This window comes from Helianthus annuus, chromosome 8, assembly GCF_002127325.2.
Source record: "Helianthus annuus cultivar XRQ/B chromosome 8, HanXRQr2.0-SUNRISE, whole genome shotgun sequence".
NCBI classification, from domain to species: domain Eukaryota; kingdom Viridiplantae; phylum Streptophyta; class Magnoliopsida; order Asterales; family Asteraceae; genus Helianthus; species Helianthus annuus.
In genome coordinates, this window is record NC_035440.2 from 124763419 (window position 1) to 124835507 (window position 72089).

Genomic DNA, 72089 nt, shown 5'->3' on the forward strand with positions numbered 1-72089 from the left:
AAGTATCAAGAGTCTAGATTCACAAGATTCAAGTATCATAAGAGTCAAGTTTCACAAAGTTTCGCGTAGTGCAAAGTTTCACATAGAATAGGGACTAGAATTGACAAAAGCTAGAAGTTCAGGGACGCAAAGCGTTACAGTCGCCGCCTTTGATTTTGACGCTAATTGTTTTTCGACCCGCTGCGCTAAGCTGCACACATCATTAAATGACCAATATTGTTGCAATAAAACCACATCAGAAATTTCGGACCGAAGTGCACCCAAGAAACGAGCGATTACCTGTTCCTCTTCTTCTTCGATCCCACACCTCATACGTAACTTTTCGAACTCAGTGATAAAGTCCTCAACCAAAAGTGAATTTTGTTTAAAGTTGTGGTAGTCTAAGAAAGTATCTTGTTTGTCATTAACTGGTAAAAACTTGGAACGCATTAAGCGTTTCGTCTTGTCCCATGTCTCCACCTTCCGTTTACCCTCCCGATAACGTTGGTGTTGTAAGTGTTCCCACCATAAAGAAGCATGTTTGCGTAAACGAATAGCGACAATTTTTACCTTTATGTTTTCTAGAATTTGGCGAAGGTCAAAGACGCGTTCAACAGTCTGGAGCCAATCAATAAAGTCGTCGGGTTGCAAGCGACCCTCAAACTCGGGTGTCACACCCCCAAAATCCACACGCGGAGTACCACCGCTTGGAGGCGTGACATGACCAGGATCAAGCCATCAATCATATTGAACATAGTGTATAATAATTAAAGTAGTTCGTAAAACCCAATTCAATACAATTGATGTTCAAACCAAACAAAACATAATTTGGGTAGCGGAAGCATAAGTATGTAAACCCAAAGTGAATCATAAGTTCAAATGTTTATACGTTTAACATGGCATCCACAATCCATGTCCCACAACGACCTGCTCCTCCCTGTGCAAGCTCCAAATGTACCTAAGGTCCTGCAAGGCACGCAGCAGAGAGTCAACAACTAGTTGAGCGAGTTCACAGTAAATAAGTCCGTAATAACAAATCGTATATTCATTCAGTGGGGGCTTCCCATGTATGTATGTACTACTAGAGGGGGGTTTTCCCTGATTATATGTATTACTAGCGGGGTTTCCCATGATTACATTTATTTCCAGTGGGGGATTCCCACGTTTATCTTTACTAGACTATCGTAACCATGAGTGTTCTTCTTAACCCGAGAACAGGAATACGTACAAGGTCACGTAGGTTTTACGTGAGTGCCCTTCCCCGAGGACAGTGGTACGCGTGGGGTTTACGTAGGTTTTACGTAAGTGTCCTTCCGGCCCGGAAGACAGTAGTGGGTATGAGTTTACGTAGCTTTTACGTAAGTGTCCTCCCGACCCGGGAGACAATGGTATGTACTAGTTTACGTAGGTTTTACGTAAGTGTCCTGACTAACCTGAGGACGATGGTATGTAGTCTAGCAATAGCGTAAGTATAAGTAATTATCCATTTCAAAACTTCCAACCCATTCCCAACCCGGGAATCCCATGCCTTGGCTGTGTGAACTCACCTTGGTTTGCTCGGCAGATACACAGAAAAGTCAATCAAGCTATAAGGTGGTTAACCACGTCCTACCATGGTTACCATACAAGTCATGTTCATATTCAAGTAGTGCACTTATGTTCTACACGTACTGTACACAAGTAACGATCATAGCATGCACGTATAATTAAGGCAGTTCAATAACAGTATAGTCACGTAAAAATGTCCAATTATGCGGCCCAAATGGTTGGGCTCGTAACAGTGTGCAAAGTCCAAAACAGTGTGCACATGTTCACGGTCTCGAGTCGAGACTAGGCGGTCTCGAGTTGTGCTGGCCTGAAGATCTCGAGTCGCAACTGGGGAGGTCTCGGGTCATCATGTACTAGTCGAGACTTCACAGTCTCGAGTCGCAACCGGACCCGCAACCGTGGTCTCGGGTTGTGCTGCTTGTGTTGGTGCTGTGGTCTCGAGTCGAGACTAGGAGTTCTCGACTCGCAACCTGTGTCGAGACTAAGCATGTGTAACAGACTTCCTTAATTGCAGCTCATCAGTCCCGTAACATTAGCAAACAACTTTGGCAGTTTCACAATCAGATCAAATCACAATTATTCAACATTCATGTACGTTCATATCACCGCAATCATCATCAATCCAAGAACAGTAATTCAATATCATAAGGGGACATATAATCGGATCATATGATTAATGAATTTAAAGACTATCATGCAACCCTAATCACTCTAACTTGATTAATTTAGTAATGATCATACTCATACATGTAGCAGCTGATTATACATATCCATTCGGTTCTAAATCATGCAATCCGATTTACGAAAACATCATCACATATCACTAAGTTCTAAACCAACACATAATATCATCGATAAGCATCACTAGCATGAAACCCTAGTTCGTAATATGACATCAAACATAGCAAGAAATCAAGAAGTAACACTAACCAGAAAACCGAGAAGCCTAGATTGCTCGAGATGGTTGGTTTCGGGTGGGGCTGTCGTCCGATTCCAAGGAAAAACGAGAGAGAGAGAGATAGAGCTCCTAGGGTTTGTGTGTGTGAAAAGTGTTTTGCAAGTAATTAGAAACTACACTCCCTATGGTTCATGTATGCGTACAAGGGGTGAGTGGGCCGAACCCCTCATTGGGCCGCCCTTGGGTCTCGGGTTGGGTAAGTGGTTGCGAGTGAGGTTGGGCCGAGTAAAAGATGTGCGGTCCAAATTTCGTAACACACAACATAATAAAAACTCATAACATTCGACACAATCATACACATCACTAGTCACGTAACGTTCATACAAGCTAACACGTAATACAAGAGACGGTTCTAAAATACGAGTTGTCACATTATCCCCAACTTAAAAGAAATTTCGTCCCGAAATTTGGTACGTACTCACTGAGGAAGCTAGTAAGTTGTATCGTTTACTGGTTTTCCTGGGGTGTCACATCCTCCCCCCGTTGATCTGGAATTTCGTCCCGAAATTCCGTGGTAGCTTCAGCCTCAGTAGTGGTTGTACTGTTCGCGAACAATTGGGGGTATTTTTCTTTCATCTGATCTTCTCGTTCCCAGGTGAACTCTGGGCCACGACGGGAGTTCCAACGAACTCGAACAAGAGGGATTCTCTTGTTTTTGAGGACCTTAACATCCCGGTCCATGATTTCAACTGGTTCCTCGACGAAGTGCAACTGCTCGTCGATAGTGAGTTCCTTCAGAGGAACTATGAGGGTCTCATCTGACAGACACTTCTTCAGATTTGACACGTGAAAGACGTTGTGAACTGCCCCGAGTTCAGCTGGTAGGTTCAGTCGGTAGGCTACTTTGCCTATTCTTTCTGCAATTTCGAACGGTCCGACATATCACGGATTGAGCTTACCCCGTATGCCAAAACGAACCACACCCTTCCAGGGTGAGACTTTGAGTAAAACTCGGTCCCCGACCTGAAATTCCAATGGCTTCCCACGCTTATCCGCGTAGCTTTTCTGACGGTCGCGAGCTGCCGCCATGCGTTGTCGTATTTGTGCAATCTTTTCCGTGGTGTCCACTATAAGTTCTGGACCCGTGATCTAACTATCCCCCACCTCTGCCCAACAGAGAGGTGACCGGCATTTACGCCCGTACAATGCCTCAAATGGAGCGGCTTGTATGCCGGTGTGATAACTGTTATTGTATGAGAACTCCACCAAAGGGAGATGCTTTTCCCAGCTGTTGCCGAAATCGATAACACATGCCCGAAGCATGTCTTCTAGAGTTTGAATCGTGCGCTCAGACTGCCCATCCGTCTGAGGGTGATAAGCCGTGCTCATATCTAACCGAGAGCCAAAAGCCTTGTGCATTGCTTGCCATAGTTCTGATGTGAATCGTGCATCGCGATCCGAAATGATAGAGGTGGGCACCCCGTGCCTTGAGACTACTTCCTTCAAGTATATGTCTGCTAGTGTGGAAAACTTGTCTGTTTCTTTGATCGCCAGGAAATGAGCAGACTTGGTGAGTCGATCCACAATCACCCAAATTGTATCGTTCCCACGCTGGGATCTAGGTAGGCTTGTAACAAAATCCATGGAAATTTCCTCCCATTTCCACTGTGGTATCTTTGGTTGCTGAAGTAAGCCTGCTGGTTTCTGATACTCTGCCTTGACTCTTGCACAGGTCAAGCACTTGCTGACATAGGTAGCGATGTGGGCCTTCATGCTAGGCCACCAATACGTAGTTCTGAGATCGTGGTACATTTTATCCGACCCTGGATGTACCGAGTAGCGTGATTTATGAGCTTCATCCATCACTAGCTCACGCAAGTTGCCATAAAGTGGGACCCAAATACGCCCTGTTACATAGTAGGCACCGTCTTCCTTCTGTTGTAATCGTTGCCTCGAGCCACGTAAGGCTTCAGCCCTTACGTTTTCTTGTTTCAATGCTTCTACTTGAGCATCTCGTATCTGTGTAGGAAGACTGGACTGAATAGTGAGCTGTAGTGCTCGTACGCGTCTAGGTAGAGTGTCCTTTCGACTGAGAGCGTCAGCCACAACGTTGGCTTTGCCTGGATGGTACTTAATAGCGCATTCGTAATCGTTCAAAAGTTCGACCCATCTGCGTTGACGCATGTTCAATTCCTTCTGCTTGAAGATATGCTCGAGACTCCTGTGATCGGTGTAGATAGTGCACTTGGTACCGTACAGGTAGTGTCGCCATATCTTGAGCGCGAAAACAACAGCTCCCAGCTCTAAATCGTGCGTCGTGTAGTTCCGTTCATGAACTTTAAGTTGGCGCGAAACGTAAGCAATGACCTTGTCGCGTTGCATTAACACACATCCAAGACCCTGAATGGATGCATCACAATAAACCACGAAATTGTCTGTGCCCTCTGGCAATGAGAGGATAGGTGCACTGCAAAGTCTATCCTTTAAGTGCTGAAAAGCGGTTTCCTGAGTATTACCCCAACGGTAGGTGACACCCTTCTGTGTCAGTAGTGTAAGCGGCTGCGCAATCTTTGAGAAATCTTTAATGAATCGCCTGTAATAACCCGCCAATCCTAAGAATTGGCGTATTTCCGTTGGTGTACGCGGTGCAGGCCAGTTCCTGATCGAATCGACCTTGGATGGATAGACATGGATCCCATCCTTGTTTACCACGTGGCCTAGAAAGTGGACTTCACGAAGCCAGAAGTCGCATTTTGAAAACTTGGCGTACAGTTGTTCCTTTCGAAGAAGTTCCAAGATAAGCCGTAAATGCTGCTCGTGTTCCTCCTGACTCTTGGAGTAAATCAGAATGTCGTCGATGAATACAATCTCAAACTTGTCTAGATAGGGTTTGCACACCCAGTTCATAAGATCCATGAAGACTGCCGGTGCGTTCGTTAGCCCGAATGGCATGACTAGAAACTCGTAGTGGCCGTAGCAAGTTCTGAATGCAGTTTTGGAGTCGTCCTCATCCCGGACTCTCAGCTGATGGTAACCTGACCTCAAGTCTATCTTAGAGTAGTAGCTCGACCCTTGCAGCTGGTCGAATAAGTCGTCTATACGTGGTAGAGGATAACGGTTCTTCACCGTCACCTTGTTCAGTTCACGATAATCAATGCACATCCTGAAAGTACCGTCCTTCTTCTTCACAAATAGAACTGGAGCTCCCCAAGGCGAAGAGCTAGGTCAGATAAATCCCTTATCCAAGAGTTCCTGTAGCTGTGTAGAGAGTTCTTCCAACTCTGATGGAGCTAAGCGATACGGTGCACGTGCTATCGGTGCTGCTCCTGGTGCTAGCTCGATTTGAAACTCGACCTGGCGATGAGGCGGTAGACCAGGTAATTCCTCTGGAAACACTTGAGGAAAGTCGTGAACTATTGGAGTGTCCTCCAATTTCTTTTCCTTTGCTGATGCATCGGTGACAAGTGCCAGAATGGCAGTGTGGCCCTTACGCAAACACTTCTGAGCCTTTAGAAAAGAGATGATGCCAACCACAGCACCACTCTTGTCGCCTTGAACCTCGAGAGGTTCCCGACCAGAATGAGGGATACGAACAATCTTCTCTTTGCACAAGATCTCTGCGTGATGTTGAGATAGCCAGTCCATACCAATGACGATGTCGAAACTACCCAAAACTATGGGGATGAGATCGATCGAGAAAGTCTGACCCGCGAGGATAAGATTACAATCCTGAACTATATGCGTGGCCTCTAGACTCTTACCATTAGCTAATTCTACAACATGCTTGGTGTTTAAGGGAGTTGGTGCACGTTTTAACATTTGGCTAACTTTTAGGGACATATAACTTTTATCCGCACCCGAATCAAATAAGACAGTAACATAAAAGTCGTCGAGAATAAACTTACCCATAACGACGTTGGGATCATTCCTTGCGTCACCTCGACCCAGCACAAAAGCACGACCCCTAGCTTCATTGCCATTATTGTTCCCACCGTTGTTACCATTGCCCTGATTGTTGTTGTTGTTGCGATTCTGGTTTATCTGGGGGGCAATCCCGCTTGAAATGGCCTTCAGCACCACACTGAAAGCATCCCTTGTTGCCTCGCTGTTGCTGCTGTTGCTGGTTTTGTGGAGCTGGTAGTTGCGGTTGCTGGTTCTGATTCGTAGGCCGTGGGCTCCTACAGTCTTTGGCCTCGTGGCCCATCTTGAGACACCTTTGGCAACGACCCTTGTTGCACTGGCCGCTGTGGTGCCTGTTACAGTTGTGGCACTTTGGATGATTTCCCTAATATCTTCTCTGCCCACGACTACCAGAAGACTGCTGACTAGGACTCTGGTAGTGGTCAGTCTTCTGTTGCTGAGCCTGAGACTGAACTGTTGCTGAACCTTTGCTAGAATCCCCTTCCCACTTTCTTTTGTTGTCACTGGGGGTAGCAGGAGTAGCGGCTGATGTGGTAGCAGTAGCAGCGCTGATACGTTTCGGTAGCTTGTCCTGATCCACTGCCTGATCAGTGAGACGATGAGCGAGTCGCTGAATATCCTGGATGTTGTCGAGATTAGCCGATGTCACGTGGCTCTGGATTTCTGGCGCTAAACCCTTGAGATACACTCAATGCGCTTAATTGGAGGTCCACCATAGTTGGACACAAGATGGCCAGTTCGTTTGACCGTTTCGTATAAGCCTCGATTTCCGATCCTGTCATCTTCAGGTGATAAAGCTCCACTTCCAACTTGTGGATGTCATCACGCGTGCAGTATTCTCGCTTGATCAGTTCCTTAAAATCGTTCCAAGGAGTGGCGTTAGCAGCTGCCAGCCCTAAAATCTGAACCTGCGCGTTCCACCAAGTTAGCGCAATCCCTTCCAAAGTACCAGTGGCGTATTTCACCCTGCGAGCCTCAGGGCATTCACACATCTCAAACACCGACTCGAGCTTCTCGAACCAATGGAGGAGTCCAACCGCTCCTTCTGTGCCACTAAACGTGCTTGGACGACAGTCCATGAAGTTCTTGAAAGTGCAAACTGGTTGCGGTGCGTGTTGACCTATTGTGTACGAATAGAACAAAGTTAAACACAAGAGTTGGTTTAGGAGTGTAGGATCTAAAGATCCTAGTGTGAGTTATAACTACAGGATATACCTCCTGCTTGTGCGGCTGCAAGTGCCGCAGCAACTTGTTCGTTAATGAGAGCCGTCAACTGGGCTTGAGTCATGTTAACGCGTCCAGACATGATCTTCATAGTAAAAGTAGCATAAGTGAGAATGGTTCGCGAGTAGTGCGATGACAGAAGAGTGTAAGCACATAGGCGTTCTCATGTAATAGGGTCATGTGTATCTAAGCATACTACGAGCAAAGTTCTATGTAATCTAGCAAGTAGGCAATATAAACATAAACCATATTACCTAGGATGTTGAGTCTTCCACGTGGAGCGAAGCGTCGTTGTGGATCGTTGAGAGCACTATTCTGGTTATAGTCTGGTTTTAATAAAAACGTTTTTCCCTTAATAAAACCGAGTTCTCTATAACCAATGGCTCTGATACCAATCTGTCACACCCCCAAAATCCACACGCGGAGTACCACCGCTTGGAGGCGTGACATGACCAGGATCAAGCCATCAATCATATTGAACATAGTGTATAATAATTTAAGTAGTTCGTAAAACCCAATTCAATACAATTGATGTTCAAACCAAACAAAACATAATTTGGGTAGCGGAAGCATAAGTATGTAAACCCAAAGTGAATCATAAGTTCAAATGTTTATACGCTTAACATGGCATCCACAATCCATGTCCCACAACGACCTGCTCCTCCCTGTGCAAGCTCCAAATGTACCTAAGGTCCTGCAAGGCACGCAGCAGAGAGTCAACAACTAGTTGAGCGAGTTCACAGTAAATAAGTTCGTAATAACAAATCGTACATTCATTCAGTGGGGGCTTCCCATGTATGTATGTACTACTAGAGGGGGGTTTTCCCTGATTATATGTATTACTAGCGGGGGTTTCCCATGATTACATTTATTTCCAGTGGGGGATTTCCACGTTTATCTTTACTAGACTATCGTAACCATGAGTGTTCTTCTTAACCCGAGAACAGGAATACGTACAAGGTCATGTAGGTTTTACGTGAGTGCCCTTCCCCGAGGACAGTGGTACGCGTGGGGTTTACGTAGGTTTTACGTAAGTGTCCTTCCGGCCCGGAAGACAGTAGTGGGTATGAGTTTACGTAGGTTTTACGTAAGTGTCCTCCCGACCCGGGAGACAATGGTATGTACTAGTTTACGTAGGTTTTACGTAAGTGTCCTGACTAACCTGAGGACGATGGTATATAGTCTAGCAATAGCGTAAGAATGAGTAATTATCCATTTCAAAACTTCCAACCCATTCCCAACCCGGGAATCCCATGCCTTGGCTGTGTGAACTCACCTTGGTTTGCTCGGCAGATACACAGAAAAGTCAATCAAGCTATAAGGTGGTCAACCACGTCCTACCATGGTTACCATACAAGTCAGGTTCATATTCAAGTAGTGCACTTATGTTCGACACGTATTGTACACAAGTAACGATCATAGCATGCACGTATAATTAAGGCAGTTCAATAATAGTATAGTCACGTAAAAATGTCCAAGTATGCGGCCCAAATGGTTGGGCTCGTAACAGTGTGCAAAGTCCAAAACAGTGTGCACGTGTTCACGGTCTCGAGTCGAGACTAGGCGGTCTCGAGTTGTGCTGGCTTGAAGATCTCGAGTCGCAACTGGGGAGGTCTCGGGTCATCATGTACTAGTCGAGACTTCACGGTCTCGAGTTGCAACCGAACCCGCAACCGTGGTCTCGGGTTGTGCTGCTTGTGTCGGTGCTGTGGTCTCGAGTCGAGACTAGGAGTTCTCGACTCGCAACCTATGTCGAGACTAAGCATGTGTAACAGACTTCCTTAATTGCAGCTCATCAATCCCATAACATTAGCAAACAACTTTGGCAGTTTCACAATCAGATCAAATCACAATTATTCAACATTCTTGTACGTTCATATCACCGCAATCATCATCAATCCAAGAACAGTAATTCAATATCATAAGGGGACATATAATCGGATCATATGATTAATGAATTTAAAGACTATCATGCAACCCTAATCACTCTAACTTGATTAATTTAGTAATGATCATACTCATACATGTAGCAGCCGATTATACATATCCATTCGGTTGTAAATCATGCAATCCGATTTACGAAAACATCATCACATATCACTAAGTTCTAAACCAACACATAATATCATCGATAAGCATCACTAGCATGAAACCCTAGTTCGTAATATGACATCAAACATAGCAAGAAATCAAGAAGTAACACTAACCAGAAAACCGAGAAGCCTAGATTGCTCGAGATGGTCGGTTTCGGGTGGGGCTGCTGTCCGGTTCCAAGGAAAAACGAGAGAGAGAGAGATAGAGCTCCTAGGGTTTGTGTGTGTGAAAAGTGTTTTGCAAGTAATTAGAAACTACACTCCCTATGGTTCATGTATGCGTACAAGGGGTGAGTGGGCCGAACCCATTATTGGGCCGCCCTTGGGTCTCGGGTTGGGTAAGTGGTTGCGAGTGAGGTTGGGCCGAGTAAAAGATGTGCGGTCCAAATTTCGTAACACGCAACATAATAAAAACTCATAACATTCGACACAATCATACACATCACTAGTCACATAACGTTCATACAAGCTAACACATAATACAAGAGACGGTTCTAAAATACGAGTTGTCACATCGGGAATCTCGGTCCGAAGACCCAAAGAACGCAACGGATCAGCCGGCGGTGGGACACGATGGTGTGGACGACGGCCAAAAATATTCTAGTCGTCGGCATCGTCCCAAACGTCGGACTCTGTGTCGGACTCGTCTACTGGCGGTTGTTGATTCAATTCGAGTTCACAAACCCGTTGTTGCAATCTTTCGATCTCAGCGTCACGTGGGTCACGTGGATCATGCCCGTTGCCTTTGGCGGCAAATCTACGGTGATGACGACGATCTCCCTCACGATCTGACATTCTGAGTAACTTGGTGCTGCTGATACCTGTCACGGCCCCCGACCCGGTTTGACCCGTTTCAGGAGCCGCGGGACAGAAAATCCTGTGGTATTTATTTTTATAGCGGAAGTCTTATCAGGATCGTTTTAAACTTGAAAAATGCCCGAATATTATTTATTTACATTTCAGGATAAATCCCGTAACCTCATAATTTCATTATTTTACAAACATGTTTATTTATTTAATTGAGCCACTATTTCAAGCTTGTTGGTGCTCCGTAGCACGTGTACTGAAATCAAAGTATGTCACCTGAAACATGTTGTAAAAAGGTTTTGTCAGCGGGGAAATACTGAGTGAGTTCATTCAGGTTTTATAAAATGACACATAGTTATAAATTACAGCATAAGAGCGATTACTATGGCAGTATCTTAATTAATATCTGGTCTTGCCACCCGTGTGACGATGGTCATACCACTATTGGGTCCAGTCACCCAATTAGTGACGTTTTGTCACTGTTAGGTCTTATTAGCCTAACCCATGTTAGGGCTTATTGCCTAACTGTGAGAAATTAGTAATGTGCACAATACCCCACTAACCAGCGGTCAAGATAACCACGACTTAATCCCTGTAATTATAACATTTTGAAAATAATTTGGAGTATTGTAAAACAGTTGACTCACAAACTGTGAGAAAAGAGTTTATAAAAGAGGAATGACTCACATTGCAGATTTAACGGGCAAGGTATAAGCCTACTGATTAGCCTTGATTTAACCTAATTTAATAATAATGCACACACAATAGGTTAGTAACTTAATACAGCAGTTACGTCAATTCACGAGATCAAACCCTCACAATGATTAACAAGTGCAATTACTTAATAATTCAATCGGATTCACAACGAATAACAGAGCATAGTCCGAATTCGAAAAGCACTCAGATATTCAAGTCGAAATCACGACGAATAATCAAAGTAGAAGCTCAATTTGAGCAGCACTTAGACAATCGTTGGATAGTTATGATCGATCGGACGTTGAATCGTAATAGCGATCGAGTTATTACCCTGATTGCGGCAGCACCTCGTGGTGTGTGTGTTGTGAACTGATTTGTATATAACTCGACGTACGTTCAGAGAATTTCCGTCGTTTCAAGCACAGAAATCAAGTGCCAATGTCTGCTATTTATACACGAATTTGGGATCGCTTACGGACCGTAAGCCTAACCCTTTACGGTCCGTAAAGGGTATAAACCGACTATAGGTTGCCACGCGTGGGACTAGCCTAGCTGAGTCAGTGAAATTGACCAATCAGATTTACACAACGTTTAATTTAGATAAACGTCCAACTAGGGTTTACCCCCTTTGAGTTTTAGGGGTCCTGATCCTGATTCCGATTGTCCTGAAAATTTTAGGGCTAGTGCAGAATTACTTGGGTGTCTTAATTAAGGTTTTCTTATTGACTAATTATCATCCTAAGTATTGATTTTAGTAACAGTTGTTACATCCTCCCCACCTTACGAAAAATCTCGTCCTCGAGATTTACTGAAATAGATGAGGGTATTTTCACCTTATTTCTGATTCTAGTTTTTACATGTATTCTGATCCTCTTATGGCTGTGAACAGCACTAGTTGTCTTATGCTTTGAAAAACTTGATCTTCTTATCTTATTTGTAATAGATTCCCTATCATTTAAAATTTGCCATTTACCTCTTTACCTTGGAGAGGTACTACCAGGGATTTATCTGATAGACATTTCTTAAGGTTGGATACATGAAACACATCATGTACTCCTGCTAACTCTTCTGGTAGTTGATAAGCTACTGGTCCTATTCGTTGAATTACTGGAATGGTTCTACGTACCTTAGACTTAGCTTTCCCTTATAAATTCCTTTCCAAGGAAATATTTTTGACAGCATTTTGTCTCCAACTTGAACTTCAATGGCTTTCGTTTATTTATTTGTATCACTTTTCTAACTGTCTTCAACCTTTCTTTCGTAATACTAAATATGACAGTCGTAGTCACTTAAGATTTCCTTGTTGTTCAATTATGTATCTTAAATTCTTTATGACCCGTAAGGATAGTAAACTTACTTCCCTACAGATAATGTTTCCTAATCTTAAGGGTAAACTTATGGCTTCTAATTTCAGGTTTACAAGTGGTATGGCTTTCTTCGTGCTTTTGTAATTGCCTTGATGCATACACAATTACCTTTTTGCGTTGCATTACCATACATCCAAATTCTAGTTTTGAAGTATCACCGTATACTTTAAAACCTTTTATTCCTTCTGACAAGGCTATAATTGGAACCTTATGCTTAAAGGCTTCTTCTGGTTTAGGTTTTTATTCAACCTTAACTGTTTTAGCTTAGATATATCTATCTGGGAGATATTCTTAATAAACTGCCTATAGCATCTGTCTAAATTTACAGAATTCCTAATTTCCATTTAGGGATTGCGGAATCTTCCATTTAATAATTTGCTGTTATCTTAGCAGGATCTAAGTGAATACCTTCATGATTCATCATGTGACCTTATGTGGTTTATTTCCTGTAATCATAAACACATCTCCGGCGGGTGTCTGGATTTTCTATAAAGTTCTCATCACCGAGAATTCGAGCAGGGTTGGCTACTAACCAATTTATTTCTAATACAACATCAAACTCGGCAAATTTTATAGGAATTAGATTGGCGAAGAATTCTATGACCTGAGAGTTCTATATTTTATTTTTTTTTCTTTTTTTTTTTTTGCCTATTTTGACTGTAAAGATTTGCCTAAGTTCGATTAATGATAGGTTAAGAGTTTGACAGAATGAAGTATTTATAAAACTTTGGTTTGCACCAGAGTCAAATAATACTTGCATAAATGTTTGTGAACTAAAACGTACCAACTATGATGTCAGGAATTAGTTCAGCTTCCTGAGTAGTTAATTGAAAAGCTCTTGCGTTTTTCTTAGTAGTCCCTTCTGCAGGTTTCGTCTTTTCATTTGCTGGGTTGCCTAATTTCGGGCAGTTTGTTCTGAAATGTCCGGGTTCTCCACATTTGTAGCAGGTTATTGCCTTCTTTTTCCTGCAATCCTCTTCTTGATGTCCTGGAATTTTGCAGTAATTGCAGCATCCTCTGCATTTTCCAAAATGTTTTCCCTTGCAGGTATTGCAAAATGGAATAGTGGAAAATCGCCCATTTTCTCTTTTCTTGAAATTGTTACTAGTACCTATATGAAATTCTTGGGAAATTTTCTGGGCTAAATCCTTCCTCCTATTTTCTTCCCGAGTGCGTACCAATCCGTCAGTTAGAGTGTTAGCTAATTCTACCGCATCGTCAATTGTGCGGGGTCTCGCAGCTTTGACAATGTCACGAATCTCACTAATCAAACCCCAGATATAGCGAGAGATAAGTACCGGTTCTGGCGAAGCCAAAGTAGGTACAATTCTGGCATACTCAAAGAATTTTGAAGTATACCCTCGAGAATCTACATCTACCATTCGGTGACTTAAAAACTTATTTGCCATTTGCTCTTTCTCATATTCGGGACAGAATTTTCTTTCTATTATTTGCTTAAATTCTTCCCAACTCATGGCATAGGCCACATCACTTCCTTTAGCTTGTAACACTGTGTTCCACCATTCTAACGCTTCTTCCTTGAAAAGATGCGAAGCGTACATAACATTATCTTCCTCCACACATTTACTTATTCTGATCACTGCCTCGGTTTTCTCTAACCAACGTAGTGCCGCAGTTGCCCCTTCATTGCCTGCGAACTCTACAGGTTTACAGGCAAGGAACTCCTTGTAAGTGCAACCAGGCGTTGCAGCTTTCCTTTTCTTAGGGAGCAGAGCTTGTCGTAGTTCCTCATCATGATTAACATGATCATTGCCTCCGTTTACGCTATTACCGAAGTGATCTTCAGTAATACGTTTGCTAGGAATGATTTGTTGTGGTTCTATTGGATTTTTAACAGCAGCAACGATTGCTGGAATAGCGTTGGCTATCCCTTGAGCTATCATTGTTGGAATAGTGTTAGCTATCCCTTGAGCAACAATATTTTCTATATCCTGCTTAGTCATATATTGATCCCGTGATTGTTGCTCGGATTGATTGACCTCGTTGATAGGTTCATTATTAGTGTTTTCCATCGGATAACTAATTTATAGATAAATAATTAGTATACCAGAAGTAATTTCAATGTCACCCTTAATTGCACATAATTACGTAAACAGCCAAAAGTTGTAAATTTTCTAAAATTTTCATGGTATTATGCTTCTATATACAACCGTCCCATTACTTATTTTACATATACTAATTTTACTATTACTATTATACAATCATTTTTATAAATCTCCTATCTTTTTGTCAAATAATATTCTAGTAATGGTGTTTCCTCTGATCGTATTTCCAGGAGATCTGTTTTTCAATCTCTTGGATCCTATTCCCAACATTCATTAATTCTTTAGTCAAAGTGGCAAAGTCTAGCTATATTTTTACTTATTGGTGGATTTGGTTCTGGATCGTACTGAGGAAAAAGTTTATAGGGATTGTTTTGAATCTGTATTTCATTAGTCAACCATTCGTCTATTTGTGATTGGAGTGAAGGGTTTGGAATAGCTGGTTCTACATCTATTACTAGTTGTTTTTCATTAACAGACTTGATAGAATTACAATCTGTCAATGAAAAATCAAATTCTTCATGGGATGGTAACCCCTCAATTTGCCTAGAGCTTTCCCCGATTTCTATTTTCTTAGGTGTGGGTTTTTCGAGAGGTACAGTGTTGAATTCTATAGGTTCTTCCCTTTCTGCTATATATCTATTGAAATCTCTGGAAACTTCTATTCTTACTGGATAGAGATTTAAGTTCTGAAGGGCATCAGACAAGTCACTCATGCTGTATAGCAAAATACACATAATTACTAGGTTAAAATTTATGACAAAATTTTATAGAAATATTATCTCATGCTGGGTATTTACCAAAACTACTGAAAATTTAAAACACCCTAGGTTTTATTTGTAAATTTTATGATCTCCCGAATAAAACTTCTAGACTGTAGATATTAAAAATACTAAAACTTAAGTCAAATTATTTTTAAGAATTTGTATTATTTGCTACATTGACTAGTATATACAGATCTGTCCATGATTAGTCAGATAAAGCAGATAATCACAGAATAGCAATTAATAAATTTAGTATTCCCCAAATACTTAATTGGCTTAAATCAGTGGCTTGATCAGTGGCTCTGATACCACCTTTTTCTGTCACGGCCCTCGACCCGGTTTGACCCGTTTCAGGAGCCGCGGGACAGAAAATCCCGTGGTATTTATTTTTATAGCGGAAGTCTTAACATGATCGTTTTAAACTTGAAAAATGCCCGAATATTATTTATTTACATTTCAGGATAAATCCCGTAACCTCATAATTTCATTATTTTACAAACATGTTTATTTATTTAATTGAGCCACTATTTCAAGCTTGTTGGTGCTTCGTAGCACGTGTACTGAAATCACAGTATGTCACCTGAAACATGTTGTAAAAAGGTTTTGTCAGCGGGGAAATACTGAGTGAGTTCATTCAGGTTTTATAAAATGACACATAGTTATAAATTACAGCATAAGAGCGATTACTATGGCAGTATCTTAATTAATATCTGGTCTTGCCACCCGTGTGACGATGGTCATACCACTATTGGGTCCAGTCACCCAATTAGTGACGTTTTGTCACTGTTAGGTCTTATTAGCCTAACCCATGTTAGGGCTTATTGCCTAACTGTGAGAAATTAGTAATGTGCACAATACCCCACTAACCAGCGGTCAAGATAACCACGACTTAATCCCTGTAATTATAACATTTTGAAAATAATTTGGAGTATTGTAAAACAGTTGACTCACAAACTGTGAGAAAAGAGTTTATAAAAGAGGAATGACTCACATTGCAGATTTAACGGGCAAGGTATAAACCTACTGATTAGCCTTGATTTAACCTAATTTAATAATAATGCACACACAATAGGTTAGTAACTTAATACAGCAGTTACGTCAATTCACGAGATCAAACCCTCACAATGATTAACAAGTGCAATTACTTAATAATTCAATCGGATTCACAACGAATAACAGAGCATAGTCCGAATTCGAACAGCACTCAGATATTCAAGTCGAAATCACGACGAATAATCAAAGTAGAAGCTCAATTTGAGCAGCACTTAGACAATCGTTGGATAGTTATGATCGATCGGACGTTGAATCGTAATAGCGATCGAGTTATTACCCTGATTGCGGCAGCACCTCGTGGTGTGTGTGTTGTGAACTGATTTGTATATAAATCGACGTACGTTCAGAGAATTTCCGTCGTTTCAAGCACAGAAATCAAGTGCCAATGTCTGCTATTTATACACGAATTTGGGATCGCTTACGGACCGTAAGCCTAACCCTTTACGGTCTGTAAAGGGTATAAACCGACTATAGGTTGCCACGCGTGGGACTAGCCTAGCTGAGTCAGTGAAATTGACCAATCAGATTTACACAACGTTTAATTTAGATAAACGTCCAACTAGGGTTTACCCCCGTTGAGTTTTAGGGGTCCTGATCCTGATTCCGATTGTCCTGAAAATTTTAGGGCTAGTGCAGAATTACTTGGGTGTCTTAATTAAGGTTTTCTTATTGACTAATTATCATCCTAATTATCGATTTTAGTAACAGTTGTTACAATACCACTTGATACGGATTCGTATACGAGTGGACGCTAGAACTCTAGCGTGATAACCTGCCTCCGGCCAACCGGAACGACAAAGAACAATTCTGTTCTAAAAGAAAACTTTTCTTTATTCAAAACAAATAGCCTAACATCCAACCAAGGGTTATAATTCTTAAATAGAGTTTTTAAAAGATAAACTTGGAAACAGAGATACAATAACTAAGAAAAAGATAATGACTGGAAATAAATAAAACATAAATGGTTGGTTGGATGTTGATAAAGAACCAGCGCCGATCCTAGCCACGGGTTGCCGGGTCAGGTCCTTGATCCTCATCTTCGGGCGAGTCCGGATCCGTATCAAAACCCCTTGACTTAATATCCCCTAAGATATGTTGCGGACTCCGTTTAACTTGATTGAAAACCAACTCGTTCCTTCCTTTCCAAATACACCAACACGTAATGATCACTAAACCGTGAATTATCTTCTTCGCTTTCTTGCTAAACTGAGAGAAATTTTGAATCTCCGTAATGTCTTTGAAATCAAAGATGAAAATGGGAGGGATGTTACACCAAGCACTAAATCCCGACCAAACCCAGTTAGCCGCCTCGCAAGCAGAAAAGAGATGATCCACCGTCTCCTCATAAGTATCACAGAATAGACACATAACCGAAGATATGTTAACGTTCCTTTTCCTTAAATTAACTCTCGTACTAATCTGTCCAGGTTACCTCTCGAGGCCATAATGTTGCATTTAAGAGACACCCATTTGCTTCAAATAAAAACAGGGAGAAGACTATCCCCTCTATCCTTAGCAAACACCTTTTTAATGGCTCTCACCGAAAAATCACCCGAGTCACCATCGTTCCAGAACCAAGAGTCTTTGATGTTGGAAAGCGAAACCAGGTTGAGCACGTCTTGGCACTTCTGCCACTCCCTAACCTCAATGGCCAACTCAGGATGTCTGGACCAATTCCAAGAAAAACCACCATTCTCCTTTACATGGACCTACATGTAAATAACTAGTAGAAATAAATTTCTTAACACCCTTCTAAAAAATGACTGTGTTCACTAGTAGAAATAAATTTCTTAACAGCCTTCTAAGAAAATGACTCTGTTGAAAATTTTATCTAGGTTAATGAGAAAAAGAAAAGGAAAGAATGAAAGAAAAAAAAAAAAAAAAAACAATTACCAACCGCCTATGACCTTTTATTAGCTTAAAAAGAAACTATGGAAAAAATGGCTTTAAACCCTAAATTTTCACCATTTTCATCATCATCATCATCATCATCATCATCATCATCCTCCCTTTATCCTCTCAGAACTCCATTGGAAGATAACACATAAAGCTACTATTTTTCTACAAATTCACCATCACATCTTGGTCAAATCATCTCCACCCTCATCCGTACGTCTTATCCACAACAATTCATCATCGCTTCTCAATCAAGACACTTTTCAGTTATCTTTCGTATGCTACGAATCAGCTTTTCATGAATAAAGTTTTCAATTCGTTTGAATTTTAGGTATCTTCAAACTCAGCGACGCAGGTCGTAAAATTTTGACTTTATTTGATTGCTTGTTCATAATTCATTTTATAGTTCAATATTCATGTTTATAGGTGTAGCTTGATATTCCGGAGTTCTAGAAGTTTCCAATTTGATATGGGTTTGGTGGAATTTGCAATTTTCTTTGATTGGATTCATAATAATAATAATAATAATGGTATGATAATTGGTACATTTGGATTTTGGGTCTGGTGGAATATGCAATTTTCTTTCATTGGATTGATGGTTGTTAAAGAACTATGTTTAATTGAGAATAGTTCAAATGGTTTCATGTGGTTTTAAAGAGCGCGTTTTAAGCGCGCTTAAGCGCAAAGCGACCCTAGGCGCAAAGAGCTGCGCCGTGTGTGACATAAGGCGAGATCTGTACAAAAAGCGAGCATTTTTGGAAAAAATTCCACTGCGACGCGCGCTTTTTGTAGCTAAAATGGTTGTACATTAAGTGATTTATACATTAAATCATATATAAACCTTGTTTATCACTATATTTTGAGTAAGGGATGCTAAATACCTATAGGATATACATAAAAATATATATAAGCACCTTGCGCCTCGTGTACGAAAAGCCCGCCGCTTTTGCGCTTTGATTTTGTACCTTGTTGCTTTTGTGCGCTTCACACTTTTATAAACCAAGGTTCAGGTGTTACATTTGCAGGTGTTGTGTATGATGTTGGTATATAAACGTTAGGGTGCTTGCTTTACAAGGGGATGATGGCATTAGTATCCCACCAGGTTCAGGTAAAAGAAACTCTTGACTTTTCTTTGTTTTTGTGCCAGCGTATCTAGGTAGTCGAAAGCGCAAGGGGCGCCTAAAAAGCGAGGTTTTAGACATGGTGTAGGGCTAGTTTAGGCCTTGGTTTTAAAATGCGTACATCAGTAGTGCATAATGCGTGCATCACATGATGTGGTGATGAGATGGCATCGAGTGATGCGCGTTTCACATGGTGCGATATTAAGTGTGATGCAGCCTCTTATCAGTTGACCAGTATTTTAACAAATTAGACTGTCGATTGCAATGGTATTATATAAACAGATCTAACCAAAGATAATGAGAGTTTTTTATATTTAGTGTTTAAAAATTAAGGGTTATTGGATTTTATCACCCCTAACTATCACTTTGACGCCCGTCACCCCCCAACTTAACACTTAGTGTGTTCTGTCACCACATCGTTAACTGATCACTAACTTTTGATCTTGGTACTATACTTTTGGGGGTGTCATAGATATCTTAGGAAGGTTTTAGGGATCTTAGGACACCTCAAAAGTATAGTAACAAGATCAAAAGTTAGTGATTAGTTAACGACGTGGAGACAGAACACACTAAGTGTTAAGTTGGGGATGACGGGCGTCAAAGTGATAGTTGAGGGTGGCAACGGCCAATAGCCAATAGTTGGGGGTGATAAAATCCAATAACCCAAAAATTAACAAGTTAAAATATTATCTATAAATGTATTTTTAAGTATTCTTTCAATAACTAACTTCTCGCGTTCTTGATTTCGCACAATGTGCATCATGCATCTACAATTCGGATCAAAACGCATTGCAACATGCTTTTTAGAACTAAGGTTTAGGCTGATTTTTCTGAACAGTTTTACTGTTCAGAACGGAATTGGCTGAAGCGCTTTGATGGACGCAAGGCGGTATGGCTACATGCCTACGCTTGGGCACCTAGGCGAGCGCTTCGCGCGCCTCAATTGGGTCGTCGGCTTTTGTTTATATTTCAGTTTATGTGAACGGGAACCATCTTATGGATGTACCATTATCTCATGGGAACATGATACATATCTTCTAATGGATCTTTTACATTTTCGTTTGAAGGGTTCATATACTACTCCAAGACCTTTGTCTTTAAAGAAGAGGACTGAATCTAACAATAACTTAGTAACATTCCCAATTGTTAGAAGGACAGATATTACTTTACTGAAGCAAAGATCTTGTTTACGGTAAGTATCTATAAATTCTTCTTTATTCTCTTCCGAGCTTTCTATACTAATGTACTTATTTTGAAACAGTGTAAAGGTGTCAAATAGGAAATCATTAAAAATATTATCTTTTAAAGGTAATGTACAGAACGATGAATCAGGAGACCGAGATAAAGGGTCAAAGTCAACTAAAAATCCGATCAAACTTTCCTACGTACCAAAGGATCCCAACGAAACATTAGCTGAATCATCAAACGTGAAGAACAATCACACTACCGAAACCTCTAATACGGACGAGACAGCTGTTCGGTCTTTAGCCATACAACAACTATTTAGAAGTTGGTTGAGTTTGTTACGCGCACCTTCACAAAGTCAAATACCAGATGGAACATTGGAGGAGGGCCCGTTTTCAAACGAAACGGCGGAAATGGACCGTAAGATTCGAAATGGTGGAAGAAGTTCGTTTTTGAAAGCTGTTTGGCGTGGATTTTTGGGTATGGATCCGGCAATAAAGACGCCTCCAATAATATTGTAAGTGGGTGTATACTTATTACCACTTTTATTGGTCGTATGCTTGGATTTAAAATGCGCGCATAATGCGTGATGCACTCAATGCGCTGATGAGAGCGCATTGCCACAACTGATGAGTTGCGTTTATGTGATGTGAGAATATTGCGCCGTTTTCGCATAATGTGCTCCGATGAACGCACCTTTGTTTGTTATGTTTTTTTCCAGATTTTATGAAATGGGTTGGGTTTTTTTTCAATAGTTAATATCTTGGTATGCTTGATTTGGACCATTACGGATCCTAAACACTTTTTGTGGTTCTAGAAATATTTTGGTATACTTTGTTTGAACCAAAAGCACAACTCTTATCTTCTTATTACGTCAGTTGTTTTAGTTTAAGTTTTTTTTTATAACTTGTTACGTATAAATAATTTTTTTATAAATGCGCTCGCATCACACATCAGATTTCTGGACCAAACGCATCGGAGCGCATCATGCAATTTAAAACCAAGGTCGTATGCACCCCAAGTTATAGCTTTTATTTGATGAAGTCTTCTATGAATAATAGCCTTCTTTAGAGATGGCAGAATGGGCATATCGGATGGGTTGGGTAACAGATTAAAACGAATAAATTTCTTTACAAGGGCTAGCGTGTGAATTATAACAAAGGTTATGTTATTTCTATAATAATTTAAATTTATAAATATAGTGATTTAGGAGGTTTTTTTCAATAAAAATACACTCTGGGTCGCCTCATAAGTCGTAATTCGTTTGGCCAAACTTACCTGCTTTTTAAGCTACTATTATCAATATTTTCTATGCCTGAAAAAAAATCATATTTTATTTTTAGTTAATGGAATAGAATGTCTACTTCCAGTCTTAAATCTCTAAATGCGAAATTATTAAGCGGAACAGTTGGTAGATGTCGTAAAATGAGCGGTTTGGGTACGTACTAAACGTGTAATGTCGATGTTAGGTTGACCCAAAACACTTTTTGTCCCAAGTTCTTATAGAGAATTGGTATGTCAAAATATAGAAGTTCACAATATTTTAGTATAATCTAAATATATTTAGATAAAATAATTTAGGAGGTTTTATGACATGAATAAGTGACTTGAGACCCATATAGGTCAAAACAAAATGGGAATAGCTCGTGCCATTCGGCCCAACCCTCAACGGGTCAAAATTGCAACATCTAACTTTTGAGGTTGAGCCGAATCATTATTACCATTTTGTTTCTGACCTATAACTACGATCCATTTCGAATAATTTTACGCACTTCTCTTCATTTTATTAATAGTTATTTGATTTACAGCATACCCATGTACCTAGCAGTCAACATGAAATACGGACCCGAAGTTGCAAAGGAATTGACTCCTTTATGGATATGCGGGCCAGTGCTAGTTGCGCTTTACATCAAGATTGTTCAAGGGTTATGCCTACTCTACGTTTACAGCTTCAAGCAATCGGTCAACGTGGTAAAAAACTTGCCCGTTTATTACAATTATATCCTTAGTGGGGAGCTCAAAGAAACTATACGTGCTCGTTTATGGCTGCCTGTGGTGAACTTTAGGAACTTAGGCTACAAAGAAATATGGAAACGCGTTCAAGAATGGATCGTTGATAAGTATTTGGACTACATCGAGTCAATATGGCCTCATTATTGCAAATTGATAAGGTTTCTGAAGAGGGCCAATTTCATCTAGGGGGTGTGACATTAAATCCGGTTTAATCCCCATTTTATTTGTGTAATGTTTTCGAATAGGGCAGATTTGAGGAATGAGGTAGGAAAAACCCGATTTTGAATTGGAATTCATCGCGGTACTGAGGATTATTACAAGTAATAAGTGAAACATAAAAAGTGTATTTTGTATCTTGGAATACATTGTATTTTAGTTTCAAACTCAGTCTTTTGGGATTAATATTTTTTTACACAGATCTTGTTATGTTGAAGAATAGTTTTGAAATTGGTTTGTGTATTGTGTGATGGGTTGATTTTCATAATGTTTTCTTGCTTTGGAAGTGGGTCTTTGTTAGAAGTGGCACCAATTTGACTACTCATAACTATTAAGTTGTAATTTGGGTAGAGGTGACAAGATGGTTAACATGGGTATTGGGTCAAGACGGGTTTCGATTAAAATGTTTTATTTATACTACGGGTTGAAATGAGTTGGGTTGGATTGGAAAATAAGAGTTGGGTTGGATTGAAAAATGAAAGTCCAAGATGGGCAGCGGCACACCTTTTCACCAAGAAGCCCTTTAAAAAATTAGTCTATTTTTTTTAGACAAAAATCTCGATCACCCTTTAAAAATTTTGGTTAAAACCTTTTGACTGACCCCATCAAACTCTTTTCTAAAAAAACAATTTCTTCATATTTGGACCAAAGATAAAAAAAAAGTGTGTGAGATTGTAACAAAATAGTGCTTAGTTAAATGAACTTCTAAATTCTTAATTTAATTTATTAAGTTGATGCAACAACAAATATTAAAGTTATTAGTAAGATATAGTAGGGTATGATATAAGTAAATCTTAGTTTTATCATCCATGAGATAAAGAGACTGTGTTTAAAGACACTCTAGCTTCAAATAAATAGTAGACACGCAACAAAACTAGATGTATAGAAATAGAAAACTACCTATGATATCAGTCACAATTACTTGCACAATTACTTGCAAAGTTCACCTAAAATGTATGTATATCAAAGAGCAATCGCATCCTATCCACCATCTCCATCTCTATAATTACATTAAAAATCAATACTTTCTCTTCCCTTTTTAATTAAATAATACTTTTTATACCTTTATCATTACCCTCCTTTCTTCTCTACTCACAACCACTTCCTAAAAATATTAAAAAATTTATAGGGGCAAACAATGTTTTTTCATATTTAGAAATGAACAGTAACATTTGCTCTCTCATCCAATCACAACCCCTCATACCCACTATTTATAACATAGAGAAGACTCTCACAAAATTTGGTGGACAAGATATATCTGTGCCCTCCCCTAAAGTCATTAGCCTTAATCCTAAGCCCCCATAACCTCATATCCTGGACCATCTTTTACTAGATGTGCAACTTTATCAAATCCTGCCTAATCTGTTCATCCCAAATCAATTTAGGTCTACCTCTACCCTCTCCTCCATAGTGAGGGTTTCCACTACTCTAAGTGGCGCTACCGATCTACTTTCTCCTCACATACCCAAACCATTCCAGTCTCCCATCTTTTATCTTATCCTAAATATTAGCTTCTCTCAACATTTCCCTAACCCTGTTTTTTTTATTTTTTAATCAGGTTTAACTTTGTGTGCCAGTAAATCCACCTCATTTGCGAGGTAGATTTTTTAATTAAATTCAGTTTCCATATATTTTAAAAACAAACCGAAAGATGCTAGTATATTATATTAATTAACTTTAGATTTTTTACTTTTCTAACTTTAACATGGATGTTAGTGTTATATTAACTTTAGATTTTTTACTTTCGAACTTTCAACATCGTATATTTTGAATTTTTTTCAACATCGTAGATTTTGAATTTAACTGTACGGGTGACAACATTTAAATCTTATATATAACTAGGTCTATACCCACGCACGCGTTGCGGCGCACTAAACCGAATCGTTCTCGGTTGAACATTTTACTTATACTAATGAAATTGATAAAAAAAAAAGCTGAGCGTTTTAACATTTACATAGATCACAAATGTTTTTTTCTTCACGCGTCCGGGCACCTAGTACCTAGTCTTCTTTGGGTCGCTAATGCCTTGACCTGTATATTTTAGCAAACCAATTATAAGCTATAATGTTCAAAACAAAGAAACCAACATTCAGAAACCAAACTAAAACTCACACCCCATTTGATTTGGTTTTGTTTTCTAGAACCATGATTGAAAGTTTGGCCCAGTAGTTTATTAATGTAAAAAAAAACATATTTGTAAAAAGTAGTCAAGCCAAACTAATACTTTAATTCAGTATACTTTAAATATAGTTTATTATATTATATATTATTAAAATTAATACCTAATCAAAACAATAATTTAGTTGTTAAATATTAATTAAAGGGTAATACTGTGAGGCACAAAGAGGATTAATATTGGGTCAATAACAAAATCAGAGATGTTTTAAAGTAATATACATGTGACAAAACATACCATACATTGATCTAATATATTAGATAGAGAACAACCTGCAGTTATCTTTGGGAGCATGATTTTGAGAGTTTTACGGTAAGAGGATATCTGATGCCTCATCTGCACAGAAAAACATTTTCCAGTGGCCGTCCAAGATTGGCTGAATTGCGTTGTATTATCTCAAATGGGTCAAGTCAAAATGAGTAAAATGGGTTGAAAGTCGTCCAGATCTTATTGTTAATGCTTACAACCTCCTGAATCTGTATAGTATATAGAGATTCATATTGTCAAACCCAACCCCGTGGGCGCATTGTTTAAACCTGAACCCCATTGCCAGTCAGCCCTTCCCATCCATCTGACTACCCTCTTAAATCATTTTTATTCAAAGGGTTGCATTATTTTTAGAATAATAAGAAAGAACAAAACTATGTTCGCCACCCAACACGACTCATACAAAAAATCGGCCTCTATATAAACTTGAAATCCTGAACCCGTTACCCACCTCACCTGACCCACCCAGAAAAGATTAAACTGCTTAAACCTGAACCCACTGTAAGCGTCCATTTAATTATCTCTAAAATAAATTTTATTTAAAGATTTATTTTCGTTTTGTAATAACAAAAATAAAATAAAAAATATGTCTGCTACCCGACCCGTTACTCATACAAAATGTGGCCTATTTATACCCACACCCCTTTCCCACCCCACCTCACCATCTAAAAAAGATTTCAGTGGCTAAATTCGAACCAACTTGGCAGTCAACCTGCCTTAGCCGTCCATTTTGCTACCTCTTAATTCGTTTTTAGTTAAAGATTTAGATTATTCTTGCAACAATAAAAAAGAACCAAAAAATGTTTGCAACCCAACGCGTTTGACTTGCACAGGAAATGACCTGTTTAAATCCGGACCCGTTACTCATGTGGATTATACATACCAGATCATCCTACTCCAAGGTGCAACTCCTTAAACCTGTCTCTAAGCAGCCGGTTTTCTTCCTCAAGAATGTTGCGTCTTTCTTCCATAAAACAAAGATCTGATTTCATCGACTTTATTTCTTTAGCTAAAATTCCTGCTCTTTTTGCCATTGATACCACAATCTTGAATCATTTAAAGCTAGTAAAAAGTTAAAAAGATTGCTTTATTAACCAAAGTTTTTATAAAGATGAAGAAAAATAAAAAAAAATACTAACATTTATGGTTCTGTTGAGCTTTACAAACGCCTTTGGGTCATTCGGATTTTCATCAGAACGTTCTTCAGGAACCAGAGTTCTTTTTATTCCTCTTTCATTGGAATCTAAACTCTGACCTTCTTCGCTTTATGAATTTTGATGTGTTTTTGCTTGTTGTAAAGAACTATGAAGAACATCGGATAATGTTGGTGGTCTAGCTAGATGTTTTGCTCCCTGTATATATTTTTAGACCATTTAAGAAACCTTTATCAAAGATTATTAACAAATAAATAACAGGTCAAATCAAGTAAAACTAAAATTAGTTGTTTTCGTCGTCATATCTGATATATTACTTATGATTAGAATTACAAATAAAAGGTAAAAAATGCTGACGGGTCACCCGTTAATCCATTGTGACCCATCTTAAACATTTATCTAGTATCCAACACGTCGAGTCTGTCCATATTTACACCAATCAGAATCCAAGAACAATCAAATTCATGTTTTTTAGTCTTTTGGTATAATTAGAGTTCTGGTGTTCGAACTGTTTTCTACCTTTACACATTGGTTAGCTAGGAATTGACGGGTCTGTGAGTTTTTCTGAGACGGGTTCTCACAGTTTTAAAAAGTGCAATTGAAAATTTAAAGATAGAAATAGAAACTCATGAAAGCCTGAATTCAAATTAGCTACTTGTTTAACTAAACAAAGTTGATCTTTTCTAGTACAAATGAAAATCAAAATATTAAAAAACATATAAAAAATCTAAAAAATTAGAGATCTTCCAACACTGATATCCAAACCACTATTCATATGAGCATATAAATTTGAAAAATGGTTAAACGGTAACCCCGTTCATCTAAAACGCCGATTTCATATTCTTTGAAGGTTGCTCATTGGGGATTGCTCTTCTTAGAAATGGTCGTGCCTTGTTATTCTCTTCGCCAGCACCTGATTAGAGATGCTAAATGCATATACCTAAACCCGAACTCGATGACTAATAATCTACAATTCCTTTCAGCCTTTTAACTTCATAAATTTAAGTCTATAATATTGTAATAGCAAGATGCAAAAAAATAAATAAATAAATAAAAAAAGAAACACCAAAGAAACAAACCCAACACAAACCCAGATCAATAACCAAAATCTAATCAAAACCCAGATACAAAAACCCTAAACCCCATCAAATTAAAGATGACCCGTTTGGGAAAAACAAAAGGGTTCGAAATTTCAGAAAAAAAGAACACTTGCAGAGGGGTTTGGTGATGGAATCTTGGAGGAGAAGGAGAAGGGGTGCATGGTTCTTGAATCCTGATGTTCATGGGGAATTAGCGATTCTCTGTATATAAGGGCAAGCGGAGAAGAAAGGTTAAACAAATCCACCCAAACCATATAAAAAATTCTAAATAAAAAGAAGATGATAAATCTTGATACCTGGTTCAGGTCAGTGGGTTCTCGCCGGAGTTAACGGGAATGCGCCGGAATCCACAAAGTTCCAGCCGCCGTAATCCCGTACCAAACCGTAACTCCTCAAGGTTGTGTTTGTCTGGTGTTCATACTGGAGTTAAACGGAATTTGTGTGCCACTGCCGGAGGTGGAGAGATTAAGGAAAAGGCTAGGGTTTTCATGTGAAGCGGGAAGCGGACGGTGGAGAAGAAACGCTGTTGAATACACTTCTCATTCGATTAAAGGGGAGGTTGGGTAAAGACAATGTTGACATGTGTAAATAACCGCCCACACTACCAATCATAAAACTCCACAAATAAAAACACTGTTTATTTCATCTTCTTAATTAATAGATAGATATAGATTAATAGATATAGATTAATATTAATAGATATAGATTAATAATTAATAGATATAGATTAATATTAATATTCAAGTGTATGGGTGACAACTTAGGAACATGGTAATAGAATAAAATAAATGCAATACATCAGTTTGTATTATGTTTATACTTTTTTTTATTTTTTTATTTATAAATTGACGTTTATACCTGATCGCTTTTGTACAAAACTTCCGGGTAATCAGGTTGCTCATCACCCAATGACTCTTGGGTGTAAGAAGGCTCTCCAACGTCTTGTTGTAATAATAAGCACATGATAGTGGTATATTCGTCATGCCTTTTATACCTTTTTTTGTATTATGTCTTGTATATACAAACTTATTATATATTTATAAGAGTAAATTGCCACAATTGTCCTTGAGATTTAGGTTTGTTTGCCAGTTTCATCTAAAATGACTTTTTTTTGTGCCAAATAGCCCTTCACCTATGACATTTTTTGCTATTTTCATCCAAACCACTAACTTAGTTTACTTTTTCTGTTAAGTTGAAGAATATTTGGATGAAACTGACAAATATAAAACCTCAGGGATGATTTTGGCAATTTACTTAGATTCTTTTAAAATTCTTTTATTTAATTAATTTTATCACATATATATAAAACATAATATACTTCTTATAAAAAATTAATAGTTTTGTCACATAATTTTTATAAATTTTCATACAACCACTAACTCAGTTATTTTTTTCTATTATGGTGAAGGATCTTTTAAATTTTATAAAGTAAGACAAAAATTAATTTCCATTTTTTATATACATCAGTTTTATAAAAATAAAATCTACTTCAACCTCCAAATTTTATAAAACTAAAATGCTAGTGACCTTATAGAAAAGTGTAAAATAAACAAATCTTATCATATGTAACAAGTTTGTAATTCATCTTCTACTCTTTTAAATTCGCTCCTAACAAAAAACAGAAGCCACTGCCCCTCCCCCCGACCCCCCTATCAAACAACGTATCGTTACGAAACCTTAAAATTACCTACCAAATAGTAAGTATAATGCATTGAACTAAAAGTTTCTTTACTCAAACCACTCAGAATACATATTAGTTAGTTACCCTCATAATCTTAATTGGATAAATACTTTATTTCTGTCAACATATTTTTTAGGTGCTCAACACATTTAAAAATATGTAACGTTTTACAATTTTTTTCTATCTCTACACTTGATTAAATACTAAAAGTTGTAATCAATTTTTACGTGATGCACACCATTGATATTTATTTTATATATCGTTTTCTCTTTATAAAACTGATCTAAATAAAAAAAACTGGATATTAATTTATGCCTTAGAGTCGGGTCAAGTCGATTATTTCATCATTATAATAGTTTACTTAATAAACTAAAGTCGATTATTTTTTTTTCCGATTTTTATTAATATAATACAAGGTCTTCAAAATTCCGAATATACCACTTTCATGTGCTTATTATTACATATAGGGGTGCAAACGAGCTAAGCGGCTCGCGAGCTACTCGAGATCGGCTCGAGAAAAAGCTCGAAACGAGCCGAGCCTTATCGAGCCCGAGCCGAGCTTGAGCCTTAAAACAAAGCTCGTTTGTTTATCGAGCCCGAGCTCGAGCCTCACAAGTGACGCTCGTTAGGCTCGTCGAGCCTTAGTGTAAACGAGCCGAGTCGAGCCGAGCTTATTTAAACTTGTTTACAAGCCGATCTCGAACCTAAAAATAAGCTTATTTAGTAAACGAGCCCGAGCCCGAGCTTTACTTATCGAGCTCGCAAGCCTAAAAAGTCTATTATTTATATTATTTTTATTTAATATACTAATTAATAGATAATAAACGAGCTCGGGCTCGGCTCGGCTCGTTTGCACCCCAATTTACATACAATTCTATAAAACTTATATTCCAACAGGTCATATGTAGTTGTTTTTATAGTTTTCTCAACGTGGTGTTATAGAATTTGTTAAACACAAAGTTATATTCGCAATAAATTATTTTTTTGATATCATAAGCTATATCGAGTTTCAGTACGATACCAGTACCGGTATGCATATTCATTTTTATTGTTTTTTAATTGATGTAAAACACGTGTCGCTTGCTATGCCGAGTGCCATCATCATACTGATAGCGCAATGAACCTGATTGATAATGACCAGAAGCCCGCAACGAAACGCGTGGATATCCTACTAGTTTAAAAGTACATAGTTTTGGTGACGTCGCGCGTTGCGACGATACAGAGCAAATAATAATGTAAAACAAACGTTGTTTGAAAATAATGAAGCATGTTATTTAGAAAGACAAACCATCAAAATCCGTTTAGTTTATCATCATACTATTTTACTACACCAAATAAATACTCTATTTTGAATACAGCTTCATTTTTAATAAAATTCATACTGGAATATCGAGGAAAAAAATTAAACACAACTACATACTTAATTTTTAGAAACAAAATAACAAACACAATAACGAATGTAGGTTATTAAATAAATATCAAATTAAATGATAAATGAAATATGATATACAAAAAGGAAAATAATTAATAAAAGCAAAACATACATGAGAAAGGAAATATAGTTTTAAAAACAGTAAAATAAAATAAAAATATGTTAAAAATTAAAATAAATATTATAATAAACTATTATAATATTAAATAATATAATATTAAAAAGCTATATATTATTATAAAAATAAAGTATCGAGGAAAAAAATTAAACACAACTATATATATAATTTTTAGAAACAAATTAACGCACGTAGGTTATTAAATAAATATCAAATTAAATGATAAAATAAATATGATATATAAAAAAGGAAAAATAATTAATAAAAGCATAAAATAAATGAGAAAGGAAATATAGTTTTAAAAACAGTAATATAAAATAAAAATATGTTAAAACTTAAAATAAATATTATAATATTAAATAATATAATATTAAAAAGCTACATATTTTTAGAAAAATGAAGTTACTATTCATGTTTGCTCGTTAACAATATATAACTAGGTTGTTTCACTGCGTATTGAGGCAGTACGTTATCGTGTCCATCCGATTAGTATCGCTTAGGTTCGTTATAGTACTGGTACGATGTATGCACTCGGTATAGAAATCAACACATGTTTTATATTAATTGAAAACTTAAAAAGCGAACACCAGTACCGACAACGATGTTGTCCAAATGGTATCGCTTAGCTCAGATCGTCACGGTACTTGTAATGATATTTGTATATCATAGCAGACAGAGTTGTATAAATGAAAATTATCGAAACTGAAAATCATAAAAATGAATACAAGTACACGTAACAATGTTGTTCTGTAGGATACGCCAGTTTATCAAAAGTAAAAACAATAAAAATAAGTATCGGTACCCATACCAATATTGTTCTTTCGATTTTAGTTCGGTTGACTACAGTTGCGACACAAAATTAATTACCAAACATAAACCACACAAATAAATACCGGTACCGATGTTGTTCGGTACGGTATAGTAGCGATACACTATCAGTATATCAAAAGCAAAAACAATATAAATATACTGGTATCGATACATATATTATTCGGTTGATTTCGGTTCTTTTTGGCATGATAGCGGTACAACTAAATGTAAATAATAATATGTATAATAGAATCTATTGTAGTATTAAAAAAATAAAATATGAAGAAAAAAAACTATATATTATTGGAAAAATAAAGTTACTATTCATACTCATTTTCCAATTTCCAATTACATATAATAATAATAATAATAATAATAATAGCAATAATAATAATCATATAATAATAATAGTAATAATAATATTAATAATAATACTAATAATAAAAAAGAGGCACATGATGACATTAATAATAAAAAAATATACCGATGTTATACGATACCAGTACCGATGTTGTTCAGAGAGTATCAATAATATTAAAAAAAAATCATTAAAAGTTAAAATTAAATGAAAAATATTTAAGATTAAAAGTAAAAATAATAATCTATTATAATATTGAAATGATAAAAATACGAAAAAAGCGACTATATTATATATTATTATAAAAATCAAAATACTATTCAAACTCCCTTTATATATATATATATATATATATATATAATATTTAATAAAAAGAAAATCATTAAAAGTTAAAATTAAAGAAATATAGGTTAAAATTAAATATAAAAATAATCTATTATATTCATCCGGTGTTATGTTCATCCGGTGTTGCTCCGTACAATGATAATACCGTACAGGCTTTAGAGGCTAAACACCCGTACAGAGAACCTCCATCTATGCCAGGTACTATATATTCTGAGCCTCCCCTTGTCGTAGAGGTGGATAATGTTCTTTGCTGCATTAAATCGTTTCCTAAAGGAACCTCATGTGGGAGGGATGGCTTGAGGGCACAACACATTTTGGATGCTTTATGTGGAGAGGGGTCTGCTATTGCCACTGATCTCTTATGCGCTATTACTGCGATAGTCAACTTATGGCTAGGGGGAAATGCCCATTGTGTTTGGCAGAGTTTGTCGCGTCTGCTCCCCTTACACCGCTTTTAAAACCTGACAATGGGATTAGACCTATTGCAGTGGGTACTATATGGAGGCGTTTGGTTTCCAAGGTTGCTATGAAGGGTGTTGGTAAAGAAATGACCAAATACCTAAATGATTTTCAGTTTGGGGTCGGCGTGTCGGGTGGCGCTGAGGCCATTTTACACAGCGTCAATAGGGTTCTAAGTGAACGTCACACGGATGGGTCTCTTGCAATGCTTACGGTAGATTTTTCTAATACTTTTAACCAGGTGGATAGATCAGCCTTACTACATGAGGTCAGGATGAGGTGCCCCTCTATTTCTTTGTGGGTGGAATTTCTGTATGGACAGCCAGCAAGATTGTATTTTGGAGATGGGCACATTTGGTCTACCACGGGAGTTCAGCAAGGGGACCTATTGGGACCACTTCTTTTCGCTCTTGTTTTGCACCCCCTTGTGCATCAGATTAGAGACAAATGCAAGCTTCTCCTTCAGGCTTGGTATCTTGATGATGGGACTATCATTGGAGGTTCAGAAGAGGTGGCTAGAGTGTTGGACATCATTAGGGTGTCGGGTCCAACATTGGGTCTTGAACTTAATATTAAGAAAACTGAGCTATTTTGGCCTTCTTGTGATTGTAGCAAGTTTCGTGAAGGGTTATTTCCTAAGGACATCGGGAGGCCATTAGTGGGGGTGAAGCTTCTTGGGGGAGCTGTTAGTAGAGACACAAGCTTTATTAGGGGTTTGGCAAAGAAAAGAGCTGCTAAGGCAGTAGATTTGATGCGTCTTCTACCGAAATTAGGTGACCCGCAGAGTGAACTACTCTTGCTTCGATCCTGTATGGGCATTGCCAAACTTTTCTTTGGCTTGAGGACATGCCAACCTGTACACATGGAAGATGTAGCGTTGTTCTTTGACAAAGGTTTGCGTGAGGCGATCGAGGAATTGGTGGTTTATGGAGGTCCTTTTTTTGGAGACCTCCAGTGGCGACTTGCTTCTTTACCTATTAGGTTTGGAGGTTTGGGGTTGTATTCGGCTGTAGAGGCTTCATCCTACGCTTTTGTGGCATCGAGGGCCCAATCGTGGGTGCTACAGGACCACATTTTAAGAGACAGTGGCATATGCGGTATGGATTCTGATTATGTTTGTGCTTTGGCTTGTCTTCGTGATACGATTCCAAGCTTTGACTTCAGCGGTTTCACTAATAAGGACACCGCCCCCCTAAAGCCCAACATGCATTGGCGAGTGCTCTTTTTAGTAAAATTGTCCATGAAATCGAAGTGCAGTTTGACTTGACCGTTAGACAAAAAAGCCGTTTTTGAGTGTCTCCGAGTACCACATGCACAAGATTTTCTTCTTGCTATACCTATAGATGGGCTAGGCCAGCATATGTCGCCTGTGGAGTACTGTACTATCCTTAAGTATCGCCTTATGATTCCTTTATTCCCAGTTGATGAGGTATGCCCAGTTTGTCATAAGGCGTGTTTGGATTCTTTTGGTGAGCATGCGGTCCATTGTAGAGAGCTCCCGTGGTTCAAATACCGACATGATTTGGTTAGGGATGTCCTTTTTGACATATTCAGGTGCGCTGGTATTTCTGCTAAGAAAGAGGCACCCGTTAATTTCTTAACAGACCCGTTGGAAGGGAGATCTACCCTTCGACCAGCCGACATTCTGGTCTTTGGATGGGTAGGAGGAAAACACGCCTGTGTGGATCTAACAGGGGTTTCCCCGCTTGTGGGCTTAGGGAGTAGTGTTTTCACAGTGGGCCAGATTGCTTTAAAGGCTGCATCGGGTAAAGTGATTAAGCATGAGAAAACGTGCCTTGACAACCAGCACGTGTTTATCCCATTTGCTTTTGATACTTTTGGTTTCCTGGCGCCAGAGGCTGTGGACCTACTTAGTCGAGTTCAAAGGGTCATGCATAGTAATGTTATGAACCCGAGATCTATGGACGTAGTTTTTAAAACGCTTAGTTTTGCTATTCAAAAAGAGGTAGCGGCGCAACGGCGCAACTTGTTGCCCGTTTACCAACTATCTCGATATAAATTTTTATATAATATTAATAAAATTATATTATTGAAATGATAAAAATATGAAAAAAGTAACTCTATTATATGTTATGATGAGAATTAAATTAAATTACTATTCATCAAAAAGAAATTATATATATTATTATAAAAATCAAAATACTATTTATACTCACTCTCTAATCTCTAATTATATATATTAAACTAAATAAATAAATAAATAAATTAAATATAACTAGATAAGAGGCCCGCCGCGTTGCGGCGGGGGCATACAAATTGAGCCCATCATAAACGTTGTCTTGACAATCCTTTTCAAATCAACCAAGTTTAAATTCTAAACATTGGAGGTTTCAATGTTATACCTCCTTGTTTGACCAAAGCTTAGCATGTTTACCCGCTCTAACCAGTTTCGCAAAGCTAAAGCAAACTAATATTCTTCTATTATGCCCACATTAATGATACAAAACTTGCTATCACATTTATACACATGAATGAAACTACCCGCTTTAGTTCATTAAGCTAACCGAACTTAAAGATTCATCATCGTCACAAATCTTGAACATGTGTAGTCAAACCCGACAAATCTTGACCTTCATATCCCACCCATACCTACACCAAAAACTTCTTCCCTTTTGTACCATATTCAACACCTACTTGTACATGTACCATTTTTTTCTTTCCAATAATTACATTCAAGTTTGAAACGAAAAAGTATTCTTTGACTTCAAAAGTCAAAGACATAGTTTCTTTTCTTTTTTTAATGAAAGGAACAGCTGAAAGAGAGAATGCCGTCAATTTTTTGAAGAAGTTTCTTCACTTTGTGTTTGCAACCATCACCGTGTAGATGAACTCTAAGAATACAAGTCTGAATCGGGCAAAAAAGAAACAAAAATATATTAATAAAAAAAGTGACACTGTCATTAACACAAAGTTGCATACAGTGGCCAGAAAAAGAGGTTAAGGTTAACTTATGTGTACCTCATTGCCAAGTACTTCATCGGGAGTTTTTTTTTTAAGAGGCAGTACCACTGGTGGCGTTTATCTGTCTTTAATGATGCAATGCAAGTGAACTTCATGTTCTGCATATAGGAAAAAAAGATTTAAAAAAAGGAAAGGATGAGAGATAGAATACTGGAAAGTGAAAGTAATAGGGGGGGGGGGGGGCAAATATAGTTTCAGCCAAAGAAAATAGTAAAAATGGTTTATTTCTTTTTTAACCTACCGCCTGATGCATGACCAACATAACAATGAGTCATTCATAGTCTAAAAAAACTCCCAACTTGTCACTTTATATAATTACTTAATTAGCAACTACCCAATACAAATCAACAAAAATCCCCCAGCCTCTCAGTTAGGTATATAAATCAGATTTAGCCCCCAAATCAAAAAGTCTATTAAACTAAAGTCAAATGAACAGCAAATGAAAAAGTTAAAACTTAAAATTGACATCAGATAAACCGCATTACCTTCAAATCTAAATAGAAAAACATATATATAAGAAATCGAAAATTTGCAACAAACCATTTGTATGCCAAAAAAAGAAAAGAAAAGAAACAATCATATTCATAATCTAAAATTCTTACCATCAAATGTTCGACTGCAGTAGGTCGTCTTCGCCACCGGCAGTCGCTTTACACGCTGCGAAACACCACCAGAGCCACGACAATGACAACTTTATTACAAAACAACTGTACAACCTAAATCTCAAAAGACGATCATCTTCATTTCCGTTTACCCCTATCGTCACCGTCGTCATTGATACCACCGGCCGCCGGAGTGTGGTCGGATTCTCTTTCTCTCGATCTCTCCCTCTACCCAGACTTTGAGAGAAAGATGGTTTAGGTTTCTCATACGATGAGGATTAATGACGCGTGTCCCCTTGAGCTGATGTGTTTTCCACTGCCAAACTATCTAGACAAAAATACTAACAAAACTGGTACAATAGCACAATGTACAACTCTCGTTGCATACAAATGTTGCAAATTATAATATATATAAATGTACCTAATGAACCCGAAAAGCAAATCGAACGCCTTGTAGCAACAAATCCCCGTATCGTGAAGCTTCATTGCACTCCAATTCTATAGCGATCCTCCGCATACACTCTCGTGCCAAATCCCCGTCTCGTGAAGCTTCATTGCACTCTAATTCTTTAGCGATCCTCTGCATACACTCTTGTGACAGATTCAGGGAACTTAGTTTTATCTGTAATTGTCGACTTAATTAATTAATAAAATAAATAGCTTAAGTTACAATCAAGATTTGTAGTTAACTTTATAAAGCATAATACATTGTAACTCAAGTTTATTATCACAAAAAGCCTTTGCTTGGTGATAAAGGAAAGTCTGCACCTACCTTTCCAACGACTACTGTATCCATCAGCCACTACCATGGAATCTGTATCACTTACTTGTACCCTCTCTACTTCTTTCCACTCCACTAATGCTTGACTCTAATCTATTTATACTTCTTTGGTCATGTCTAACATTACTCACAAGTTGAGCTCTGTATTCTTCATCTTTGCAACCAAATCAGAACTATTTTGACTTTGATCAACAAATTTCAACCCAAGACTACAACCACTTGACCTAATTCCCAAACATTTATAACCAACATAACTAAACGTATGACTACATATGCACATAGAAAAATAAAAAAGAGATGCAGGTCGAGTTTCGTTCACCGGAGCTTGGTCGGAACTTGACCGGATTCTTGTCAGAATTATTTATCACCGAGAATAGTCTCAAACGACACATCAAGAACCGATGTAACTGAAACTGTAACATGCAACAGAATAGAAGACTTACCGGATCTTCGTTGGAGACTCGTCATACTTCACCGAAATACACTCCTCCTCGATGATTATTTGAGTGTCAGTCGTGTAGCGTCATAAGTGAAAAGCGCCGCCGTGCGCCGCCTAGTAACCACCGTAAACGTTGGTCCTTCCACCGTTTCTCTCTCTCAAACGAATCCGCATCTCTATCTCTCATGTCTCTCTCTTCTCTTTGTATGAAATATAAAGCTTCCAAAAGAAGCTTTAGTGTACAATCAACATATTAAGAACCATGAATATAGCCCAAACTCGAATTCAATACACAGTTTTTTAATTCTCTTGATCCTTCAAAATAATGATATACAATCATGAAAATCATCGAAATAAACCGGTTATCACTCTCACTACCTATCTAGCTTCCTATCGTTTGAGAGGGTTTTCACCCGACTTACTGTGTTGACCGAGTCAACTTGGTTGACTGAGTTAACCAAGTCTTTGACTCCCATCAACAACCAACATAGCTATCATCAATAGCTTTTGATCTTGTTTCCACAGTCCCCTCATGCAATCCAATCTCCACGTTCTATTCTATCCTCTTAGATCCGCTAACACACGGTATTTAATCTTTTTCATCTCAGAAGTCAAACCTGGTCTCATAAAAATTACCTTCCAAGGTAAAACTATTTTTACAACCTAATAAGAATACAACTCCAATCTACTTTTTTTTGTATGTGTATTAGTGTATATGCTTACAAAGTACTAACAAATAAAAAACAAACAAACCAGCATACTCTTTTGATCGGCTATTCAAGCCACCCATTTTGCCACCTCTTTTAACAAAAATTTACAATCTTCGTTGGTCTTTCTCTCAACAACTTTTCAACAGCAACTTCATGAAGTAAAACAGGATAGTTAACCAGTATTTGAAAGGCCCCTTTCGCTTAACAAAAAGGCTAAAACCTTAACCTTATCCTAAATAATTTATCTTTTGCTAAATTCCATTTCTAAATGGAGGCTGAAGACCTATCCTTCATTAGTAAACTATTTAGTAGAATGCCAGAAGATGCTTCTCGTTGAGGAGCAAGAAAATAACACTTATCACAAGTTTCACCAAATCATATTCGTTAGGAACCGATCTAAACAAAAATAAAACATGCAAGCGAAACGAAGCTTACCGCAAAACTCGTAGGAATTAACTGAAGCCTTGCCGGAATCCTAAACCTTCAAAACGTCGCGGTCACTATTATTGCAATCGGGTCCGTTGTGGTCGTCACAGTTGTCAACTGAACCACCGCCTCTTACCTAACACCACCACCATCATCCTTTGTCAAACCCTAGCACCACAACTGTTGTTTATTTGTCCAACCCGACACCACCTAGACCACCACTGTTGTAGCTCCGTCTAAAGGCATCATGGCTCTGCCATCACCGGCGGCCGGAACCCATCGGAGCCCTTTTTTCTGCTGCTCTCTCTCTACTTTCTCTCTCTAAAGTCTCCATCTTTTTTGGAAAAGTTGAGGTCATGTACCAATAAAACTGGTACATGACTTTAAGCGGTATGCACAACCTTTACTGCATAAACAAAACTTAAAGCAATGGGTACAACCATTGATGCAGCCAAATGTTACAAATTAGAGTTATATATAATATATCATGTAATATATAATTAGTAAGAAATACAACATGTGGGGAAGTAATATATTTATTATGGAATATGCCGGTATAATTCAAGGAGCAGTTGGTAGTCAATATGTGTGTGCTGTGTGTCCAACTAACTATAAATTGAACATATTAGAAACACTTTTCCCCATCTTAAAACCACTATAAATACGAAAGAATGTTTGCATCCACATCTAATTACTACAAAGTCAGGTTTCTTACTTTATCTACAACTAATATATATCCATCATGGCAGCTGTTTCTACTGAGGTTCAGATCGTGAATTCATTTCCTGCTGATAAGCTTTTCAAAATTCTCAGTAACATCCATAACCTCGCACCTAAGGTAGTTCCAGAAGTATACAAATCCATCACGACAATAGAAGGTGACTTGGGCGTTGGAACAATCCAGAGTCACGTTTACGGCGACGGTAAGAAACCCACTCACTACTAGAAAAATGTCAATTTGTTACGAAAATTTCCAACGCAAAAAAATGAGTTACAAATTCAGACATATTTGCAACGCATTTTTTACAGAAAAAAAATGCGTCACAAGTGCGTTGCAAAACTTTAAAGCTCTAAACTGAAATTGCATTGAAAATTCATCACAAACCATATTTTTGTTGTAAATGCGTTAAAGATTGCGTAGTAAATGCGTAGCAAATAGTTTTCAACTGGCCTTTTTTCAACATCAAGGTTTTGTTGCAAATGCGTAGCAAACCTGAATTTGCTACGCATTTGTAATGGAAAAGCTTGTTAGAAAATGCCAAATTTCTAGTAGTGACTATTACACTACTAGAAAAACGAGTATCATCAACACATAATCACCAACGAGTTTGTATTTTTAACTAAATTAGTAGTGGATTCCAAATAAATCAGAAAAGTTAAAATATATAATTATCTATCGTCGGTAAGTGAGCTGGTGATAATCTCCGCCGATGATCCCCCTCATAAAATCCGTCGGTAATCCGTTTGGTAATATTATTTTTACCCACGTATTACCGATCGGGGCTCTTTCACTAAGGGATTTCCAACGAATTTGTTACTGAAAGCCGTTGAGAACATTTTTTAAGTATTTGTTTTCTATTCGACTAGTAAAGTTAAAGGTTCGGCACTACTAATCGAGTTTGTAATGCAGCTGTACCATACACATCATCAAAGCAAAAGTTTGATGTTGTTGATGTCAACAATTTTTATGTCGAATACACAGTCTTTGAAGGTGACATATTGTCGGATTATCTAGACTCGATCGCTCATCGTATTAAGATCTCACCAACTGCTGATGGTGGAGCTGTGTATAGGCACACGACAGTGTTTAAGTGTAAAGGTGAAACAAAGCCAACAGAAGATGTTCTTACCCAAACCAATGAAGGATACAAGAAAGTCTTCAAGGCTATTGAGGCGTACGTTCATGCCAATGCTGATGCTTTTTGATTTTTCTTTTCTTAATCAAAATGTTTGTTTGGATTTGAAATGGTATCGTGTATCTTTCTATTGTTGTTGTGCATGAATCATTTTGTAACACTTTTTTTTCTTTGCATCAATCAATAAACATGTTTATTAAAATCCCACCTACAACAAAGTTATTGTTAGGGTCTGATGAAAGTGAGAACACTTGATAAGTGTAAGGCTATTTATGATTGCAATCCATAGGGAGAATTTGTTTATAATTAGTGATTCATTAGATTCAAATCATTGAATTACAAGGGTCTATATACTCTACAAACCGGTGTGATATTGCTTGGAGAACAAGGCAACCAATATATAACTACCTTAACTTAAGCTATCACATGTCCATGGCTTTATAGCCTAGTGGCATCTTAGGGGTGGGATAAAGTTTTGGGACCAATAGGTCCTGGGTTCGATTCCCACAAGGGGGTTTTCCCATATTTATTGGGTTTTCTCCTGAATTGGTGTATAGGCATTATGTCTAGTGGAGATGGATATGATCGGGTGGTTCCGCTGGTGGCACGATGATACTCCAGTGGTCCGTCAGTGATTCAAATTTGCCGTTCAAAAAAAAAAAAAAAAAAAAAAAAAAAAAAAACCTTAAGCTATAACATAATAATACAAATTAATTATAGTATGTTTAGGGTGTAAGGGTGGTCAATCACTAGTTGAGTGTTTGAGTTATTCTCTAGCCAATAATATCATGCCATGTCAAGTCCCCATTTCACTCTTCATATTACACTCAATCACTGACAATGGTTAAAAACATGAAGAGTGGTAAAGAATTTAAAAAAAATGTGATTGGTTGAAAGGGGTTGGGACCCACCATTAAACCCCCCTCTCTCCTCCTTCCCTCCTCTTCCCGCATCGGTGTATACTCACCGCAAACACCACTCCCTACTCACCGATTTGAAGTTGGCATCCCATCACTGCTCGGCAACCCCCCTCCCCGATCAAAGTCCCCAAGACCATACTGTCCCCCCTTAATCAAGGATTCGGATCATATCCCCCCCCCCCACCCCCTAATATTTGATTTTGTCTCTAAGGTCTTCGACTTATACTAGGCTTCTCATTTCCATAAATTTGATCCTTGGTAAGGCTTTTGTGAGTATATCGGCTCTTTGCCTTTCTCCACTCATGTGTTCAACTTGAATTTGCTCCTTTTCTATTCATTGTCTAATAAAGCGGTATATAGTGTTGATATGCTTTGATCTTCAATGAAGCATAAGGTTCTTCATGAGTAGAATGGCTGACTTGTTATCAACTTGTCATGTCATCTTATTTGGCTCTTTTAATGTAAGTTCACTAAGAAGTCCTTATAGCCATAATGCTTGACATGTTGCCAATCAGGGGCGGATCTATAGCAAATAAGGGGGTTCCTAGGAACCCGTCCGGTTCGCAATTTATAGTGTAAAATCATATATAAAATACTGAAGGAACCCTTTAATATTTTGTTGGGGAAACCATAAACAAATGTGTGTATTAGTCTATCTATTGGTAAACCGCGTGGCTGCTAAGGTTAAGGTTCCGAGTTCGATTCCAGTAAGTGTCGTTTATTTTCCTTTTTTTAGGAGAAGCAGAGAACCAAATGTGTGAAAGGGGGTTCTTGTATGTCTAGGGGTTCTTGTCTGGTGAGAATTAAGAGGAAAAGAGTGGCATCATGGTAAATAATCCTCCAACAAAAATCTCATTATTTAAACATTACTAGAACATTATGAAATTTGGGGTAAATATGTGACGATAAGATACCCATTTTCACTTAGGTTATATACATTTATACTACTTTAACCATTAATTTTAGCTAACGATAAAAAAACAAACATTTCTCCGATATAGAGTTTGAGATTATGTATCAACTAACAAGTCACTTTAGCATGTGAATGAAGATTGTTTTAATTTCAACAATAGGCTCTTAGGTTAGAGAACATAAAATTGAACTTCGTGAACCTGAAGTTTCGATCACTCTTTAAAACGAAGATGTTTTAAGTTCAACATAAAACGGAATTACGTATTAGGATGGGTGATGAACATGAGCGATTCTTGCATTTGCTACATTGAAAGGGAGTTCTTACAACAAGTTACAACCGAGAATTTAATGCAACGTGTTCAAAAGATGAAACATCGTAGGGAATAACTGTAGGTATATTTTTAAGACCTCTTATTTATATTATGTGTTTTTTAATTTATCATGACGATATTTTTTTCATTATTGTATCGTATGCCTATTATGTGATGAACCTTACCCGACCTGAATCGTCGAACCGGCCCGAATTTTTTATGTTCGGATATATGAATTTGGAATATTTAAAAAAGTGAACCCGTTGAAAAAAATTTCTGAATCCGCTACTGTTGCCAATATAGTTGCCTGAAGCTCTGATTCACAAGATTATAATGCTATTGCCTTTTGCTTGTGAGTTGCCCATGTAATAGGTTCTTCATTATAATAGAATACTGTTTATGAAGTTCGTTTATTGGGGTTTACACCATAACTTGTATCATTGAATGTAATGATTTCTTTACTCTTTCCTTTGGTGTACTCTATTCCATAGTCTAATGTCCCCTTGATGTATCCTATTAATTGCTTAAGTGCTTGCATGTGAGTTGCTCTTGGTTTATCCATATTTGTACAAACATATCTAACTGCATAGGTTTTATCTGGTCTTGTATGTGTAAGATACCTTAGGCATCCGATTAGCTTTCTATATTGAGTCACATTTACCAATTTACTCTTGTCTTATCTTTAGGGCTGTAAATGAACCGAACGTTCAACGAACAGTTCATGAACCATTCGGCAGGAAGTTCGTTTATGTTCGTTCGATTAGCTTAACGAACGAACACGAACAAAAATTTTCATTCGGTTAGCTTAGCAAACGAATACGAACACAAGCTGCTTGTGGTAGTATAAATCTAATTAAGCCATGTTCTAGTTGTGTTAAAATTAAGAAAATAGTAGATGTTTGCTGGCGAGAGTGCCGAACATATATAATATAATGAGTAAATTACAAGTTTTGTCCTTTATGTTTACACCATTTTGCAGGCGATGTCCTTTAGCGCAAAACCTTGCAAATTTTGTGTTTTATGTTTCAAAATCGTGCACGTTTTAACCTTTAGGCTAAACCTAGTTAGATTTTCTAGTTAAATAAGGTCATGTGACATGCACATGAGGGCATTTTAGTCTTTTTATCACATTTATTTAATATTATTTAAAAAAGTAAAACAAAACCTTGCACACACACTTTCTCTAAACTCGATCTCTCTCACACATACCTCAAACCTTCTCTCTAAAGTTAAACACTCTCTCTAGCGGTTAGTGGTGGTGATTTGAGGCGGATAGATTCCGCCAACGTAAGATGACGTTTGACAACGGAGACTTCTAATGGTGGGTTCTTTGATGGTTGAGCTGGTGTTTGTTGGCTGGGAAAATGCAGATTGTTCTTCATCGTCGTTTCAGATGGACAACCGGCAGCCAGAGAATATTCACTCCGAACAACAGTAACAGTAGAACGTTGTCATTTCAAATGGATTGCTCATCCATTTTCAATGGTGGAAGATCATTCAACTCGAGGAAAAGAGATTTGGAACTAAGTGTGAATCTTGAATTGGTAGATGGTATAGAAAAAGATCATAGAGCTTGTTTAAGAGGAGGTGGTATGAGTGATGAAGATGATACGGGTTAACCCGGAAAAAGCTCCGACTCACTAAAGAACTATATGAGTGATAAAGATGAAAACATTTACAAGATGCATGTGTTAACCATACCAGAAACGTAACAACCGTAACTAACAAACTTGCTTTCATAAAAATCAATTTCATCATTAACCAAATCAAAGCGAAAATTAAATTCAAACCAGAATTAACTGAATCAACTGTAACAGACCGATCATCATTAACAATTTCACCTTCAGTCAACGCGATAGAAGAATTCAGCGAATTCATATCAGTTTCTTTGTTTAACAGCGAATTCAGATTAGTGATGAAGATGATACGGGTTGACCCGGAAAAAGCTCTGACTTACTAAAGAACAATATGAGTGATGAAGATGAAAACGTTTACAAGATGCATGTGTTAACCATACCAGAAATGTAACAACCGTAACTAACAAACTTGCTTTCATAGAAATCACTTTCATCATTAACCAAATCAAAGTGAAAATTAAATTCAAACCAGAATTAACTTTAACTGAATCAACTGTAACAGACCTATCATCATTAACAATTTCACCTCCAGTCAATGAGCTAGAAGAATTCAGCGAATTCATATCAGTTTCTTTGTTTAACAGCGAATTCAGATTAGTTTCTTTACTTAATAGCGAATTCATATCAATTTCTTTCTTTAAGAATATTAAATCAAAGAATAGAATTTTGTGAAGAAGTGCACAGATATCCTTGCCATAATACGGCTATCCATAATTGCGGCTGCTTCAATCAGCTGGTGAGATATCACTGGAATGTCTATAAAATATGATAGACTTCAGATAAATAATATTAGGATATCACATGAATATCAAAAGATATAATATCAGGTGGCGAGGTTCAGCATCCTCGTATCGGAGTCATTGTCTCTAAAGCAATGTGTTTCACCATATGGAATTCAAGCTACTCAGTGGTAGAGTTCCTCGAGTCCGTGACCCATCATGGATTCTTCATCTTGTCCGCGACATCTTGGCGACATAAAGTCAATAACTACTATATATAAATAAGAGTAGTCTTATGTTCAGGTCTAGACTCAGAGTTTTTTTTTAGGAATCTGCATTTGTGATATTTGAGATTAGACATAAAAGGCTAGTGTCTAATTCAATCAAATTGTAGCTCTGATACCAACCTGTCACACCCCAATTCCCAGCGATCCCGGATAGGTAGAATTGTGATTGTTGAATAACAGTTATCACAATATAATAATATGCAGCGGAAGTATTGGAGTAAAAGTATAAAATTTATTAAAGCTTGAATATATAAAAGTATTACAAGCATTCGATACAAGCCCACAGGTGGGATCAAAATAACAGAGCTTTAGACATCATAGGCCTTAAGCATCAGGAGTTGCAAATTCCTTAGCCTTCATTCTAGCCGACCCGGATTCCCAGCCTATAATAAGGTTCGCTACCTACGGTTCAATATTTTGAAAATACGTCAGCCAAAGCTGGTAAATACAATCAACTGACTCTTTAGAAAACAGTTTTTCGAAAAGAGTTTTATACATAGAGAAAAACCCGTAGGTGATCTTTTAAATATTTCTTGAGATTTATTCTTGTTACCGGATTTACATACTTGCCTTACAATCGGGAACCAGAGATTAGAGCCAGTCATTTAATTAAGATTAAGGTACTCACCAAATTTGAATAAAACACGTCTTACAGTCGGTATGCCTACCCATGCACGCTATTCCGTGTGGACATATAAGTAAATGAGTCGGGACGTCCGGACATGGTACCATTAACCCCCAATCGTTTCAGTTATCAAGTAAAATGGAATAAACCAGATTCTTACATTCATGCGCAATCATAGGCGGCCCATTTATGTAATACCCGCTCCAAGTGACTTAATAGCCATCCCAAGTTTAAAAACTAAAATAAGTTAAGAGTATTTACCTTTTTGCTAGCTTCCAATTAATAAGATTTTAATTTAGCAAAAAGCCGCAAGTCTAAGTATTATTAGCCTAAGTCCGATTATCTGGGGGGCACTATAGTCTGGAATGAATAGATTTATTATCTGTTAGAGTGTATACGGGCCAAAGGTTAGTCCCTTAAGATATGACCTGGTACTTAAGCATAGGTTTGCTAGATTAAGCGTATACCGAATAGAATGCGGTTTAAACCCAACAAGTACTAAGACTTGTATAATATGGGTAAACAATGTACATTCTAGAATTTGAAAAGAAGATGATAAGAATTGATCCGTTTCAGTAAACTTACAACTGGTTACATAAGCTCAACCATACGCGTATAAGCGATATTTGGCAACCGAATGAGTCATGAACAAGTTCTATATGCCAATATACTTTAAATAAGTTGTAACCTCAGTAGGTTAGCAACTTTTATGCCCATGAAGGTTTTAAAATCAAAATATACCTCATAAGGGCATTTTAGTCATTAAGCGACATAATATAAGAACTTGCTTATAAACTGATGCTTTGAACATGATCATTCTGTAAAAATACTTTATTTATGATATAATATCAGTAAGTAATCAAACATATGTGAGTTTTATGATTTAAGACCAGACTATGCACCGTAGGGGCACTTTGGCCATTATGTACATAGTTTGAAAACTTATGTGGAAGTTTGAGTTAAGCTCATGTACCTATTGTGAAAACATTTCAAATATGTTATAATATCAGTAGGTATCAAGTTTTGATTGAAAGTTATGGTTTAAAACCACATTATGTACCAAAAGGGCATTTCGGTCATTACATGACGACATTTGCGATCTTTAGTCAAAATTCAGAATATGATCAGTTTAATATCATCAAAATATGTTAATTATAGTAACATTTCAGTAGGCAAACCATTTGCAAGTTCGTTATTGATTGAAACCTTATTTACTGCAAAAAGGGCATTTTTGTCAAAGTATGGCATGATATAGTAACTTGCATATAAACTCAGAATTTGATTATGATTATGGTCATGTAATATAACCTCAGAGGGTTATGCTACAATAAAATATGATCATAATGCAACCTTAATTCAGTAGCTAACTAAGCTAAATCGGGTTAGAATCGAATGTCAAAGCAGAAGTCAAACTTCTCAACTTTCGGTTGCGAACCGAACTTAAAACTAGAATTGACAAGCTGAACATGTTCTAATAATTATTACCAACTTATTTAAGTGTCAAAACACTGATTATAACATTTATATACCTAGTTTATAAAGTTTACATAAATCTGACCTTTGACATTTTAAGTTAAAAAACTTTGACCCATCAATTGACTAAGTTAACATGATTCTCAGAAGGTGCCCTTTTGAGGGATTAACACCTACCTAATTACGATCACGTAGCCATGTCTGATTCGAACATTGGCTTGACCATAATGGTCTAAACCGAAAGTCAAGTTAAATTACGAGTTTGCTCGACCTTCGGCTTTTAAAGCCAACAAAATGTAAAAGAACTGATAAGGAGCACTTACAAGTGATCCTAGGAATGTTAAGAACTTCAAGGAAGCTCCCAAAAATGATTAGGAACTTCCAAAGCAGAAGATAGAAGCGAAAGTATGAAATGGGCACTTGTAAAGTTTGATCATGCTTGCTCTTTATAGCAATTGAGGATAAACAAGATGATGCCAAGTGTTTAGCATCATTCTAGGATCAATACAAGTGTTTTGGGATGTGTCATAACCAGCTAGATTGCCCATAGATTCGAATAAATGGTTTACTTGGAGCCTAAACATTAAAACTGCTGCTGGGGACCCCTTACGGACCGTATGGGGTTTTCCTTTACGGTCCGTAAGGCCTTGGCAGGGGCAGAAGTTTCAACTATTGGCAGATTTATCCCCTGGACTTGTATTGTCGTGTTTTGTCACTTTTAACCCCTTTTAACCTAATATTTAGGTTATATAAAGGTGTTAAGGCATATGTAACTTGGATTTTGCCCGGAAATGTCATGGATGTCAGTTCGTTCGGTTGTACGGTTACACGTTTCGCAAATAACGTACAACGCCTTATCGAACACGAAAATAATTGAAATTTCACAACGATTGATAATTTTACATTTTCATCAACAAAATACAAGATTTTATTGAATACGAAAATGTTCGGATTTGTACATATGGTCCATATGCTGGGGTGTAGGCAGACTTTCGCAGTTTGTCAGAAATAATCCCTGGACTTGTATAAACGTGTTTTTGTCATACCTAACCCTTCAAAACTTTTAGTCCCTCTCCTTTCTCGTAGTTGAGATTAGACGGAGATCCGTGGCGCGTTTAAGTTAACGCATGATAAAAGTTCTCTCTTTCCCTGAATCGGGATAAGTCAGAGATACGGAATACGTTTGAATGAACGTAGAATATAATTTCTTTCCTCCTTCCAAACAGTCAAGAATTAATTGAAGGATTTAATATGTATAATTACAAAGTGGAATGATAAATCCCCTTTCCTAAGTTGGAATTTCGGGACACGTGTCGCCTCATAATTGGACGAAATTTTACAGGTGTTACATCCTCACCCCTTTAAAAGAAATCTCGACCTCGAGATTTGTTTAAAGTAATACGGTTAGTTCCATATCATAGTAGATTTCAACCCCTCAAGTGTATCCTGGGCCACAAAGGGAATCCCATTTCACCTTGACGAGGGAAGCTTATTTTCTACGGAGCTTTTAAATTTCATAGTCCATCATGGACAAGGTTTTTCAATAAACCTTAAGCTCTCGTTTAACCATCATGGCGAAACATGATAAGTGCTTATCAGTTAAGCACTTTTCAGATTAGAGATATGGAATATACTATGGATTCCACTCAGCTCTATTAGTAGCTCAAAGCTACAGAACCTACACATTCTGTTATCTTGAATGCTCGATATATCTAGGGCTCAGTTGCCTTATTCAGTGATATATTATCGTCGAGGCTTTCGCCTTTTATTAAGATAACTCTTCTGCCAATCATGGGTTGTTTCGAGTCTATCTAAAAAAATAAGATTCTCGTAGTTAGGACAATCTATGGTCTAGAGAGTTGGTTTCTACCAACTTTAGCCCAACAGACGGGTGTTCTACACTTTCTTTTGTATTATACATGCATATACCATGTTTTCTCTAGAATTTGGATGGTACGCTCACTCTACCTATCAGTCTGGGCGGTAAGCCGTACTAAGATTTAAGAGAGTACTAAGCGCTTTGCTGGAAATTTCCAGAAATAAGAATATATTAGTATTTCAATCCGATACTATAGATAACGGTACTCCATAAGGAGACTCGATGTTGTCTTTATATAGCTTAACTTGTCGGAATTATAATTTTCCTTAATTGACAAGAAGCGCCGACTTAGTCAGTCTATCAACTATAATTCACATCGAGTCATTGCCATGATTTATCTTAAATAACTTGGAGATTAGATTCATTGTTACCATTTCCCAAATCTATGTGGGATTTTCCAACTCATTTATGCAGACCCGATGGTCTATGATGTTCGACTCACTTGCGATCATTTTAAGCATTTGCTTCCTAGGTGGCTACGGACTTCTCATGTCCATCCACACAAAGGTCTTTAGCCTTTGACTTTAGTTTGTCAAAAGTTACTTGTGTCATATAGATGACACATTCTCCATTCAATCACTTGGATGCCTTAAGCATAAAAGCTTTCTCAGGCAATCCATAGTGTTGATCTTTCACGAATGGTGAATATTTCACCAGATGGGGATTTTAATTTCGATAAGTTTCTTACTGCAGACAATGTGGATTTGGTTTTGAACTAACCAATCCATGTCTAAAACCATATCAAATCCCACAAGATTTATAGATAAAAGATTATCAAAGATAAATTGATTCGTGAAGGAAATATCATATGTGAAACTATCTATATCGGCCACTTGATTTAATAAATAATATTTAAACCTCAAATGGGCAGAATTAGTATTTTATTAAATTTACAATCTATGAAGCTTTAACTAGCTCCAGAGTTTAAAACAAGTTTCTAGTAAATAAATCATTTACAGGAAACAGATCCGTAATGATATGTCTTGAACTTCTTTTGCTGCAGCAGATTGGAAGGCTCAAGCATTTCCTTTCTTGCCATTAGCGGCCTTGTTTTTCCCGTTAGTCGCCCTCTTTGAGCAGCGGGTCCTTATATGCCCTTTCTCGCCACATCCATAGCAGATGCATCTTTTAAGTTCTTGCATTCATGAGACTTGTGGTCCATCTCCTTACAGATGCCACAACCCTTGGTCTGCTCATGGAAACATCTTCCAAAGTGTTACTTCCCGCATGTTTTACATTGGGTTTTGCCTCATTCGGATTGGACTAATAACTTGAACCAGTCTTACCCTTTTTTTTAATCTTTATTAGGAGTATCATCACGCTTTTGCTTGTGATCTTCCTCAGCCTTAGATGTTTTTTTCCTTATCTCATCTTCAGTGAGGGATAAAGCCAGATCCACAGCGGATCCAAAAGTTGTAGGTTTGGAGGATTTAACCATCCCCTTGATTTTTGGAGCGAGTCCTCCAATAAACCGCGCAATGCGCTTAGACTCAGCGGTAATTAAATACGACACAAGTCTTGATAAGGAGTTGTATTCAGACACATAGGCTTGACACTTGAGACCTTTCATGGTCAGCTTCAGAAAACCAGATTCGAGTTTCTCCATCTCGTGAGGTGGGCAGTAAGTCTCGCGGATCAATTCCATGAACTTAGACCAACTCAGGTTGTACATTGCAACCTTGCCAGTGGATTGGATCAGTGCCTTCCACCAAGTTAGAGCATCCTCCTTGAAGGATTGGGACACGTATTTAACAGTGTCCTTGGTGGCACAACCTTTTATATCAATAACGGTTTCCATTTCATCCAGCCACTTTAGAGTATCAATGGCTCCATTCTTTCCCGTAAAGTCACGGGGTTTACAAGAAACAAAGTACTTATAAGTACACCCCTTCTTAGAGTCATGTGACTCAATTTTCTTAATACTTTTAATACTCTGCTCACTCTTAGTGGAGAAATGAGTCTTTTCAGTCTCATGAGTATTAGAATGGGGTTTAGAAAAAAGATTCTTGTTTTTGTACTGATGGCTCTGGTCCTTTAAGTGTGGCCATAAATCCAGCCAGGGATTTACCGATTTCATAGGCAATAAGGGATCAAAGTTTATCTTCTTCGTCCTTACGGTTTTGGTGCTCTAAATCATCACCACCGTTTTTCTTACTTGCTTCGCTAATATTTAGGCTTGCCATAAGTTTAACTAAAATAATATAACCATTAGTAAAATTTTGAGAACTTAATAGCAAATCAATTTAATTGCATTGCATTAGATCTTGCAGATCTACACATAGTAGATTCACTAGCCTCATTTACCATAGTTGGTAATGGGTTTTAATATAAATTTATCTATATAGCTCAAAGGATTTTAGTCCCTCTCCTTCCGCACAGTTGGGATTGTTTGGAGATTAGGGACACGTTTTAAACAACGTAATCCATATAGATACGTATTTAACGTATTTAAAATAAGTAATGTCACATAGTTGGACTAAGATTTTCTCCCTTCCACATAGTTGGGAATTAGTTGGAGATTTTGAGATATGTTTCATTCAACGTATTTAATATGGTTCCTCTCCCTCCACATAATTGGGATTAGTTGGAGATTTGGAACAAATATCGTCATGTAGTTGGACGAGAGTTTTCTCCTTTCCATACAATTGGGAATAGTTGGAGATTTGGAACACGTCTCAGTTGATGTTTAGATATAGATCCCCCCCCTTAGTTGGAGATTTGGGATACGTCGCAATTGACGTTTAAAATATAAGTCCCTCTCCTTAGTGGGAGATCAGGGAATGCGTCGCAGTTGGCGTTTAAATATAAGTTCCCATTCTTTAGTGGGAGATTTGGGAATACGGCGCAGTTAATGATTAAATATAAGTCTCCCTCCACAGTGGGAGATTTGGGAATAATTAACATCAAATAGTTGGATAAAAATTTTATCTCATTTCCTCATAGTTGGGAATAAGTTAGAGATTTAAGATAAGTGCCGTCACATGGTTGGACGAGAATCACTTAAAGATTATTAAGATTATATTGGTGTGAGGGAATTAGTTGTCCACTACTATCACCCTTTCAACCACTACCATTGGTGGGAATACACGTTTAAGACAATGTCTTTTATCATGGTCTCTTTACTAGTCTTTATTACGTAAGAACTAGTAGACCAAATAAATTGACAAAAAAATATATTTGCTTGATTGCTAGTGGTCCTTCGACGAATTTGTCTTCACCCAATAGAGTTGGCACTTTTAGTCCTTCTCCTCGGTTGGAGATTCCAGGACACGTCTTAGTTGACGTTTAAATATAAGCCCTTCGCCTCAGTGGGAGATTTGAGATATGTCTCAATTCAGTCGATGTTTTAAATACATGCCTTTCTCCTTAGTGGGAGACTTGGGATACGTCTCAATTCAGTCGACGTTTAAATGCATGCCCTTCTCAACAGTCGGAGACTTGGGATACGTCTCAATTCAATCGACGTTTAATAAAAGCCCTTCTCCTTAGTGGGATATTTGTGATACGTCTCAATTCAATCGACGTTTTAAATACATGCCCTTCTCCTTAGTGGGAGATTTGGGATACGTCTCAATTCAGACGATGCATTAATACAAGCCCTTCTCCTTAGTGGGAGATTTGGGATACGTCTCAATTCAGTCGACGTTTAATACAAGCCATTCTCCTCAGTGGAGATTTGGGATATGTCTCAATTTAGTCGATATTTAATTATAAGCCCTTCTCCTCAGTGGGAGATTTTGGATACGTCTCAATTCAGTCGACGTTTTAAATACATGCCCTTCTCCTCAGTGGGAGACTTGGGATACGTCTCAATTTAGTCGACATTTTAAATATAAGCCCTTCTCCTCAGTGGGAGATTTGGGATACGTCTCAATTCAGTTGACGTTTAGATACATGCCCTTTTCCTTAGTGGGAGACTTGGGATACGTCTCAGTTCAGTCGACGTTAAATATAAGCCCTTCTCCTTAGTGAGAGATTTGGGATATGTCGTCTCCTATTTGGATGAAAATTTGCACTTTCTCAACCACTCATTGGTGGGAACATGTGCTTTTGGCCTTCGTCTATTGCGCAATCAAGAGATCTGTTTGATAAGGTAGGAGAAATAAATGTAACCTTCATATCATTTGAAGGAAAACAACAAAATGGCTCCATAAAATAAATGATTTTTCTTATGGCAGTGATATCGCCAAAATATATTAGATGCTTACTATTGGCTGATATCAGTGCAATATGACCGTTGGGAGATCATAGTGGTTCCATGCATAAACCTTCATACTGGCCAGGCATGAAAGCAATCTATGGGACACACTAAGATACTGCCAATCATCATATGGCTCTTCTATCTTACTATGTTTAGCATTTGTAGTTGCTAAAAATTCAGTGTAATAAAAATCATTGTTGTACTCCAGTTGGAGAATTTGCTGGCGAGAGTTGCCGAACTTAAATAATATAATATACCCAATTGGGTTTGAATAATCTAGTTCCAAGACTCGAGATTTTATGCACCTAAGTTTTATGATATAAGCATCAGGAGTTGCAAATCTCTTAGGCCGTATACATAGAGAAAACCCGTTGGTGATCTTTTAAATATTTCTTAGGATTTATTCTTGTTACCAGATTTACATACTTGCTTTACAATCGGGAACCAGAGATCAGAGCCAGTCATTTAATTACGATTAAGGTACTCACCAAAGTTGAATAAAATGCGTCTTACAGTCGGTATGCCTACCCATGCACGCTATTCTGTATGGACATATAAGTATATGAGTCGGGACGTCCAGACACGGTAGCATTAACCCCCAATCATTTCAGTTATCAAGTAAAACAGAATAAACTGGATTCTTATATTTATGCGCAATCCTAGGCGGCCCATTTATGTAATACCCGCTCCAAGTGGCTTAATAGCCATCCCAAATTTAAAAACTAAAATAAGTTAAGAGTATTTAACTTTTTGCTAGCTTCCAATCAATAATATTTTAATTTAGCAAAAAGCCGCAAGTCTACGTATTATTGACCCCAAGTCCGATTATCTGGGGGGCACTGTAGTCTGGAATGAACAGATTTATTATCTGTTAGAGTTTATACGAGCCAAAGGTTAGTCCCTTTAGATATGACCCGATACTTAAGAATAGGTTCGCTAGATTAAGCGTATACCGAATAGAATGCGGTTTAAACCCAACAAGTACTAAGACTTGTATAATATGGGTAAACAGTGTACATTCTAGAATTTGAAAAGAAGATGATAAGAATTGACCCGTTTCGGTAAACTGGTTACATTAGCTCAACCATACGCGTATAAGCGATATCGGGCAACCGAATGAGTCATGAACAAGTTCTATTTGCCAATATACTTTAAATAAGTTGTAACATCAGTAGGTTAGCAACTTTTATGCCCATGAAGGTTTTAAAATCATAATATGCTTCATAAGGGCATTTTAGTCATTAAGCGACATAATATAAGAACTTGCGTATAAACTGATGTTATGAACATGATCATTCTGTAAAAATACTTTATTGATAATTAATATCAGTAAGTAATCAAACATATGTGAGTTTTATGATTTAAGACCAAACTATGCATCGTAGGGGCATTTTGGTCATTATGTACATAGTTTGAAAACTTATTTGGACATCTGAGTTAAGATCATGTACCTGCTGTGAAAAATTTTTAAATATGTTATAATATCAGTAGGTATCAAGTTTTGATTGATAGTTATGGCTTAAAACCATATTATGCGCCAAAAGGGCGTTTCGGTCATTACATGATGACATTTGCGATCTTTAGTCAAAACTCAGCTTATGATCAGTTTCATAACATCGAAATATGTTAATTACATTAACATATCAGTAGGCAAACCATTTGTAAGTTCATTATTGATTAAAACCTTATTTATTGCAAAAAGGGCATTTTGTCAAAGTATGGCATGATATAGTAACTTGCATATAAACTCAGAATTTGATTATGATCATGTAATATGACATCAGAGGGTTATGCTACATTAAAATACGATCATAACGCAACCTTAATTCAGTAGCTAACTAAGCTAAATTGGGTCAGAATCGAAAGTTAAAGCAGAAGTCAAACTTCTCGACTTTCGGTGGCGAACCGACCTTAAAACTAGAATTGACGAGCCGAACATGTGCCTACATGTTCTAATAATTATTACCAACTTATATAAGTGTCAAAACACTGATTATAACATTTATATACCCAGTTTATAAAGTTTACAAAAATCTGACCTTTGACTTTTTAAGTTAATAAACTTTGACCCATCAATTGACCAAGTTAACATGATTCTCAGGAGGTGCCCTTTTGAGTGATTAACACCTACCTAATTACGATCACGTAGCCATGTTCGATTCGAACATTGGCTTGACCATAATGGTCTAAACCGAAAGTCAAAGCAAATTACGGTTATGCTCCACTTTCGGCTTTTAAAGTCTATTAAATGTAAAAGAACTGATAAGGAGCACTTACAAGTGATCCTAGGAATGTTAAGAACTTCAAGGAAGCTCCCAAAAATGATTAGGAACTTTCAAAGCAGAAGCTAGAAGTGAAAGTATGAAATGAGCACTTGTAAAGTTTGATCATGCTTGCTATTTATAGCAATTAAGGGTGAACAAGATGATGCCAAGTGTTTAGCATCATTCTAGGATCAATACAAGTGTTTTGGGACGTGTCATAACCAATTAGATTGCCCATAGATTCGAATAAATGGTTTACTTGGAGCCCAAACATTAAAAATGCTGCTGGGGACCCCTTACGAACCGTATGGGGTTTTCCTTTACAGTCCGTAAGGCCCTGGCAGGGGCAGAAGTTTCAACTTTTGGCAGATTTAACCCCTGGACTTGTATTGTCGCGTTTTGTCCTAGAAATGTCGTGGATGTTGGTTCGTTCTGTTGTACGGTTACGCGTTTCACAAATAACGCACAACGCCTTATTGAACGGGAAAATAATCGAAATTTCGCAACGATTGATAATTTTACATTCTCATCAACAAAATACAAGATTTTATTGAATACGAAAAGGTTCGGATTTGTACACATGGTCCATATGCTGGGATTTTGGCAGACTTTCGCAGTTTGTCAGAAATAACCCCTGGACTTGTATAAACGTGTTTTTTTCATACCTAACCCTTCAAAACTTATATCTAAGTCATGTAATGGGTATTTAAGGTATGCGTAGCTTATGTCCTTAGATTTTATATCTTTGGCCATTTGGCACTTTTAGTCCCGCTCCTTTCTTGTAGTTGAGATTAGGCGGAGATCCAGGGCGCGTTTAAGTTAACGCATGATAAAAGTTCTCTCCTTCCCTGAATCGGGATTAGTCGGAGATACGAAATACGTTTCAATGAATGTAGAATATAATTTCCTTCCTCCTTTCACACTGTCGAGAATTAATTGGAGGATTTAATATGTATTGTTACACAGTAGAACGATAAATCCCCTTTCCTAATTTGGAATTTCAGGACACATATTGCCTCATAATTGGACGAAATTTTATGGGTGTTACATCGGCTTACAGTAGTGATTATGCTGAAGGTCTTGATATTTTAAGGTTTAGTAAACTTGATAATGATGGTAATGGCATCACAAATCTTACTAAATTTTATCTCAAGGGTCTCAATCCTGTTGTTAGAGAGAGAGAGAGATGGGAGTTTTAGATTAGAGGGATAGAGAGAGAGAGAGAGAGAGAGAGAGAGAGAGAGAGTTTAATACTGCATATTTTTTTAGTTTTGTACAAAATAGCCCCTGAATAAGAGTTCTTTACAAAATAGCCCATAGGGAGGTAAAATGACAAGAATACCCTCATGTACAAGACACATGACCATACTTAACCAAAAAATCTAACTGTGTTTAGCTTAAAGGACATAACGTGCAGGGTTTTGAAACACTAATGACAAAACTCATCAAATTTAAAGGTAAAGGATACCGCCTGCAACTTGGTACAAACATAAAGGATAAAACTTGTAATTTACTCCTATAACACAATAATACAAAGTGGTATATAGTGTTGATATGCTTTGATCTTCGATGAAGCATAGGGTTCTTCATGAGTAGAATGACTGACTTGTTATCAACTCGTCATGTCATCTTATTTGGTTCTTCTAAAGTAAGTTCACTAAGAAGTCCTTATAGCCATAATGCTTGACATGTTGCCGATGTAGCTGCCTGAAGCTCTGATTCGCAAGAATATAATGCTATTATCTTTTTTTTATGAGTTGCTCATGTAATAGGTTCTTCATTATAGTAGAATACCGTTTATGTAGTACGTTTATTGGGGGTTTACACCATAACTTCTATTATTGAATCTAATGATTTCTTTACTCTTTACTTTGGTGTACTCTATTCCATAGTCAAATGTCCCCTTGATGTATCCTATTTAATTAGTACGTTTGAGTCGTCGCATAGAACAAATCAAAACCGCTAACGACGCTGATGAAATTTGATAAGAGCATGGTGGATACGCCGCTGACACGAATCTTGTTCAAATGATGATAATCTGCCGACAATTAACCCCTTCACGCTACGTGAAGGGGATATAACTCTTGCTTTGCGTTACGCCGAGCCCTATAATTCGTTTTATTATTATAATATGCCCGGCCTTGTCCAAGGGTAATCCAGGAATGCTTCACGTAGCGCCAAGGGACTAATTTCCAGATTTTCTCGTTTTCTCCTTTTTCGTTTCCGTTCAGCTACGTGACGACCCGGATCTTATTCCAACTTCATAATCAACATATTTTTGGCGATTTCTTCGACTTTCAGCAACAAAGAGCTGAAAACAAATAAATAAACAGAAGTAACGAATTCTAACTAAAAACCAAAATAAGCTAAACGAAAAATGCACAAATTATACACGAATAAAGGATATATTTTGCGATACGTCAGTAGGTAATTAAATAAATATCAAATTAAATGATAAAGGAAATCTGATATATTAAAAGGAAAAATAATTAATAAAAGCAAAAAATAAATGAGAAAGGAAATATAATTTTAAAAACAGTAAAATAAAATAAAAGTATGTTAAAACTTAAAATAATTATTAGAGTTAATTATATTGTTAGTCCCTGTGGTTTGCACAAAGTAATATACTTAGGTACTAATAGTTTAAAATCACATTCTAGGGTATTAACTTTTCATTTTGTAATATTTAGAGGTATTAATGTTATTTGTAGGTTTAAAATCACATTCTATTAGTACCTACGATGTTATTTTGTGCAAACCACATGGACTAACTATGTTAATACCCTAGAAGTTAATACCTCCAAACGTTACAAAATGAAAAGTTAATATCCTAAAAGGTGATTTTAAACTATTAGTACTAAGGATGTTATTTTGTGCAAACCACAGGGACTAACTATGTAATTAACTCTAATTATTATAATAAACTATTATAATATTAAATAATATAATATTAAAAAGCTATATACTATTGTAAAAATAAAGTTACTATTCATGTTTGCTCTCATTTTTATCAAAACTCATACCGGAATGTCGAGTAAAAAATTACACAATTACATACTTAATTTTTAAAAACAAATTAACAAACGTAGTTTATCATAGAAATATCAAATTAACTGATAAGAAAAATATGAAATATAAGAAAGGGAAAGGAATTTATAAAAGCAAAAAATAAATGATAAATGAAATATGGTTTTAAAAACGGTAAAATAAAATAAAAATATATTAAAACTTAAAATAAATATAATATAATAATAAACTAACATAATATAATATAATATAATATAATATAATATAATATAATATAATATAATATAATATAATATAATATAATATAATATAATATAATATAATATAATATAATATAATATAATATAATATAATATAATATAATATAATATAATATAATATAATATAATATAATATAATATAATATAATATAATATAATAAAAAAGCTATATATTATTATAAAATAAAGGTTACTATTCATGTTGCTATAAAAAAATAAATAACAACGAAAATATGGTTTTAAATATAGTAAAATAAAATAAAAATACGTTAAAACTTAAAACAAATATAATAATAAGCTATAATAATAATAATAATAATAATAATAATAATAATAATAATAATAATAATAAGCTATATATTATTATAAAAATAATGTAACTATTCATGTTTGCTCGTTAACAATATATAACTAGGTTGTTTTACTGCGTATTGCGGCGGTACGTTATCGCGGGCATTCGATCAGTATCGCTTAGGTTCATTATAGTACTGTTACGATACATGCACTCGGTATAGAAATCAACACATGTTTTACATCAATTGAAAACGGAAAAAACGAACACCTGTACCGGCAATGATGTTGTCCAAATGGAATTGCTCAACTCAGATCGTCACGGTACTAGTAATGATATTCGTATATCATCGGAGACAGAGTTGTATAAATGAAAATTATCAAAACTGGAAATCAGAAAAATGAATACAGGTACGTAACAATGTTGTTCGGTAGGATACGTCAGTTTATCAAAAGTAAAAACAATAAAAATAAGTATCGGTACCCATACCGATATTGTTCTTTCGACTTCAGTTCGGTTGACTACAATTGCGGCACAATATTAATTAAAAAACATAAACCATACAAATGAATACTGGTACCGATAGTGTTCGGTACGGTATAGTAGCGATACACTATCAGTTTATCAAAAACAAAAACAATATAAATATACTGATACCGAGACATATATTATTCGGTTCTCTTTGGCACGATAGCAGTACAACTAAATGTAAATAATAATACGTATAATAGAATCTATTGTAGTATTACCAAAAAAATAAAATATGAAGAAAAAGAAACTATATATTATTGTAAAAATAAAGTTACTTTACAATTTCCAATTACATATAATAAATAATAATAATAATAATAATAATAACAATAATAACAATCATATATATAATAATTATATATAATAAAAATAATAATACAAATACTAATAATAAAAAATAGGCACATGATGACGTTAATAATAAAAAAATATATCGATGTTATACGGTACCGGTATCAATGTTGTTCAGACAGTATCAATGATATTAAAAAAAAATTATTAAAACTTAAAATTAAATGAAATATATTTAAGGCTAAAAGTAAAATTTATAATAATCTTTTATAACATTAAAATGATAAAAATATGAAAAGAAACAACTACATTATATATTATATATTATTATAAAAATCAAATTACTATTCATGAAAAATGAAATTATATATATTATTATAAAAATCAAATACTATTCATACTCATTTTACAATTATATATATAAAATAATATATATTTCAAACCGAAAATTATTAAAAGTTAAAATTAAAGAAATATATTTAAGATTAAAAGTAAATATAATAATAATCTATTATATTATTGAAATGATAAAAAATTATAAAAAAAGTAACTATATTATATGTTATGATGAGAATTAAATTACTATTCATGAAAAAAGAAATTATATATATTATTATAAAAATCAAAATTCTATTTGTACTTACTCTCTAATCTAATTATATATATTAAATTAAATTAAATAGATAAATAAATAAATTAAATATGATATATCATGTAATGTAATATAATCCCCCACCCCAGCTCAGTTGGGAGTTGGGCCGGTTTGTTTCCTTGGAGACTCCGGTTCGACTCCTGGGTGTAGCAAAGGTGTGGGGACCAGGCAATGATGGTAAGTGCTTGTTAGCCAATGTTGCGCAAGTTCGAGCCTGAGCCGCCCCGGTTTTAATCCGGCCGTTACTCCAGCGAGGTGTCTCGTGTGGAGGCGGTACGGTTTCCGGGCGAACGCCGTTAGCCAAGTCTGACAACTCCCAGCGCGGATCCGGTTAAGACAACGTAAGTCTGGGACAGACTTGGTTAGGGTCCCCGACGTGGGGATGTAAATACCTTTAAGAAAGTTACCGTTCAAAAAAAAAAATGTAATGTAAAAAATGTAATGTAATATAATTAGTAAGAAATACATGTGGGGAACTAATATATTTATTATGGAATATGCCGGTATATTTCAAGGAACAGGGTGTAGTCAATATGTGTGTGTTGTGTGCTGTCCAACTAACTATAAATTGAACATATTAGAAACACTTTTCCCCATCTTAAAACCACTATAAATACGAAAGAATGTTTGCATCCATATCTAATTACTACAAAGTCAGAGTCAGGTTTCCTACTTTATTTACAACTAATATCCATCATGGCTGTTGTTTCTACTGAGGTTGAGATCGTGAATTCATTTCCTGCTGATAAGCTTTACAAAATTCTCAGTAACTTCCATAACCTCGCACCTAAGGCAGTTCCAGCAGTATACAAATCCATCACGATAATAGAAGGTGACTTAGGCGTTGGAACAATCCAGAGTCACGTTTACGGCGACGGTAAGAAACCCATTCTTACACTACTAGAAAAACGAGTATCATCGACACATAATCACCAATGAGTTTGTATTTTTAACTAAACTAGTAGTGGATTCCAAATAAACCAGAAAAGGTTAAAATATATAATTATCTATGATCCCCCTCATAAAATCCGTCGGTAATCCGTTTGGTAATTATTTTTACCCACGTATTACCGACCTGAGCTCTTTCACTAAGGGATTTCCAACGGATTTGTCACTGAAAGCCGTTGAGAACATTTTTTTAACTATTTGTTTTCTATTCGACTCGTAAAGTTAAAGGTTCGGCACTACTAATCGAGTTTGTAATGCAGCTGTACCATACACATCATCAAAGCAAAAGTTTGACGTTGTTGATGTCGACAACTTTTGTGTTGAGTACACAGTCTTTGAAGGTGACATATTGTCGGATTATCTAGACTCGATCGCTCATCGTATTAAGATTTCACCAACTGCTGATGGTGGATCTGTGTATAGGCACACGACGGTGTTTAAGTGTAAAGGTGAAACAAAGCCAACAGAAGATGTTCTTACCCAAACCAATGAAGGATACAAGAAAGTCTTCAAGGCTATGGAGGCATACGTCCTTGCCAATGCTGATGCTTTTTGATTTTTCTTTTCTTAATCAAAATGTTTGTTTGGATTTGAAATGGTATCATGTATCTTTCTATTGTTGTTGTGCATGAATCATTTTGTAACACTTTTTTCTTTGCATCAATAAATAAACATGTTTAATAAAATCCTACTGAGAACAAAGTTATTGGTAGGGTTTGATGAAAGTGGAAACACTTGATAAACGTAAGGCTATTTATGATTGGAATCCATAGGGAGAATTTGTTTATAATTAGTGATTCATTAGATTCAAATGATTGAATTACAAGGGTTTATATACTCTACGAACCGGTGTGATATTGCTTGGAGAACAAGGCAACCAATATATAACTACCTTAACTTAAGCTATAACATAATAATACAAATTAATTATACCAATTTATGTTTAATCAAGGATTCCGCTCATATCCAACCCCCCGCCCCTAATATTTGATTTTGTCTCTAAGATCTTTGACTTCTATTAGGCTTCTCATTTCCATAAATTTGATCCTTGGTAAGTCTTTTGTGAGTGTATCGGCTCTTCGCATTTCTCCACTCATGTGTTCTACTTGAATTTGCTCCTTTTCTATTCATTGTCTAATAAAGCGGTATATAGCGTTGATATGCTTTGATCTTCGATGAAGCATAGGGTTCTTCATGAGTAGAATGGCTGACTTGTTATCAACTCGTCATGTCATCTTATTTGGCTTTTTAAATGTAAGTTCACTAAGAAGTCCTTATAGCCATAATGCTTGACATGTTGCTAATGTAGCTGCCTGAAGCTCTGATTCGCAAGATTATAATGCTATTGTGTTTTGCTTATGAGTTGCCCATGTAGTAGGTTCTTCATTATAGTAGAATACGGTTTATGTAGTTCGTTTATTGGGGTTTACACCATAGCTTCTATCATTGAATCTAATGATTTCTTTACTCTTTCCTTTGGTGTACTCTATTCCATAGTCTAATGTCCCCTTGATGTATCCTATTAATTGCTTAAGTGCTTGCATGTGAGTTGCTATTGGTTTATCAAGGAATAAAGAACACTCAACTAGTTTTGTCGGGATCAACTAAAAACCACCCATGAGTTGAGAGAACTCGTGAAAACCCCACTTCCCGTGCGAGTTTTTCCACCAAATGTTACACAAAGATAGAGTAACACCTAACAAAGACCCATTTGAAAAAAATTCAAAAAGTGCGACGATCGGGTAAATCACTATAGCGGATTAGTTTTAGTGAATCTGTCCCATCGTAAAAAGTGCCTTAATTTTTTTTCTTGGAAAGCCAGTTTAAGAAAATTGGTGAATTTTTTTTTTTTGAAAAAAATTGGAATCGAGTTCCTACCGGTTCTCACAACTCGATTTATGTGACAACCAAGAATTTTCAGGTTAACTCCGTTAACACAACTCTGTTATCTTTAACATTATCATAATCATCCAGTACACAAACACTAACGTAACGGTAATTTGATGACTTAACCGAATTACCGAACCACACACGAACCTGTCCCCCAACGTTGGTGATTAAGTGAAATAATAATTCTGGAAAATTTAAATGAATATATAATGTGAATTTATATGATTTTTGGTATCTACGTGTATTATATGTATATTACGTGTATTGCGTACTTTTACGTGTAAGTTGTTCGGTTTAGTGTTTTACTACTTGGTGGCAATTGTTGGAAATATAAAAACTTTGGGAATTCTATTTAATATTGTATTTTAGAAGACAGTTCATGGGGATCCAAAAAGCCCATTCCAAAAACCCATGGACTCTGCTCAAACCTAGATTCGTTTTGAAAAATAAACATGACCCAACCCATTCCTCAAACCCCACGATCGTACAATCCTCTCTCCCTCTCTTCTTACGAAACAAGCACACTCACACAAACCCTAGTTGCCACTTGAAGCTTGACCTTGGATTTTGGATGCAATCTTGATCGTTCCTAACAATATACAAAGCAATTAGTAAGCAATCTATCTTCAATTTCATGTTTCAGTTTTAATTTGAAGTTTATCACAAAACCCTAGTTTTCAATAAGAGTCAAATGGATCAAATATGAGGTCATCCAAGGACACAAGAGCTTTTAATACTCGCTTACCGTTAACGTCTAATCTAACCGAACTTTGAAGAAAATATTTTTAAAGCTATAAAAAGATAAACTAAAAAGCAAAAATAAAATAAAAGGAAAAACAATTAGACAAGAAGGAATCACTTGGTTCCAACTCCTCTTTTATGTATCCATTAATGATTTTCGCACTTTGGACATTTTAAAAGATTATCTTTAAGTTATAGTAGTAGGCCCCCTTCCAGGCAGCGTTACCCTCAACCTATTGGTCTGTGTCAGCAGGGATACAGTCCCGCAAGGTCGGATTATTGAAAGATAATTAAGTAAGTTATTAATACGAAAAGTGGTAGGCCCCCTTCCAGGCAGCGTTATCCTCAACCCTTTGGTCTGGGTCAGCAGGGATACAGTCCTCGCAGGGTTGGTTTAAAGTTTTAATAGTAGTTTATAAATAAAGGTATCAAGCGGTTTCTTACTCTCAGTCGGGCCAGTCATTCCTAGCCAATCCATGGAGTAGTACTAAGCTTGAACCAGGTTCTCGCAGGATCTATACACTGAACGAGACATAAAATTACCCAACCACCCTTCTAACCCCCTTTCAAGTAGTTAACGCGCTTTATATAGACCATAAAGACACGAATATGTGAATCAACAACATATGAAGAATGGTTAGATAAATTCGCCTTCAATATAAAAAACTAGTTATTTAAGTCATTAACACATACCCAAATAAAAAGTAGCCAAAGATTGGAAATCAAAAAGAAATACATAAAAGATTTGTCTTCACCAAGTGATGTAAGAGTTTAGCCCAGCATGGCCTTTGATTTACAAGAACTCTTACGATCGATCTTGGATCCCAAGACTACTACACACTCTAAATGATGGAAGATGGATGATGGTGGTGGGTGATGGTGTTGTAGTGGTGGTGGAGTGGTGGCAAGTGTGAGAGAAGTGGTTTGCCAAGGGATGGTTTGGAATGGAACCAAGCACCCCTATTTATAGTTGAAGACAGACATTCACTATAGCCCGTGCCCGCCTGGAATGGTCCCCTGGCCATCTCTCTCTCTCTCTATCTCTTCCTCATTAACTGTTGTCTCATGTCTTGTACGAACACGGCCCCGTGTGTCAACGGCACGGGCCGTGGCCAATGTACTTGTTATACTATCTCAGATTCTGCGAATCTTAGAGTTGACCATGCCCCATGTTGCCATAACACGGCCCCGTGTTGGTTGTCAAGTTTGTCCTCTACTGTTGTCTTTTCTTCTGCAGAGAATCCAGTCTTGGACACGGCACGTGCCTGGTGGGCACGGCCCCGTGTCAGGTCTTCTGATCTTGCTATTCTCTTGGTTTGGATGTGGATGAGGGCTTGGCGAGTTGCGTTAATTCTCCTTCTTAGTATTTATGTTGGTTTTTGATGTTATTTTGTTCCTTTTGTGCGTTTAAGCTCTTTTAACCCTTAAAATTAAAAAGGAACAAAGAAACAAGCTTTTTCCAACATTAGTACCGAAAAAGAGTTGATTTTAAGCCATATTTTGATACAATTTATATGTTGTATTTTACGTACATCAAATACCCCCACACTTGAACCTTTGCTTGTCCTCAAGCAAAACTCTAAAATGTGGCTTACACACCCAAACAGAATAGGTAGAAGAGAAGGTTTTGGTCTTATCTTTAGAGTGTCGGGAATCCAAGTTCTAAATTTATTTTTTTTTATTTTATTCACAATCTTATTCTCATGATTTATTTAAAGCACAAGTTAAGAAAAATTATTGATTTTGGGCATAACATGACTTTATAAAATTCTATTTAGTTATATACAGTTTTACACACCTCACAAGTGGTCACTCAACACTCGGATGAAGTTGTGTAAGTGAGAACGCTCGTGTCCGGCTTTGGAACTTACTCCTACCATAGGCTTGACAATCAATCAAACCTCCTCCTTTTTGACATTAAATCCTTGTAAATATCAAGAGGGCTCTGAAGGGTAGGTTGTGGTTCAGGTTTGGTGTGTTTTATTGAAATGGCGAAAGACGTAAAAATATCTGTCTTTCTGTTGCTTTGTAGGTTACCAAAAAATACTTTGGATTTTTTTTGCCAAAGTTGAAACTGAGCCATAATCGTAATTTTATAACCGACATCTTCACAAAAATAAAAGGAGAAAAATTAAAAGGTTTGTTTTTGTGGGTTTTAGAAATGAAAAAGGTTTAAGGCTCAAAAGGTTTATCTAGGGGGTGTTTTTGGTAAGGAAAAGAAAAATAAAGGTTTTGAAGTGAAAAATGGGTTGATCCTAATGCCTCCATCACTTACTTACTATGATTTGTGTCGGTAAGGACTTGGAACATATTGCATTGGCAAGTTCTAGATTCGCGAGAACCGGACGGGCTATTCACACAAGAAACGAAAATTGAGGAATTAGTATGGATGTATATTTATATGCTCGGTAAAGGCTCAAAACTCACTTTTTTGTGGGAAAAGGGGTTGTAGTGTAAAAATGTATATATAATCAAATTTTACAAAGATTTGTTATGCGCGTTTTCATAATTTTCTTAATTGGTTCTTTTTATCACGACGCTATCAGGTGTATTTTAGTAAAAACAAATTTTTAGAACTTGTTTTACCCAACTAAACCAAGATAAGTAAAAGAAAAAAATCAAAACAAAATTGAAAAAGTTTGGGGTGATTAGAAGTTCCAAGGCGAGTTTTGTGTAAGGCTTGTTTTAATTAGGACAAACGATTCAAGGTTTTATCATCCTCCCACACTTAAATTACACATTTCCCTCAATGTGTCCCAAATAGGATTTATTTTGGTTAAATGTGTAAAAAGTGTGAAAAATAGCAAAATTTTGGTTACTGTCACTTGCAGCACGGGGGTCCAAGGTTTTATCATCCCCACACACTTAAATTGCACATTTCCCTCAATGTGTCCCAAATAGGATTTATTTTGGTTAAATGTGTAAAAAGTGTGAAAAATAGCAAAATTTTGGTTACTAGCACTTGCAGCACGGGGGCGTGCTATGGGGACACGACCCCGTGTCCATAGTGCCAGTAACAAATTAAAACAGAAGACTTACAATAAGGTGGCCACGGGGACGTGCTGGGTGAGCACGGCCCATGCCACCTTCTCAGCAGAAGTTTTTGGACATCAGACAGTTGGGCACGAGGGCGTGCTAGGTGAGCACGACCCCGTGCTACAGACACTGTTTTGCCGTTTTTGAGTCGGGAGGCTTCTGGTTTACGTGCATGGGTTCCATTTTTCATCATCCATCATCCTCTTCTGAGCGTGCTTTATTCTCACAAAGATAAAAGTTAAAAGAAAACATTAAATTAAAGATTAAACTACTTAACTAATGGATAGTCCATGGAATGCCTCCATGGTGCGCAATGTTTATAAGGGTCCTTGGCTAGACCCAAAATCGGTCAAATATTACCCGAGCGGGATGACTCGCATCCCGAGTTGTATCGTTGCAGGGCTTCGTCTAGGCTTGAGTCAATCGCTTTGAGGTATTTGACCGGATCATCCTCCACTCGCTATCCCACTTCAAACTTGATCTTCTTTTCACCAACCCTCAATGTTAACTTCCCGTCACTAATATCCACCATTGCTCATGCGGTAGCAAGGACGGGTCTTCCTAATATGAGCGGGATTTCGGTGTCTTCTTCCATGTCTAAGATGAAAAAAAGTCGGCCGGAAAAACAAATTCTCCGACCTTTACCAATAGGTTGTCTGTGACACCTCGAGGGTATTTTACCGATCTATCCGCAAGTTGTATGCTCATCCTTGTAGGATGTGGCTTACCAAACGCTAGTCGGTTGAACAGAAAGGCCGGCATTAGATTAATGCTAGCCCCCAAGTCGGCTTGTGCATTGCTTATTGGTGATCCACCAATAGAGCAAGGGATGGTGAAGCTTCCGGGATCAATCTTCTTTTGGGGGAGCTTGTTGAGGAGTGTCGCTGAGCATTCTTCACTTAGGGTGACTTGTTGAATGGATTCAATCTTTCTTTTGTGAGTGAGGAAGTCTCTCATGAACTTGGAGTATTTTGGCATTTGAGTGAGGACTTCCACAAAAGGGAGATTAATGTGAAGTTTTTTAAGAGAGCTCACAAACTTAGTGAATTGCTCGTCGGTCTTTTGCCGAAGTAAACGACCGGCGTAAGGGACCGTGGGGGTTTGGCTGTGTCGGTATTTTGGGGTTGAATATTTCTTGGTTATTGGTAGTGGGTGTTTTAGTAGGGATTGGATCGGGTTGTTGTGGTGTTGATTCAATCTCGGGTCCTACCTTCCGTCTTCTTAGGTTGATTACGCTTACTTGGGCTTTTGGGTTTGTTTTGGTGTTACTTGGTAAGGCTCCTTGTGGTCTCTCGGCAAAATTTTGGGCGAGTTGGCTTAATTATTTTTCTATATTTTGAACACTAGTCCTTTGGTTTCTAATTTCCGCTTCAGTTTGTAGGAACCTTTCTGAGTATCTTTTATCGGATTTGGAGAAGAGGCGAGTGATAATATCCTCAAGCCTTTCTCTTCCTCCTTGTTGTTGTGGTTGGAAACCTTGTTGCTCATTTCGTGGTTGTTGTTGAAATTTAGATCGTTGATTTTGATTTTGTTGGTTATTACCCCCTGATTCCCTCTAACTAAAGTTGGGATGATTACGCCACTTGGGAGCGGAAGAGTTACTTGGAGCTCCCGGTGGTCGTGGCCGGTTATTTAGGTAATTTACAACTTCCGTTTTATTTTCTAAATCTTTCATACAACTCCAGTTTTCATGGGGGCCGCCGCATCCTTCGCAAGCCATAACCGAAGCCGTTTTGTTTAATTCAAGTTTCTTTATTTTATTAGTTAAGGCTTCGATTTGGGCTTGCAAAGAAGTGGTTTCATCCACTTTGTGGGAGCCCAGGTCTATGGATTTCGAGCCCCTAGGAGTGTGCCATTGAAAACTGTTTTGAGCAAGTTCTTCAATTTGATTATAGATTTCCTCGGGTCGCCGATTTCCAAGGAGTCCCCCAGAGCCGGAATCAACGATTTGCCTTGTGTGCGACAAGAGTCTGTTGTAGAAAGTGGACACTTGTTGCCATCGTTCAAGACCATGATGTGGGCATTTCCTTAATAGCTCCTTGAACCTTTCCCATGTCTCGTACAAGGATTCTCCGTCTTCTTGAGAGTAGGTGTTAATTTCAGTCATGAGTTTGGCAGTTTTAGGGGGGGGGGTATTTGTAGAGAAATTTTCTGGGCAAGTTCATCCCAAGCGTGTACGGATCCATTGGGAGGGTGTTTAACCAAGCTTTCACTCGGTCTTTGAGGGAAAAAGGGAACATACATCCGTTGATCCGGAAGGTGTCACATATTTCCAACAAGTTGATAATATGTAAATGGGGATCTTTATCGGATAGGCCATGGAAAGTGGCAGAATTTTGGAGCATTTGGATTAGGTGTGGTCGAAGTTCAAAGTTATTAGCATCGACATTAGGAGGGTTAATAGCGGCTCCAAGATTACCAAACGTAGGCCGTAGGTAATCCATGAGAGTGTGTTGATCCGCCATACGGGGGTTTTGGGTCGAGGCTTTTTGTCGGTTTTGGGCTTGAAGTCTTTTTCTCAAAAAGCGCTCGGGTTCGTCAAGGGGTACTTTTATGTCTTTGTCGGGGGTGGAGGTCATGCACCAAACTGTATGTCCTGCGGATTATACAGAATTTTGTGATTTTCTGCGAAAAAAACAAAAAGAATTTCTGATCAGAAGATTACCACGGCCCCGTGCTGGTGTTAGCATGGTCCGTGTTGTCTAGAGAAAAGTTTCTATTTTCAAGTTCCCAGATACAGGAAGTTCAACACGGCCTCGTGCTCCTGTAACACGCCCCCACGTCTCTGTTCCAGTAACAAGAAAACAACTCTTCCCAGATATTGTTGTCACACCCTGAAATTATCAGAGCTGGCGTGACTGGATTGGTATCTTCATTGCACAGCGGAAGCAAATAAGCTAAGACTTCTAGTAATTGGACGCCCACTAAGTACTCGAATCTCCAATGGTTTTCCTATTCCAACCATACCATAAATTGAGAAAGTAACCTGAGAAAGAAATGTCACACCCCGACCACGTTAGGACAACAAACCGTGGCGGAAACGTCGAGGAATGTTGCAACAGAAGTTATTATTTCACAACCATGGGTACAAAAATAGTTTCGTTTTATTGATAATATTAAACATTACATTGTCTTAACACAAAACAAACAAGTTAAATATCGACTATCATTGTTATTATGTCTCTAAGGCCTTGTCCAGATCCTATGTGATGCATGCATCCTAGAAATCACATCAAGCAACAATACCTGAAACATATGTAAAAACAAAGTCAGCAAAGAAATGCTGGCAAGTACATAGGTTTTATAAGGGTATTGGAATCATGGCTCGTTTATATGTTGCAGTACTTTATTAGACTATAAGAGTCAAAATACAAACCTTGTTTTGAAAAGTGTATTGCAACATAATTAACCAGCTCAAATCAAGTGGGTTATAGTTTGTAAAATCCCGTAGCCATGCTTCTTAACCCAAAAACATTTGTTTTAGAAAACCAACTTGTAAAACATCTTGTAAAAACTTGTTAAAAACTCGTATGGTTTATATCCTTTAGAAAAACATTGTTGTGTGACATTGTTTCAAAATCGTTTACCCAAGTGAACTAAATAACGCCACGATATGTAATAAGATGAGAACACTTATATATAGGAAGTACCAGCGGCGTATCCACCATGCTTTCATCACATTACACCCGTCCCGTTATCTAAACACTAACCAAAAACCAATCGTTTATCCAATTTGTTTAACTTGTTCAAATCGTTTCAAAATCGTTAACTCGTTTAAAATCGTTTAAATCATCCTTGTTTTAATTTGTGAAAACTATATATGGTCGTCTCGCTAATAACATTCAAACCTTTGTGACTAGACCACCTCGCTTCTCGCTTCTCGAGTTAACTAACCACCATAGGGTAAGTTAACAAACATCAGATTCAGTCGTTACCCACAGCCCCCACACATAACCATGGGTGCAGTAAAATAACGGGATTTGTCAGATCCTATGGTACCATAACCTAATACTGGTCGGTTCGGCCAAAATTAATGAATGTCATTTGTTATGTAACTACAACCAATAAGTTTTGTTCACTTTATTGAAATCGTTATTAGTTTTGTATAAACCATCTTGATTGTTTTTGAAAAACCGTTGTTTAAACCTTGAGAATCATTTTGTACATATGAATCACCCCAAAACGATTGAAAACAGTAAAATAGGGGAACTATGTACTCACATGAAGTGAAAAGTATCCTCAATCAATAGAACTCAAGCAAACTCAAGTAAACCAGAGAAATCAAGCAGCACCTAGTAGTCGAACCACTAGTCAAACAATAGACGCCTAAACCGAACGATCGGATAGAATGAGGTCTTGTAAACCAAATGAGTGTTGGAACTCATGTGATATCGTTTAACAAAGCCTACATCCAAAATTGAAACCTAACCTAAGTGCTTTCGACCCATTGTGACTCATTAAGGTAGCTTACGTTACTTTAACGTGTCGTGTGCGCAAAGCGCATTTGAGACGTCTAACTAGTCCTATGACAAGTATTATATGCCTCTACATGTTTAAATATGTTACATAATCAATTACATGTCAAAAGTTTAGGTTACATATGCTTATTTACCAATTATGCATGAAAAGGGCATTTTGGTCATTTACCTAAGG

General features: G+C 37.1%; 3 protein-coding genes, 2 long non-coding RNA genes and 1 other non-coding gene across 19 annotated transcripts; 4 read left to right on the forward strand and 2 right to left on the reverse strand.

Annotated features, from left to right (window-relative positions):
• The first annotated feature begins 18348 nt into the window (after positions 1–18348).
• Positions 18349–23081, forward strand: LOC110873714. 6 transcript variants are annotated; one of them, XM_022122712.2, is made up of 6 exons: positions 18349–18640; positions 18736–18839; positions 19335–19417; positions 20498–20622; positions 20692–21132; positions 22424–23081. In XM_022122712.2, exons 3-6 carry the CDS (start codon positions 19388–19390, stop codon positions 22812–22814), a joined length of 987 nt encoding a protein of 328 aa, XP_021978404.1. In that variant the 5' UTR covers positions 18349–18640; positions 18736–18839; positions 19335–19387; the 3' UTR covers positions 22815–23081. The 6 variants fall into 6 exon arrangements, with proteins under 6 accessions (XP_021978404.1, XP_021978405.1, XP_021978411.1 ...); XM_022122713.2 differs by having other exon boundaries at positions 18351–18640; positions 19320–19417; positions 22424–23061; XM_022122714.2 differs by having other exon boundaries at positions 18352–18640; positions 18716–18839; positions 22424–23061.
• Positions 23082–24656: 1575 nt separating this feature from the next.
• LOC110873713 lies at positions 24657–28150 on the reverse strand. Of its 3 annotated transcripts, XR_002555356.2 has the most exons (5): positions 27838–28145; positions 26427–26639; positions 26171–26349; positions 25293–25496; positions 24657–24875 (listed from the first exon to the last, which is right to left on the reverse strand). It is a non-coding gene; the product is annotated as an uncharacterized LOC110873713 (long non-coding RNA). The 3 variants fall into 3 exon arrangements; XR_004863950.1 differs by having other exon boundaries at positions 25293–26333; positions 27838–28150; XR_002555355.2 differs by having other exon boundaries at positions 25293–26349; positions 27838–28150.
• A 7013-nt stretch (positions 28151–35163) lies between these two features.
• LOC110873711 lies at positions 35164–39129 on the reverse strand. 7 transcript variants are annotated; one of them, XR_004863956.1, is made up of 7 exons: positions 38694–39129; positions 37553–37863; positions 37101–37333; positions 36750–36950; positions 36329–36656; positions 35724–35824; positions 35164–35610 (listed from the first exon to the last, which is right to left on the reverse strand). It is a non-coding gene; the product is annotated as an uncharacterized LOC110873711 (long non-coding RNA). The 7 variants fall into 7 exon arrangements; XR_004863954.1 differs by having other exon boundaries at positions 36750–37333; positions 37553–37767; XR_004863953.1 differs by having other exon boundaries at positions 36750–37333; positions 37553–37780.
• Positions 39130–39371: 242 nt separating this feature from the next.
• Positions 39372–40747, forward strand: LOC110873710 (root allergen protein-like). The gene is made up of 2 exons (XM_022122711.2): positions 39372–39607; positions 40315–40747. The coding sequence occupies exons 1-2, from the start codon at positions 39427–39429 to the stop codon at positions 40608–40610; spliced, it is 477 nt and encodes a 158-aa protein (XP_021978403.1). The 5' UTR covers positions 39372–39426; the 3' UTR covers positions 40611–40747.
• A 20714-nt stretch (positions 40748–61461) lies between these two features.
• Positions 61462–62455, forward strand: LOC110873709 (root allergen protein-like). The gene is made up of 2 exons (XM_022122710.2): positions 61462–61698; positions 62030–62455. The coding sequence occupies exons 1-2, from the start codon at positions 61518–61520 to the stop codon at positions 62323–62325; spliced, it is 477 nt and encodes a 158-aa protein (XP_021978402.1). The 5' UTR covers positions 61462–61517; the 3' UTR covers positions 62326–62455.
• A 6987-nt stretch (positions 62456–69442) lies between these two features.
• On the forward strand, positions 69443–69549 carry LOC118481348. Its single transcript, XR_004865555.1, has one exon. It is a non-coding gene; the product is annotated as a small nucleolar RNA R71 (small nucleolar RNA).
• The last annotated feature ends 2540 nt before the right edge of the window (positions 69550–72089 follow it).

Coding starts and splice junctions, on each gene's coding strand:
- LOC110873710 (XM_022122711.2), top strand. CDS start 39,427: ATGGCAGCTGTTTCTACTGAGGTTCAGATCGTGAATTCATTTCCTGCT. Junction 39,608..40,314: donor GAGTCACGTTTACGGCGACG/GTAAGAAACCCA, acceptor TTTGTAATGCAG/CTGTACCATACACATCATCA.
- LOC110873709 (XM_022122710.2), top strand. CDS start 61,518: ATGGCTGTTGTTTCTACTGAGGTTGAGATCGTGAATTCATTTCCTGCT. Junction 61,699..62,029: donor GAGTCACGTTTACGGCGACG/GTAAGAAACCCA, acceptor TTTGTAATGCAG/CTGTACCATACACATCATCA.
- LOC110873714 (XM_022122712.2), top strand. CDS start 19,388: ATGATGGCATTAGTATCCCACCAGGTTCAG. Junction 19,418..20,497: donor TAGTATCCCACCAGGTTCAG/GTAAAAGAAACT, acceptor TTTCGTTTGAAG/GGTTCATATACTACTCCAAG. Junction 21,133..22,423: donor AAGACGCCTCCAATAATATT/GTAAGTGGGTGT, acceptor TTTGATTTACAG/CATACCCATGTACCTAGCAG.